Source organism: Ascaphus truei, chromosome 9, assembly GCF_040206685.1.
Source record: "Ascaphus truei isolate aAscTru1 chromosome 9, aAscTru1.hap1, whole genome shotgun sequence".
Taxonomy (NCBI): domain Eukaryota; kingdom Metazoa; phylum Chordata; class Amphibia; order Anura; family Ascaphidae; genus Ascaphus; species Ascaphus truei.
In genome coordinates, this window is record NC_134491.1 from 29075991 (window position 1) to 29136938 (window position 60948).

Consider the following 60948-nt stretch of genomic DNA (forward strand, 5'->3'; position numbering starts at 1 on the left):
GGGAGCCGGAGCGGGAGGTGGGCGGGAGTGGGAGGATTGACAGGGAGGGGGGGGCGTGGCTTGAGCGGAGGGACCCGCTACTCTCCCCCCCCTCCCTCCACGGACTCGGGCTGGAGCTGCTGATGGTAAGTATTAAACACACACACACGCAGGCACTCATACACACACACACACACACACACACACAGACAGAGGCAGGCACTCACGCACTCAGGCACACACACAGAGGCACTCACGCTTTCACTCCACACTCCTCCCCGCTCCCCGAAGCCTCTCCTCCTCCCGAAGCCTCCCCTCCCCATTGGCTCACAGCCACACCACGTGACGCGTCAACGCTAGACATCACCATTTTCTTGTGTCCCCTAGCGGCTGACGCGCCACAGCGTGTAGTGCTCTGTGCCGCCAGGGGAGACCGGGACCGGCTCAGCAGGATTCCCCTGCTGGTGGGGAACTCGCGACATGGCCGCCCACGCCACCGAGCGCAGCGGGACCGAGGCCTAATCCAGGCTGGTTGTGCACGGTGTTGAGATTTAGTCTACAGTTATTAGGGTTAATGGGACCATCGCGCTACAGGATAAAATGGTGACAGAATCTCTGGGCATACCATGTGTGTGAAGCATCCTGTTGTATTCAAGGCGGGTGCTATTAATCCAGCGGTGCACAAAGTGGGGGGCGCGACCCCCAGGGGGGGCAGGAGATTGTGCTGGGGGGACAAGGGCAGTTGCAGAGGCCCCGCGCTCTTCCCCCAGGCATTTAAATAAAATGCCGGGGGATCGCTTGAGGCCCCTGCAACTGTTTACTTACCGGGATTCAGCAGTCTGTGTTGCATCGCCATGGCAACGCGGCGTCTATTGACGCCGCGGCACCATGTGACCTGACGTCACACGCCCACGCAGCGTCATCTGACGCGGATAAAGGCAGGCAGGGGGCGTGAGAGCCGGGGCCAGAGAGACAGGGTGCGCAGCACAAAAAGTTTGCGCTCCCCTGCATTCATCTATTATGTGTTATGTCTTGGTTATAAAATAATTTGAAATACAAGATGTGGACTGAACCCTTCCAGGTACTGGGGATTATTGGAGCTAGTTTGACAGTTCAGTGGAGACACTGGTTGACTGCAGCCATAACAAGACTGAACCCCAGTGATCCCAGGCTGAAACTGCGCTGAGTGGATCACAAAACTGATCTGTTTCAACCCACATTTTCTCTCATAAAAATAATAAAGAATATTTTGACTTGTATAGTGCTGACAATGCCCTTATTTTACTATCTAATCTGATGCCCCATTTACATGCAGAGCGTGATATTAGCACAATCTGATCCATCTCTACACGCACTGCCTAACGCCTCTCTATGCAGAGTACACAATACACATATACAATAGGATGCTCCTTTACACACATTGCAATACAATCTGTACACAGAAAGGCCCAGATCCACAAAAGGGTGGTACACTTTCATATGCCTGGGAATAAAGGTGTGTTTAAGATTAGCACCCTGTTGTAGATCTGACACAAAGTGGGACTCCCTTTGCTCTCTTGCACACAGTGGGGCACAATCAAATTCCTCTGCGCACACACACACACACACACACACACACACACACACCTGACATGACACAAGCTCATTCCCCGGCCTAAACAGCGTGACATCAGTGTCTCATTCCCCTACACACAGTGTGACGTCAGTGTCTCATTCCCCTGCACACAGTGTGACGTCAGTGTCTCATTCCCCTGCACACAGTGTGACGTCAGTGTCTCATTCCCCTGCACAGTGTGACGTCAGTGTCTCATTCCCCTGCACACAGTGTGACGTCAGTGTCTCATTCCCCTGCACACAGTGTGACGTCAGTGTCTCATTCCCCTGCACACAGTGTGACGTCAGTGTCTCATTCCCCTGCACACAGTGTGACGTCAGTGTCTCATTCCCCTGCACACAGTGTGACGTCAGTGTCTCGTTCCCCTGCACAGTGTGACGTCAGTGTCTCACTCCCCTGCACAGTGTGACATCACAGTCTCATTCCCCTGCACAGTGTGACATCACAGTCTCATTCCCCTGCACAGTGACATCACACAGCCTCATTCCCCTGCACACAGCCTCATTCCCCTGCACACATTGTGACATCACAGCCTCATTCCCCTGCACACTGCGTGACATCACACAGCGTCATTCCCCTGTAGTGTGACATCACACAGCCTCATTCCCCTGCACACAGCCTCATTCCCCTGCACACAGTCTCATTCCCCTGCACACAGTGTGACATCACACAGCCTCATTCCCCTGCACAGTGTGACATCACACAGCCTCATTCCCCTGCACAGTGTGACATCACAGTCTCATTCCTCTGCACACAGTGTGACATCCACAGCCGGTGTCGCTGCCTCACTCACCCGGTCCGGGTACTCCTCCCGCACACACCCCCCGCACATATCGCTGCGTCACGGGGTGAAGGAATACAGTGCAGAACAACGCGGGTCCGTCACAAAGTGATTATACCGCCGGGGGCGTGGCCAAAGCGGGGCGGGTGGGCGCGGCCATGACGGGGGGGGGGGGGGGCGCGGCCATGACGGGGGGGGGGGGGGGCGCGGCCATGACGGGGGGGGGGCGCGGCCATGACGGGGGGGGGCGCGGCCATGACGGGGGGGCGCGGCCAAGACGGGGGGGGCGCGGCCATGACGGGGGGGGGGGCGCGGCCATGACGGGGGGGGGGGCGGCGGCCATGCTCCTCCCACAAATTCCAAGATTGTTGCACCCACTCCTCATCCTCTCTCTCTCTCCCCCCTTATCCTCTCTCACCCCCTCCCTTCATCCTCTGTTACCCCCATCCCTTCATCCTCTCACCCCCCCCCCTCCCTCCCTGTCATTACCAGGACAGTAGCTTTCAAATTTAGACTTCAAAATCCAGCTTTAAATTGCATATTAAATCATGCCATTGAATAAGTAACCTGCTCTGCCTTCTTGGGGATGATCTGTAAGTAAAGGTGCTACAGAGATTGCAATGCTGCTGTGATGAGAGCTGAGTTATGGAGCCTTTCTGAGAATTTACAATGGTGGTTATTTTTAATAGATCTTAAAAATGGGAAGACTGTTAGTATAGTAAAAGAAAAGTAAGGGTGAGTGGGCAATTAAACAAAGTTGCCAGTACTGTATGTACTGTCTGTCAACACACACACACACACACACACACACACACATCACGCAGGACGCATAGACATTACGTCATCACTGTGCGCCGGGTTGAACCGATCCTAGCGCCGACATCATAGAGGCTTGATAGCAAGGAGCTACCCTTTACTATCTTTGGAACGTGTTGCAGCACTATCCACCTGCCCTGGACATCTGTTAGAACTGTGGCTTATCCCGTTCGTGATCGGGGGTTCCCCAAGGACTAAATGCAGCTACTGGATGGTGGTGATTATTATCACGAAATGCTTTTTTATTCTGTACCTTTGTGAGTGCATTTTTTACCCCCCCTCCTCCCCTTCCCCTCAATAAATTTACAGTTTTACACTATGGGGCGTGCGCTCTCTCCTCTCTCTTCTCTCTTCTCTCTCTGTATATGTATATATATATATATATATATATATATATATATATATATATATATATATATATAAAGAACAAGATACAACAGCGCAAACACCAAACACTTAGTTAGATGTAGAGTATATAAACTATACACCTTGCCAATCAATCAACTGAGAGGTGATAAACCCTTCAAACCACTAACCCTACAGATTGCTGCCAATCAGGTCCACGGCTCCACACCTGCCGCAATAGAGTATACAGAGAAGAAGTGACCTAGGCGCAAATTGCAGGCGCCTAGGTCACTTCATATATATATATATATATATACAGTGTTCGACAAACCTATACATTTGCTCGCCCCGGGCGAGTGGATTTAACCCCCGGGCGAGTAAATATTGGCCCAAGCAGCTGAGTTAAGTTATGGTGAGTAAAAAAAGTGACAGAAACCCTCCACAGGAGAGCAAATATGCAAATACAACTGTATGCTCATCTGCATGTCTTAGGCAGGTCTGCAACCCCGCCTTTCCCCATTATCACCCAGCATACAGCACTTCCACTGCAGCAAGGGATTCTGGGAAATGACATGCAAATGAGCACACAGTGTCACTTTTTGCCTCAAAAACCATTTTTAACATGGTTCCCTATAGGCTTAAGCTTGCTGCATGGTCACAGCTTTGAGCACAGCCAGGGTTAAGGTGCATACCCAGAAAACCACCCACAGACACAGGAGGGTTTTTGTCACTTTTTTTACTCACCATAACTTAACTCAGTATTATGGTATAGCCTATCCCATAGCCTCTTATGCATATCCAGTTAAAATCAACCCCACACTGATGAGACCCATCAAGGTTGAAACAGCTGTCTGTGGGTGGTTTTCTGGGTATGCACCTTAACCCTGGCTGTGCTCAAAGCTGTGACCATGCAGCAAGCTTAAGCCTATAGGGAACCATGTTAAAAATGGTTTTTGAGGCAAAAAGTGACACTGTGTGCTCATTTGCATGTCATTTCCCAGAATCCCTTGCTGCAGTGGAAGTGCTGTATGCTGGGTGATAATGGGAGAGACAGAAAGACAGACACTGAGACACACAGATATACAGACAAGACACAGATAGACAGACACACAGGTACACACACACACACACACAGAGATACACACACTGAGACACCCACATACACTCACACACAGATAGACAGACACACACATACACAGACAGGTGCCTGAGTCTATATTGATAACTTAATGGGCCACACATGGCCTATGGTAAGACGGCAGAGAAAAATAGACGTATACGGGTGAAATAACAGGTTTACTGTACCCATAATAACTCAGGCAAACTATGACCCTCAGCAGAGGATCACTACATACAGTATATAAGTATAACACAATGACCAATAATGCTGCACAGGTGTAAATAGTGTCAGTTTTGTATTAGACACCCAATCCTGGGTATATTGGCTTTGTGATGGGGCCGGCACACTGTGGGAGCTCATTGTGTACTAACTGTTGCAGGCCTGTACTGCGAAATGGGTGCTTTGGTGCCGCTGTGCTTTGTAGCCATTGAGGGTCCCCTCCGACGGTGCTCGAACTCTCGAGCACCTCCTGGCTGTAACCCGCTACTCCTGCTGCCCCGTGCACACTCTGCAATCCTCGACCAAACTTGAAAACACTCAGGCTCGCGCAGATCTCATCTCATCATGGCCGCCCCCCTTTTTAAAGGCTCCTCTCCCTCTTAGTCCCACCTCTTCCACAATCATTGGCTGCAATCATGTCCATCAACAGTCACATGTTCATAGCACATTGGCGAGGATTCTGCCAGGGGACAGTGAGAGTATGTGGATCTCATCACACAGGGGGTTAAATGTCTGCTTCCCACCGCATTTTCATTCAAAGAATTGTATTAGTGAAAACGCTGTACTTTAAGAGACTGGTGAAAGATTTTGCGGAACCTGTATGAGATGCGTGGATACACTCAAGGTTTTTTTTTTATCTATCCACAGACTTGCCTTTTTTAATCATATAAGGATTCCCCTTACATCCTTGATGACATGTTTCTACTCACACAAGCCTCCTTTTTATTCTTATCTTTGCCGTATATCACAGAAGACGAATAATAACATGAGCTTTTTTTATTTGACTTAAAACATGGAAAGTACAGCAGTGTCCAGACAACACCCTGATACAGCACTCTTGCATCCTTCCAATATGGTTTAAAAGAATGCGGTCATCTAGTACAGGTCTATCATCTGAACACCTTGCTCTGTACATGATACAGATGTTCCTCCACAAATAGATATACAGTAGCTCTTCATCTACACGCAACTATGTGTACCACATAGTAGAAGTGCAAGTTACACTGGGGGTGAATGAGTTAAAATGTAAACCATTTGTTAGATCTCAATTGATTTTTATGACACCATTGATTTTTTATTGAATTCCCTTGACTCATACTCATTTCAAATCAATGTCTGTAGTAAATAGAATAAGACAATCAGTGATTCTGAACCTAATACTCAGAGAACCTTGTATTGCGTACATGATTCATGGTATATTACTTGCCCAGGACATACTTGATGACGAGAGGTAACTCTCAATGTATTACTTCCCGGTAAAACAGTTTATAAATAAATATAAAAACTAAAACGTGTTTTTATTCATTGGGCAGTACTAAAAACTTGAGAATTTGGAGTTTCCTGAAGATAAGTTTGATTACCACTGAAAATCTCTAGTGCTGAAATTCCCTAAATAGTGTTTGAGCCTCAGAGTTATTCATTAAAGTGTGACAATGCCGACCGGCAGCCGCTGCGACATGGGAATGCCCAGTGACTTGAATAGAAGTTTTCGTGCGGTATCACACTTTCATGAATAAGCCCCTTAGGGCCGTATCCCATATTGTCTAAGGTGTTTGTTTGGGCCGAGGTTTCTATAATCTAAACCTTTATTACTAAATCAATGTATCTTTTATTAATCAGACAATTTATGTGACATTATTTGGCAAGTTTGAGGAGTCTCTGGATGTCGGGTTCGATGTTGATAGTGTGGAAATTTCTGCTGTAGCGCTTGAATGGTTCTCCTTCGGGGCCGATAAGAAACTTCTCAAAGTTCCAGGAAAGGTCAGAACGTTGTACAGGACTCCACACCAGGTACCTGGGGTCGGTGATAAGGGCTGCCGGCTCGTCATCAGGGGTAGGTAGCTTGTCCTTCAAGTACGCAAAGACTGGGTGAGTGCATTTTCCATTAACTTCGCATTTCTGGAACAGGTTGAAACTGGGTTCGAAGTTGCGACCTGGTCGAACATACTTTAGGGAATTCAGAATCTCTTCGTTCTTACAATTTTCCTGTGAATCAAAAAGAAAAGTATAAAAGGGCTTATTAAGGATTCCAGTCTTTGTTGTTTGTGTTGGGAAGGTTGAAGTAAGAACCCAACACAACAATACATCAGCAGGAGTTGCCACCTTCAGTGATTACAGAAACAAGTTAGTATCGTCCATGTTTCCATATCAGGTTTATACTTTTCAGTCTTAACTGGTTGAAGTTGTTTGGAGCCATATTAAAAGGAAAGCCACTGTCACTTCGGATTTTAATATTCCAAACTAATGAAGCTGTGAATGTAATTGAATACTTTTTAAATGTATTATTTGGTTTTGCTAATCGTGCGCCTGCTCAACCCCTGGAAAAAGAGCATTTCCCCATAAGTTACCTAGCCTATGATGTACCAGGTGTATCATTAGGGCCCTGAAAGGGTTAATCTCCAGCTTCTCCTATGGTAACCTTTATGCACTGAGCTTTGGGGAGAACTCCCTTTTAACCTCACAGACACGTAATAGTTCAAACTCATATCTCCAGATCAAAGCATCAGTTTTTCAAAATAAAAACTCAGTTGGGAAAAGCAAGAATGGAATTTCGTAAAGTAAGTAAAACAATGTAAATCTTTGTGTGGAGTGCTGCTTTAAGCCTAAGGCTAAGGCCCCGCTCCCAGAGTCAGCGCACCTGCGCTGCTGACAGGCGGTGCGCTGAGATACACAGACCGCGATCTGCGGTCTGTAGGGAGCGGGAGCCGGAGCTGGAGGTGGGCGGGAGGTGGGAGGTTTGATCGGGAGGTGGGCGGGAGGTGGGAGGTTTGATCGGGAGGTGGGCGGGAGGTGGGAGGTTTGACAGGGAGGGGGGGCGTGGCTTGAGCGGAGGGACCCGCTACTCTCCCCCCCCCCTCCCTCCCTCCACGGACTCGGGCTGGAGCTGGAAGGTAAGTTTAAACACACACACGCAGGCACTCATTCATACACGCACACACGCGCACACACACACACAGGCAGGCAGGCACTCACGCACTCATACACACACACACGCGCGCACACACAGGCAGGCACTCACGCACTTACACACACACAGACAGAGGCAGGCACTCGGGCACACACACACACAGACAGGCACTCACGCACTCAGACACATACACACACAGACAGGCACGCACTCAGACACACACACAGAGAAAGGCACTCACCTGCTTTCACTCCACACTCCTCCCCGCTCCCCGAAGCCTCTCCTCCTCCCGCAGCCTCCCCTCCCCATTGGCTCACAGCCACACACGTCACGCGTCAAAGCTAGAAAACACCATTCTCTGGTGTCTCCAGCGGCTGACGCGCTACAGCGTGTAGTGCTCTGTGCAGCCAGGGGGGACCGGGACCGGCTCGCGAGGATTCCCCTGCTGGTGGGGAACTCGCGACCCGCCGCCCGCGCCAACGAGCGCAGCGGGACCGAGGCCTTAGGCTGAGTCCATGCTCCCTGCTTGCTCGCTGAGGCGCGCTGAGGCTCAGGGAAAGCGGGTGCTTTCCCTGGCCTTGCAGTTGCTTACCGCACGCGCCGTCAGCGGGCCTTCAGGGGGCGGGCGCGTCATTGGGCGAACCGCTCATGTGACCGGCCTGTCTCGCCGGCAAGCGGGGGAATTTTAAATTCCCCTAAGACCTGCGCTTCCTCAAGCGCGCGGAAGCACAGGTGAGCCCCTACTAAAGCCGCTCTAATTGCGGCTGTAGGGGCTCAGTGCTGAACGGGAGCGCGCCTCAGCGCGCTTCCGCCAGCAAGCAAGTAACATGGCCGAGGCCTAACAAACCAGCTGCTATAGGAAAAAGTAAACAATATGAAGTAATTACAAGAAACTGCTGTTAGCCCCATCCTGCAGCTGGGATAACCACAGACACTTGTGGGCCATTTACAGTACTAACAGTACTACAGAACAGTTGTACAGTAGATGTCTGCTTTTGTTCCTTTTCATTGTTTTCTAAGTTAGTCTAACTACCCTAGACTTACAGTGGAGCAACTAGAGAGGTTTGCTTTGCATTTTCAAACCAGCTCCAACCAGGCTATTTACCAAACAATACATCTTGTCCCTTATTTTCTATAAATTGCTACAGTAATTGATACAGTATTATTCAGCTGGGGCAGGATCAGCAGACTGCAAAAAACATCTATTTTGATCCATGAAGAATCTACAATGTAATGCAGCATACACATAGATGTAAGAGGGGTAACATGTTGTGTTAGTTCTATTGGTGGTACTGCAGTCTAGGTCTTACAAAGTGGTACACACGAGACACGTTCTGAGGCTGATAACTATTGGCGAGTCAAACAGAAAATGAACACAATATTCACTGCAGGTATTTTTAGATGGAAAAAACACTGCGTGGTGCTCTAAAAAACTGGGCAGGTCTGTTGATAATAACTTCATAAGTACACAAACATCTTCAATGGAATACCCCTCCGGTAGCTTAATAGAAATGCATATGAAAGTCCCAATAAAGATGTAATAACTGGAAAATCCCACTGATCACTGCAGATCCGGATTCAACACTTTCTAGTGTCCAGACTAGGTACACATCTAAGATAAATGGGTCATAATAGCAGATAAAGCAGATAGGGCAATTGCCATGAACTCGTGTGAATATGCGTTGTCCTGGTGGTGACGCCTGCTTGTCCTGGGGTGTGCCTCCGCCTGACGTTGGCAACAGGAAAAAACGAAGAGAAAAGCAGAGCACTACATCCAGAGTGTTAACAAATTACAGATATAGCGTTTTTTTAGTTTGTATGTCGATGCTAGCGCGCTGACGTCACACACCCCGCGTCATTCGACACACCAGGAAGTGGAGGGGATTGGTGACTACAGCGCGCAGACTCAGTATTTAACAACACTCTGGTAAGTATATGTTATTCACCTTGATAAAGGGCGTGTAGCTCGAAACGCGTAGATGTGGGCTCTGTGCCCATGTCTGTCTTTTTTATGATCCATTAAAAACCAGCATTTTCTCTACCATGGGAACGCTATCTCTGTAATTTATTTACACTCTGGATGTAGTGCTCCTTTTTTCTCTTCGTTTTTCCCTATAGGTATTTTTATAATGGAATTGTCGTAATTAACTAAAACTAGCAGAACAGAGTGAATATAGACAGAAATGTGATTATAGATATTCTGACACAACATGAATTGATGGTATGGGAAGTTGTGTTCTTTTAATTCAGTGCTACAAAACACAATAAGGTTAGTAACTGCTGATATACCAGGCTTACATTTTTCTTAATAAAGTGTTTCACAAAATAAGATATCACACTGTAGAATAATGAAGTCTGAAACGCAGCCAGTGCCTCAGGATTGTACTGTTCAGTGTAAATGTAAATAATATATTCTCTCAGCTCCCTGGCCTCCAAAACACTTCTCGGATATTTTTTTTAAAATCAAGATTAAGTCTTGTCAAATCATGTTAGCTGCATTTCAATATTAAGAAGTCACACATGAAATTATAACTGTTAGAAATTCCACTCAACACAAACTGGGTGTTTGTTGTGAAATGTTACATTGTATAGAGTTACTTAGATACTTTTCTTTTGAAGAACATTTCCTACTATTATAAAGCTGGAATTTGTCTATCTGAACAAGCTCCTCACCCCTACCACATGCAGCACTTATCATATGAGATCTGACTCCAAAAGACTGTTCATGGTTCCAAGGTTCAGCAAAGTATCCGCCCGCTCCTCCTTCTCTTACCGCGCACCCCAAAACTGGAACAACCTACCAGAGACTCTCACAGCCGCCACCAGTCTAAATTCTTTCAAAACTAAAGCTGTCTCACATTTTAATCTGGTCTGTAACTGTTACATACGCCTATAATATATATTATCTCTAACTGTGCATGCAATGTCTTGTATATAATGTATACCCTGTTCACTTATGTAACCATGTATTATTTGTTATCTTAACTCTATGCCCAGGACATACTTGAAAACGAGAGATAACTGTTAATGTATTACTTCCTGGTAAAATGTTTTATAAATAAATAATTGTAAACGAGTGACAGTTTAAAACAGGAAGAAAGAAAGATTAAAGTCTAGACCAGTGTTTTAAACTTTTTTTTGTTTTTGAATCCTATGTGAAAATGTGTTGTGTTGTGAAATTCTGAGGAACCCCAACCCTCTCTAATAGCGCGTCTGAGATCAGATACATTGTAAGGAACCCCGACCCTCTCTAATAGCGCGTCTGAGATCAGATACATTGTAAGGAACCCCGACCCTCTCTAATAGCGCGTCTGAGATCAGATACATTGTAAGGAACCCCGACCCTCTCTAATAGCGCGTCTGAGATCAGATACATTGTAAGGAACCCCGACCCTCTCTAATAGCGCGTCTGAGATCACATGCATTCTGTATTTGGTACATCTTTCAAATGTCCTAAAAATTGCAAGGAACCTTTAGGAATTGCGGGGGAACCCAATGGTTCCTAGGAACCCCTGTTGAAAAACACTTGTTTAGAGGAATACAACAAAACATTGGTTTAGAGCAGTGGTGTTCAACCTTTATGTGGTTAAGGAACCCTATAATTATATTGTGAAATTCTGGGGAACCCCAACTCTCTCTAATAGCGCGTCTGAGATCAGATGCATTGCAAGGAACCCCAACTCTCTCTAATAGCGCGTCTGAGATCAGATGCATTGCAAGGAACCCCAACTCTCTCTAATAGCGCTTCTAAGATAAGATACATTGTAAGGCACCCCAACCCTCTCTAATAGCGCGTCTGAGATCAGATGCATTTTAAGGAACCCCAACCCTCTCTAATAACACGTCTGAGATCAGATGCATTGTAAATTCTTCTGTATTTGGTACAATTGAAAATGTTAGGGAACCCTTTAAGGATGCCGAGGAACCCGGGGGTTCCTAAAAACCTCTGTTGAAAAACACTGGTTTAGAGGAATAGAACAGCAGTCTATGTGAAAACTTGGTTGGTTAGACCAGCGGTGCGCAAACTCGGGGGCGTGCCCCCCAGGGGAGGCGCGAGATTGTCTGCGGGGCCGCAGGGTTTACAGAGGCCACGCAAGCTTCCCGAAGGCACTTAAATTAAGTGCCGGGGTCCATCACACTCTCTGTGTGTTTACTCAGTGCCCTTCCCCCCACCCCCTCCCTTTTCCTCACCTGTCAACAAAATGAAAAAACAAAAAAATTCTGTATTAGGATAACGTCATTTTGAAATGTTTGTTATGTGATGTATAAGTGCCTAATAAAAATGTTTGGAAAAAAAATACAAATGAAGTGCTGGGGAAGCGTTGAAGGCATCTGTAAACTGCACTCACCTTGGCTCAGGTGGCTTCTGGAGACGCATCGCCATGGCATCATGACGCCCAGACACCGGAGCCAAGGTAAGCAGGGGGGGGGGGGGAGGGGCGCAGAGAGGGGAACAGTCAGCAGGGGGAAGTAGGGATATTAAAAAAAAAAAAGTACATAAAAAATATATGAGTTGTGGGGAAATGGAATATTCAAAAAGAGCTATTTTTACTGCCGAGTTAGTCATAGGTTCAATGTATCAATGATAAATATCTAAACCAATCCGATCACTCTATAGCTAAAATGTCTGTGCATGGACCACTTGTTGCACAGTATTATAGGGGCTGTGCACTTTGCTGAAGCATTCTAATGGCACCGTGTTACAGAATTAATTATAAAGACCACTTACTTGGTAGCCGAACTGATTGCAGGGAAACCCCAGCACCACCAGCCTCCGAGGATACTTGCCCTGCAGCTCGTTAAGCTGGGTGAAATCCCTGACAGTAGTATCTCAAAGGGAAGCAACATTCTCTATCAAGACCACCCTTCCCCGAAATACATTGAAATCTACCTTTTCTCCCTCTAAGTTTGTGGCGTGCAGGTCATAGAATGATTTAGCTATGTGAGCCATTACAGCTCTCTGCTCGGATCAGAACAATATCTTTCCAAGACGGTCCTTTAAGACCTTTCATTTGGTGATCATGTGACCAACCGTCACTGATGTTGATCTTCAAAGTCTAGTTTTACAGAAAACAGATACCTGGATGTTATTGATACTGCCTTTGCACATTTAAAAAATACAGGCATTGTATCAATTACATCCATGGCTGCTCTTCATAAAAGATGCAAATACTTGGACAGTGACATTTTCTAGTCTTTGTATGTCTATGCATCATAACAAAAAAAAACAAAGTTTTTACTATTCCGTTATACTGAGAGGCATTTTCATCTTGTGTCTATATTAAAGTACTTTTTTTCCAAGTGTAATGCATTATGATTTCTGGAGAGCTACTAAATAAGAGTAGATAAGCCAGAAATGTACAGAGACTACCACTGCAAGTACGAATTCAGACGATATTAAAGAATTTCAGTTGGAAGTGGACACCGCAATGAAGTCAGTTGCATTTTTTGGCCTATGTAGAATATAAGTATTTATTTTCAATTGGAAGCTCTGAAGTAAGTTATAAGACTTCTGGAAGGGGGGGGGGATTGGATAGACACATCCCGATGATGAGAGAGTGGAGACGAAAAAAAAATTCATAAAATTCCAGGGTCAGAAGTTTAGAAATGCTACATTTTGACAATTTCCATGAAAACTACTCAAAAAGAGCTTTCTATGGATGTACAGCATGTCTGAATACAGTTAACACTGCTTATTTTTTTTCCACCACACTGTACAATATTGTTGTCTGTTTCAACCTCTGTATAGTAAACCCCAAAACAAAATTAAATGACTCCCAAGACTTTCCATACTTTGTGATATTATTGGACTTATAAGCCTTATCAGAAAAGTTTAGGATAATTTTGAAATCTGCATCGAAAACAGATTGTGCTGTCTCATGGGGTAAAACACATTAGAATAATCAACATAGGTTGCCATGTTAACACTTTGCCACAGGATTTAAAATACAACATAATTCAAAATTGGCTTCATTATTCTCCTGAAGAGGCAATCATCTTTTTTTCCGTGACTTTGTTTCGTAATTGTATATGTAGAAATAGTTGCATTGTAACCTATTTATTAAGTGTAATTTTGTGTAATCTACTATGTGATTAGATCAATTATTCACAACACACTCTTGCAAAAGATCTGCTGTTATTGTTCATCTGATATTTTAACAATTCACTAAAACAAGCAATTGTCTAAAATGAATACAATTTGAGATATTTTTATGCTGAAAGTGTAATTTTAATTAAATAATTCTGACAATCTTTTTCTGTATTTATCATACTTAATTATTATTTTAATTAATACATGTGATGATAGTTGATAGTTGTTGTACACCAATACAAAACTGCTACATTTTTATCAACTCCGTATAAGGTACCAACAGTGCAGCACAATTGGGCATAAACAACAGCGATAAAAAAAAGAACAAATAAAATGTATTTTACAGGGAAGTTTTATTTCTAAAGCAAGCAGTTAAATCTGATACAAGGAAACTGATACTGAATTTACAATGCAGGCTCTCAGTGGGTGGATGGGATGTCAGAATGTAATCTCTATGCAAATTTCTGTTACATCATTTCGGTGGTGTGCATTCACATGAATTCAGCACATTACATAAAGACAGCTTTCCAATTATCACCTAGTTTTTCTTAATACACACACACACACACAGAAGAAGCAGAGTCTGCAGAGTTAATGGTTGTACACAGGCAAACAAAACAATTCCTTATGGCGAAAACAAGGTGATGATGTCTTCATTCTACTTAGATTGTCCAAAAATCTGTTGGTTTTTTGCACAAATTCCCTTTACATTGTTTCCCTTATCCTATAAACCTGCCACCCCCACCCCCTGGGAGATATGGCTACTACTATGTATGTGGTGCGTTACCTGCGGCTCACAGGAGGCCTGAGCCTCCGCTGCTAGGAGCCTGGGATGTGCCTGAGTTGTCAATCGGTAGCGCCTCCACCTGTACAGGATCCTACTATGTGGCATAACCCCATTACAGGAACCCATGCAATAAAACACACGTGGCTAAGAGTAACAGTTTTACTACATACCCCTTTCCCGTGAAGTCCACTCACACGGGTGAGATAGTCCCTCAACGTCCTGAGGCCCTTGGGCATCCAACCACCCTGGTGTCCCCAAGTAGCAATTCCCACCCAAGTGTGTGAAACAGCGCTCCCCCACTAGCGTGTGTACAGTTGGTGCACTTGTTGAGGTGAGGTACCTGCCGGGTGCTCCAATACCTGGTTGCGCTGATACTGTAAGGTAGGATCAACGGATCCAGCGATGTCATCCGTAAAGCCCCTGCCTCTACGTTGGGTTTGTCTCGTGTGGACGGTTCCACCATGAAGAATGTCTCTGTATGTATGATGATCCGGCCCCGGATCGCCATGTGCCAGGTCGCAGCCGCGTCCCGGCTATTCCCTCACTCTTGAGCTACAGGGCAGGGTCTCTATCTATGGGAGTCCCTGCAGCAGCCACAAGCTATCACAGTGAGTCGGGGCCTAGCTGGGGCCTAGGGAGTCTCTGGCCTAGTGCAGGGGTCACAGATGCTCTGCACCTACACAACCTACCCTAACTTTGTCCCAGCTCTGAGTGGCGTGGTCTCCAGCACGCAAAATGGATCCTTTCTCAAGCAGGGGGATCCTCGCAGCCCTATTGGCCTATCTGTGGCACCCGACTATTTGCCACTATGTATTATGGGACCTGTAGTCCCCGCGTAGCCCTGTTCCTCTAATGGCCGCCTCTCGCGCATGCACGATCTCACTGCGCATGCGTGCACAACCTCAACATGGCGGCGCCCTGCACACGGTACCGCCGGGAACCTCCAGCGACACTGTCGCCTCTCCACAACTCCCTGCAATTTCCCCCACTATAGCGAAGGTAAGCGAGGGACTGGGGGAACCGGGGAGGGATCCTGCTATAAACCATAATAAAATGCAGCAGTGCTGTTTATTTTGGTGAAAACATGCAACAATTATTATTTTTGTGTTAATCAAAAATGGCCACTGTTGTGACTCTAGAAAAACTGCCTTATAAATTAGCCCTGATCGCAACTATCCCTTAACAAAATCAGTATTCGTAGTGTATTTTTTTTAAATTATTATTGCACTTTTCAAAGGAACTGTTGGAATAAAACAAATTTTCATATTTGTTGGGTGTTTTTATTGGGCGGACTACATTATAAAGTAATTTTAAAATAGAGCCTTTTCCAGACACAAAATCGTTTATATGAAACATACTTTATATGATCCTCTTACAACGGCTTATTGATTCAGAGGAAGGCAAACAAAAAACCCCATTAAGGGGAAAAATAAATTCCTTCCTGACTCCAAGAATTGGCAATCGGATTAATCCCTGGATCAACATCCTTCCCATGTTTACTTATTTGGTATATCCCTGTATACCTTTCCTTTCTAAAAAGATGTACAACCTTTGGATGTGGGTTAATGATATATCTAGTTGTACAAGTGTGTGATCTTATTGCATTGGGTCCTTTGAAGGGGTTATCAGGCGGTGTCAGGATCCCTCACAGGTGGAGGCGCTGTCACCATACGGATCAGGTACACCACAGGCTCCCAGCAGCGGAGGTTCAGGCCTCCTGCGAGCCACAGGTAACGCACCACACACACAGTAGCCGCCACATTTCCCATAGCTACATTATTATTGATTTATATTTGAAGTAAAACAAAACATTTTGCCTGCTAAATACCAGGTGGCAAGTGTGCGTTGTATGATATGTGAGCCATATACATGTGGTATGTACTCTGCTTTAAAATAAGTTTCGGTGAAACAGACACAGGAGATGTAGTTAGTTCCCGAGTGAGGCCGGTTCAATACTGCGTGCGCGCGCTACACCGTGCACGCACGCGGCAGTTTTAGTTGGCTGAGGTTAGTCAGCCTTTCTATAATGGTGTCGCGCGCACACGGCATTGAACGTGGAACCGGCCAACAGGGGAGAGGGTGAAGAAAAGAAAGAATTTGCGCTGATACCGCCGCTGAAAGTTATGTATATGTGTTTGTATGTATGTGCAATGTTATTCAAAAAATTAGTAAAGTATTTAGTTCGAAACTTATTTAAACACACACACACATATACATATACATACACATGTACATACACATACATACTGTACAGTACCTCACTCGCGCACAGCATACACACAAAAAGCGTGCGTTACGTGCACGCGCGTTCATACAGGCACGCGCGCGCGCACACGGCCGCACACAATATAGAACTGGCTCTGTAACCGCCATTTTGTGATCAGAGGACAGAATATCACGAGGAAGAGGCGGTGTCTTCATAGTCACGTGATGTAGGCACGCCCTCACAGAGAGGCCCCGCCCAAGCAGTCTCCATTTTGTGCGGCTGCTGAGTTGCGAGTGCGTCATTCGGTGTGCGAAGCTGAGAGGGGAAGGTAGGTTGGTATTACTGGACCGTGGACCATGCGTTTCGACGACGAGGAAAGAACTTCAGAGTAAATACATTCATAAGACCTACTGTAATACCAATGTTATTATGAGATAAGATGAATAGTAGTGCGAATGATGTAAGATAAGCTGAATAATAGCGCGATATGTGTTTGCTGCGAGGTTTACATGGCCGTGTCTGGAAAGAAATTATTTGTGTTTAATGTAAGCGTTAATGCGTAGCCAGAAACGGTGAGATGTTTACGAGGGAGCGCAAGCCTTCGTGTGAGGGAGCAAGCCTCCGTGTGAGGAGGCGGCGGCGCCATTTTGTGGGGATCCGCACTGTGTGCAGGCCAAAAGCCTTCGTGTGAGGCGGCGGCGCCATTTTGTGGGGATCCGCATCGAGTGTCGGTCTCAGCGCTTACATCGCTGCTATATAGTGTAGCCTCCGGGGTGTTTCAGTACATATCGGGGTACTCCTGGGTGTGCTGTTCGAGTAACCGCCGTGCTATAGCACATTCATATTAAGCAGCTCCTGTTTAGATTAACCCCTCTTATATTGTGCGTCACCCATTACGCTGTATTAGAAAGTACTATACATTTGGGGTTATCAATTTTACGGATAATATCACTTAGATTGTGCACAAAACGAACTGCACCGCAGCGGTGATTTATAAAGTAACCCAATCCGAGGGAATACACGTTAGTCTATATTGTATTTATTTGAGGTTTTCGTGGCCGCCATTTTAATTCCAGCCCAATCTCCCCCAGTCTCATCGCGTCTGTAAAAGGGTGAAATATACAGGGTACAATGTGCATTTCTCTTACAACATGCATCGTTTGAAGTAATGGCCGTATAATGAGACGAGCATCCATTGTTTGTGCGCTGCTAAGAAGTGAATGTGCTTTCAGTGTATTAGTCAGACGGTTTAACAAGCGATGTTTGCTCGAATATTTTGATTTAGGAAGCATTTTTTTTAATGCGTACATATGTGTGCTGTATGTGTATTTATGTATTTTCATTTGGGGTTAAACGGACGCATTCTTTTAGTGCTTTGGGCAGTTTGTAATGCGGATGATTACTGTAAATGTGGGAGACTCCCACTGGGAGTAGGTGGGGGTGTATAATGCTGGGGATTTATATAATGCTGTGTACACGAGGCTGTAACACCGTTCCTTGCCACACGGGGCAGCGCATTGGTTAATGATTGTTGGTTATTATGCAACATAAAATAAAGAGCCCCATGTGGCCAAATGTATATTTGATGCAGTTTTATGGGCGGAGAAAGGGCGTCTTGTTCCTTCTCTCCCTGCATATTGACTGACATAGCTTCTGCATATGCAGCTGCAGTGCAAAACCAGGTTTCACTTATGCATATTACCTTTTCATTTAAACACATTTTATAAGATGTATGCTTCTGGTTCCTCAATGTAGACGTTCATCAGACGCAATGAGTGGCTGTCGTGTGTTCATTGGGCGGCTGAACCCAGCTGCCAGGGAGAAAGACGTTGAACGATTTTTCAAAGGCTATGGTCGAATCCGAGATATTGACTTGAAGAGAGGGTTTGGATTTGTGGTGAGTGGATTTTTGCGTTGTGATTTACTATTGCTTTAAAAAAAAAAAAAACCTTTAACTGGAAATTTTACCGAAGAAAACAATCCTGTATTGTAGGGTTGGTGTATATGTTAAATCAGAACTGTGGTTCTGGGAATTGTATAATATATATTTTATCAAGCCCCATTACTTTTTCATCCATACAGGAATTTGAAGATCCAAGAGATGCAGATGATGCCGTCTATGAGCTGGATGGCAAAGAGCTTTGTAGTGAAAGGTGACAATTCTACTCTTATAGGTTGTACTTGCATACTATGTTTTGGATACATATGGCAAATAACATTTTGTTCTGTTTGAATTCAGAGTTACGATTGAACATGCCCGAGCTCGCTCCAGAGGTGGTGGTGGTGGTGGCGGCGGAGGAGGAAGGGGAATGGGCAGGGGGGGTGGAGGAGGAGGAAGATATTCTGATCGTTTCAGCAGTCGCCGACCACGTAATGATAGAAGGTAATCATCATATATTTCTCTTTGGGAAAATATTGATCTTAACAGGTAGTTATGTCATAAATAACTTATTTTACATACAATACTGACGGAAACAAAAGGCATTGTATAGTTAGATTTAAAGCAGCAATTCAGCCGCAAATTTTTTTTCCCTTCTCATTCAATATGTGCATCAATATAATCTACGCACTGACAAGGGATTAGCCACGTTTTTAAGTGTTCTCCTGCAATCGATCGCTGAAGATTCGTCTCGGGGTTCGCTAAATGCATCTTGGGTGATCTGCACTGACAGCCAAAGTTCTGTGAGGAAGATAATGTGGCCAGGCAGACATTGTATTTAATTGGTTAACTGCTATAGAGGGCAGGGATCAAAAAAAGATTTTTTTTCAGAAGGGGATGTGGATGTCGCTTTGGAAATGGTTGCTATAGGAACAAAAATGCTTGTTATTTTATAATACATGTCTTTTTATGCTACAAGTATTTTCTCCTAGTACAAAACTGATTTATTTAATAAAAAACCATGTAGGATATTGCTTGACGGTAGCTTAACATTTTTCCATTATAATACAATATTTAAAACTGCATGGAATACAGTCTTTATTCTGTAGTTGCATTAACAGTGCAGTGCTTTATTCCAGGGGGTTGTGGTTGTTACAGGGGCCCCTGCAACTTCCCTTAGCTTGTCTTCGGCAGCGGGGGGAAGTTTGCGCTCCCCTAGTTTACTAGACAAAGGGTAGCTCATTTACACCTTTTTACATCAAAGCTGAAATATTACACTTGTCTTTTTAGTTATAAATGTTTCAGCAGCAGGGAAAGCAGATTTGACAGTCTGGTTTTTTTTGTTTTTGTTTCCTCCTCAGTGTCCCACCCATAAGGACTGAGAATCGTCTTATAGTGGAAAATCTATCCTCCAGAGTCAGCTGGCAGGTTTGTTGAATTGCTACTTATATGGGGTGTTGTTTTTTTATGGCTTATGTGCTTTTCACATACATATTGATATGGTTAATAATCTTATGGTTAAATGGGATATACATAGACATAACTGTGTGGGTTATGGGTTTTTCTTTTGTTTCTCATAATTTTAACCAAATATTAAACCCTTTATTTGCCAGCCTATCTGTGTGTCGTTGGCCTTGTGATGAGGAGCGCGTGTTGGTTATCGCTCTGTCTTGGTCACTTTTGGTTGGGCCAGGTTGAATTTGCCAGTCAGCTCCTACAGTGCCAGTTGGCCACCTAGATCCGTTGCTGGTCTAGACATATCGGAGCACTTCCTTAAAGTGCCAGGTTGCAGCGAATCCCCCTGAGAGTTAACGAAATCTGGTCCTTAAATTGAGAGCGGTTCCTCCTGTAAAGCGTCCGAATGAGGTCGTGGTCGCAGAGTTGAAAGATACGCAATTAGGTGGTCGTTGGAATCCTGGTCGCAGTAAAGTGGTCCTTGGTAACTGCACAAGAATAGAAAATGTCGGCCATCATCCATGGTCTTCTAATAGGGAGGGTCGTGCGATTAAGGCATCCATCAATTGGGTAGCCCTCAAGTGGGTGGCGAAGAGCCAGTCGGGCTTGTCGTGACGGTATCTCCAATCGCTTAATGCAGTTTGCTGCTTGACTAGCCTAGGGAGTTGTAATTAAAGGTAAAGTAAACTATATTTTTAATGACAATATGGGGCACCAAATAAATGGCTTATTTAAAAAAACTTTTAATAAAGTATTTTGATACTAATTTTAGTATAACAATTTTAGAGTAGCCTATATGTGTTTTTTTTTTTTATATATATATATTGTAAAAATAAACCTAAACCTAGCATTTTGCTTGACAGTATACCTTTTCACTTATTTCGTGCCCATCTGTAGTTTTTGCTATTCTGAAGTTTAATGAATAGTAAAGTAACAATGTCCGCACCTTACCTAACACCCTGTGTTTTTTTTCTCACATTCATGTTCTTTTGCTTTGGCTAACTAAATCTGATCTTATGCTAGGATTTGAAAGATTTCATGAGACAAGCTGGAGAAGTTACCTTTGCTGATGCACATAGACCAAAGCTTAATGAAGGGTAAGTGAAACAGCAGTTAAGTATTCTACAGGAACAAGATTTAAAAAAAATTTTTTTATTAATGTTTTGCTACAAGACAGCATAAGGATTTTTTTGTCTAGACTGGTCATGTGAAGAGATCACCTGCCCAGTTGGGTTCTGTAATAAAATTTTACTTTTGTGTAGGCGTACAGCAATGTACTTATTTCATTAGTAGCCCAGCATAAACATGCTTACATTATTTTTTATTAATGTACTAGCTGCAACTGGGGATATAAAATGTATAATTGGTTTATACAGGATCTGTAATAAGGACAGGCAAAATAAGACTTAAATGTCATACATTGTCATCCTAGAACTCCAACGGCCAGTAGCCATTGTGTTTTTTTTAAGAACTGTGGGTAACTCAATGTAGTGCTTCCTGGAAAAATATTTTATAAATAAAAATTAGTTTGACATTTTGGTCTGAAACTGTTAATATCTCGTGCGCATATGGATTGTTTATCAGCTTATTGACCTCATGTTCTTTCTAGGGTTGTTGAATTTGCATCGTACAGTGATTTAAAAAATGCTATTGAGAAACTGTCTGGGAAAGAGATCAATGGAAGGAAAATCAAACTGGTTGAAGGCAGCAAAAGACATAGGTATGTGGAACGGCACTCTTCTTTTTAATGGACTTAAATGCATCATTGGCAATTCAAAAAAGTACGACTGTATCAAGACATTACCGTAAAAAGGGCAGAGGTAAACAACTTAAACTGACCGGGCATAAGCATTTATAACCTATCCTATTGCATCACATTGCTGTTAAGCTGCCCTTATTTACAATTACATCTGCAGGGCCAGACTGTCTAAAAGCCACTCCAACAAGGTTCCTTGTGTGCCAAATTTTGGCCCGTAGGCTGCAAGTTGAAGAGCCTGTAAGGCATGGTGTAATCAGGTGTACCTTGTTTCACACTAGTTTCCCCAATTTTAGTAGGTCACGGAGCAGGTCCCGCTCTCGCAGCAGGAGCTCCTCCAGGTCTCGGAGCAGGTCCCGCTCCCGAAGCCGGAAGTCGTACAGCCGCTCTCGTAGCCGCAGTCGTAGCCCTCGCAGTAACCGTAGCAAATCCAGGTCTGCTAGTAGGTCTCCTGTGCCGGAAAAGACCCAGAAACGTGGTTCCTCAAGTCCATCCAAATCGCCTGCATCTGTTGAACGCCCTAGGACTCGGTCGAGATCTAGGTCTGCTGAGAGCAGAGACTGAACTGTATTTTTGTTTCCTGATATTTTTTTAAAACCATACTTGCTAACTCTCTGGGGTAAGTATGCTGTGAGGGTAGGTAGAGGCAGGAGGGCTGTGAAGGTAAATGAGACTTTTTTCTGTGGACCACCAAGGACAGGAGATTATTAAACTAATTGTATTTATTTTGATAAATACTTTTAGCTTGTCAGTCCTAAATGTATAGTTGTGTAATTAAGCTGTCCAAATTGTTTTTTTTTTTTTTTTTTTTTCCCCTCTTGGAAGTAAATTCATTTAGTTGCCAATGTTTGTCTATATGAGCAGTAGATCATGAGATCAATCCCTTTACTTGCTAAACCTTGTGTGTTGACAAGCTCTTTGCTGGCTGTATATAAAGCATTTGTTTTCAGCATTTTGCTTCCAAAATGTTTCATTTGTCAAGTTCAGCAAACTTCATGCTGCCCAGCAATCAATAAACATTATTTAAAAAAAGTCTTGTTTTTGTTTTTAATCCTTGACAATGACTGAAAATTTATCAAGGTCGATCTAGTGTCTAAACAGTACTTAAACTGCAGACATCGGTGTTCAAAGCAATAGCTCTTGAGTAGAAATTTTACTAATGCTTGGTTTTGCGTTAAACATTTTGCACGTAGACTGGTCATGCACTGCATTAGGCCAGGTCCCCGCTGGCTACTGCAGTGCCCGCTGTGGCGGACACTGCAGGGACAAGAGCCCTCCACCTTAATGGGGCCGGGGCTGCTGTGCTGAGTTTCTCCTGCTCTCAATAGACTTGCGACAAAGTGATGGTGAAAAAACAGGCGCTATTAAAATACTAGTGCTCACTAATAATTGAGAGAATATTACACACATAATAGTGTTGTGACTTAAATTAAAGTGACTAAAATTGTGCAACCATGAACTAAAAAATAAAGGTTGTAACCCCCTGCTCAAACCCTCTGGAAGGGACTGTCTTGACTGGTCCCAGATGATCGATACAAATTCTCACAACCCAGGGGGAGCATGTGGGTAAAAAAACAGAAAAAACACAAACTAAGTGCAGACAGTCAGATTCAATGTTGAAGCGTGTATTTGAACTTGGCTCTTATGTGCAGCCTACTCACCAGATGGTAGTAGGGTAAAGGCAATAACAGGATAAGTGGAATCTGGGGTCCTCTGGACGCAGACAGGATACAACGCAGGCTCAGAAGTCAGGTTTAAAGGTGCATGGAAAAATAAAGAGATCTCCATGGTGCAGGTCGATGGTACAAAAGGTAACTTTATGGAAATGCAAAAAATGCGCACTTTAATGTTTATTTTACATTTTTAAAGTGCGCATTTTTAGCATTTCCATAAAGTTACCTTTTGTACCATTGACCTGCACCATGGAGGTTTCTCTTTAATTTTTCATGCACCTTTACACCTGACTTCTGAGCCTGAGTTGTATCCTGTCTGCGTCCAGAGGACCCCATAGATTCCACAAATCCTGTTATTGCCTTTACCCTACTACCATCTTGTGAGAAGGCTGCACATGAGAGCCAAGCTCAATAGACTTGCAACAGAGTGCCAGGCCACGCCACTGGCTGTTCAGCCAATGAGAGTGAACCTGCCAGGTGATGTCATTGTCGCACCCCGGTCACTCCCCACCACGCCGCCTCTTTCACACTGCAGACTGGGGAATCGTCTGCAGGCGTGCGTGCGTGCAGTGGAGGCACTGGTGCTGCAGCTGATAATCTAATATATGCCGAGTGTCACAAAGTAGCACACAAGTTATATGGAGCAGATAAACATTTGGATTCACTGTCAAATCCTAAAAGGTTGAATTTGGTTGGGTTTTTTTTCCGCCTGTCTGAATATCTTACAAGGGTTAATACTAGACCGTCTATTTTTTTTGCCACAGGTGAGTTCCGTACATATAAATACATTTTATTTATCCTGACCCAATGGTTATTTGACCATTTTCACACGTTGATGCCCAATCTATACCAATTTAAGTTATGTATTTCAAGGGTTAAATTACTTTGGACACCTATTTCACTGGCTATACACAAGTGACCCATGTGTAAACACTCCCCTTTTACCAAAACAGTATTGGCAACAAAACTGGGCACTGGTGCTTATTTTTAACAATTTGCAAGTAGCTGTAGTGTTTCACGGTTGACATTCATTTGAGCCACCTATTTCAGTGGTTATCCATACAAGAGGGTTCATTGCATGAATAAAGCACACTTGGTATGTGCATAAACAACTGATTTGTATTTAAAAAAAAAAATGTTCGTCTTGCTGCTTTGTGTTAAACAGGTGGCAAACTGGATATGGGTGCTTATAGTTACCAATTTGAATAGACTGCATACCTTGCATGTAAGCCACCTGTTTTTTGTTGCCCATACCGTTTTGTTTTTGGCTTTTACATAGGGATCACATTCTGGCTGACCACTGAAATAGGTGGCCTGAAGTCCTTTATCCATTGATATACTGCTACTTTTTCAAATAGGTACACCTGCCCAGTTTGGCACCTTTTTTCATGCCCATTCCCATCATGGGCCAAGCTAAATACGAGTGGGTTTTATGTGAAGAACCCTGCTCTGGATAACCACTGCAAGTTGGTCCAAAGTAATTCTCTCAAATTATTGCTGCTACTTATTTGAATTGGTAAATATTAGTACCTGTTTTGATGCTTAAAGCATCAATAGGCAATAATTACAAAAAATGACAGTTTTGTAGAAGTATGTTGAAATATATTGTCTATGGAATTAGAATATTATCATTTTTGTAAAGTGCCAAGCTATTTCTTGGGGCTTACAACCAGGAGGTGACAATGCTGATGTGTCCTACCACTTTTATACTGCCAAAAGTGGAGCTTTGGTCTGCAGAGAGAACTATTAATTTGTGATAAACTGTTTCTTAGAAATCTGTTGATATTAAAATGTATGAATGTATGAATGAGAATAAGTTGTAAGGTTTAGCATTCAAAAGCAGCCAAGAGATGAATGGCAGTTTATGCATTAAACCTAACCGATGTTGGCTTTGAGATTGCCTTTCAGGCCTAATTTAACATGAGTAAAGTTCTTTTAGGAACCACAGGGAGAAAGGGGACGGAGTTAATTATCAATAAATACGGTTGTATCTTGATCTGCTCTCAATGCTGTGGCCAGGGTGAGTGACTGCGATGAAAATGCTTAAGACTGATCGCAGCCATAGACCGTGCGTGCCAAGAATCAAATACATTTGATTCTGCGGTGCGATGGCTGGGTGTGAGCAATGAGGGTGAACAGCTCCGTGATGACGCCTCCCAGTCGCGACTACCCAGGCCTCAAATCTGCAGCTAAAGGTGCGTGCCGTTACGTGCACAGTCGTGAGTACGCTCCCCCTGGCCGCGGCCTTCAATCTCTGCAAGGAACTTAAAAGTTGCAATTTGAGAAAAGGTTTCTCTGAACTATCATTACCATCTCAGAGCACATTTTCATCATTGATCTTCCATTTGTAAGTAATGTTATAAGAATAAACTAACTTGCTCAGCAGACAAAATCTTCTGAAGTATTGGAAACTATGGACAAGGAATAAGGTGAAATTATTTGAACACTGGTGCTTAAATATTTTACCATATAGCTAGTAATAAGTCGTTACCCATTGTCTAGGCAGATATGAAAAAAGCCCAAATGTGACCTGGTGGTAAAGATGAGAAAACAAAAGGATCATGATGTATGTACCTGAACCAAATTTATTTTTGAAGTGAAACTTCTTTAGTGGCACCTATTCTGATAGAGTAAAACGGGACAGATGGGGGACAAATGTGAAACGGAAGTGACGTCACGGCTCCCCCATCCCTCCCCCCCACATGCCATCGCCGCCGGCGCCGCTTCTAACGGCCACCGTTCCCCTCACGCACCCGCTGCCATGGGTGTACAAATATGGCTGGCGCAGAGCTTCCGGTGCTGCGGGTGTGGGTGTAGTTAGATGGCGGAAGCCCCGCAAGTCCTCCGGCTGTTCAGCCTCTCTCCTCCCTAACTACGCTTCCCCTTCCATGTGTCCCGCTGACTGAGCGCCGCCGGGGCCGGAGGAGGAGAGCCGCCATTCCCCCCACACGTCCACACAGACATGGGAGGTTGAGGCGCATGCGCAGATTTGACCGCCGGGTCCCGCAGGCCAGGAAGCTATCTGCATCCGTTGATGCGAGGCAGCGCATGCGCAGAGTCGCCCACCCCTCGTAGCAGCGTCGGAGGCTGAAGCGGAAGCGGCGCCGAGAGTGGAGATGCAGCTGTCCCCATCCCTCCCCGATCCACGCGATTGAACGAGGACAGCACAGCACGGGGGGGGGGGCTGCTCCGGTAACGCGGGAAGCAGGGGTTTGAGTGCAACGCAGCACTGCCGAGGGGGGCTCTCAATCAGGGTATCTGCCCCTCACATACGCCGGGCACCCTGCGCGCCCCGTCTCGCTGGGGGTGGGGGTGAGGGGGAGGAGAGACTCAGACAGAGCCGCCGCGGGTCCGCAGCTCTGCCTGCGTTTTTTGGGGGGGGGGAGGAGAGTCTCAGACAGAGCCGCCGCGGGTCCGCAGCTCTGCCTGCATTTTTTTGGGGGGGGGAGGAGAGTCTCAGACAGAGCCGCCGCGGGTCCGCAGCTCTGCCTGGGGTGGGGGGAGTCAGGAGGGAGGGGGCAGGACACAGAAAGAGAGACACAGATACACTAACACACATACACACACTGACTGACACACACACACACACACACATATACACACTGACTGACTGACTGACACACACACACACACACTGACTGACACACACACACTGACTGACACAAACACACACACTGACTGACACACACACACAAACTGACTGACACACACACACACACACTGACTGACACACACACACACACACTGACTGACACACACACACTGACTGACACACACACACTGACTGATACACACACACTGACTGATACACACACACACACACACATTGACATACACACACACACACACACTGACTGACACACGTACACACGCACACTGACTGACACACATACACACGCACACTGACTGACACATACACACGCACACTGACTGACACATACACACGCACACTGACTGACACATACACTCACTGACCGACACAGAGAGAGAGAGACATACACTGACACACACAAACACACATTGACTGACACACACACACATTGACTGACACACACACATACACACACACATTGACTGACACACACACACACACACACACACACACACACACACACACACACACACACACACACACACACACACACACACACACACATTGACTGACACACTCACTCACACACACTCACACACTGACTGACACACTGACTGACACACATGCACACACTGACTGACACACATGCACACACTGACTGACACACATGCACACACTGCCTGACACACATGCACACACTGACTGACACACATGCACACACTGACTGACACACATGCACACACTGACCGACACACACACACAAACAAACACACATACATACTCTCTGACCGACACACATACATACTCACTGACTGACACATACACTGACTGACACGTGTGCCGAGCACGCGCGTTATAAGTCAATTTCTGTGACAAAAGTCAAAGAAGTTTCACTTACTATGCGCGTGCACAGCACACACAGCTTTTTTTATTCTCCACCCTGTACCCCTAATCTCTGCGGTTCTGTTTTCATGTAACTATTGCTTGCTCAGCTGTTTTATTCTATGATTTTTTCAAGAGAAAGTGTGTTATCTACTAACTAACGCTAAAACATTTAGTATATTAGAAGAAAATGAATACACATTTTTTTAAAGAGACAAACCTAGAATGCCACTCTTTTATTTTCTCCCCAAGATCCATAAGGAGCCACAGGGAAGGCCGATAATATCTGGCATAGATTCACTGACAACTAATCTTTCGGAGTTCACTGACAGCTTTCTCCAGAAGTATGTGAAAGATTTAAAATCTAATTTCGAAGATATGACTGATGTTTTGATTCTTTTAGAATAGAATGGTAAGAAAGTTACATACGTGTAACTTCAGATGCCACTTCTCTTTACACTTCCATCAGTCACAAAGGTGGATGTGAAGCAATTAAAATGACTGGATAGTGACATAGAAATGCCAAATGTACAACCACCATTTAAACTGGAATGTATTGAGTTTGTTCTTAGACATAATTATGTGTGGTTTGAGGGTATTTTTTATCTACAGGAATGTGGTACAGTCATAGAGCGCAGGTTCGCCCCGAGCTACTCATGCGGGGCTTGGCGCGAACCTTACTGATTGTCTACAACACATTAATAGTAACAATATAAATCTAACATTTTCCTCTAAAATGAGTGATGTAGAAATCACATTTCTGGACCTCATCATATTTGTAGAAAACAATCAATTAAAAACTAAAACCTTTTTCAAACAAGTAAACGGCAATAATTTCGTACAGCAATCTGGCTGTCACCATCCCAAGTGCATTGAACACATCCCACTCGGACAATATTGAAGACTTAAAAGAAACTGCATGGATGAGAATGTTTTCCTACAACAATCCGAAACCTTAACCAAAAGATTTTATTGAATGTGATTACAAAAAAATCTAAGATTAGAGCCGCATTTGCCACGCCCCTTTTTTTTAATATGTAAAGCATGTGACAATGTTTAATTCTACATTCTTACCTAAACTGGCAATCATTTGGTGCTCCTGTTATAAATCTGTAAAAATCCTGATTGTGTGCCTAACCAAATGACCACCTTCTAACTTTTTGCTGGAGTCTGTGAAATGCTCCAGCTGATATGTAATATATTACTAATGTAACACATTATTGTTTCAGCTTTCAGAGTAATAGACAGTCTGCTGTTTGGAACACAGCAACAGATCTGGTTGTGATACTTTGTTGCCAAAGTGAAGAGCTCAAAAAGTTTTGTGTCAGAGTTTGTTTCAAAAGAGGATGTGTGTTATACTTTTAGGTTAATCAGTACATAACAAAAATGGCATTAGGAGTTAAAAAAAATGCAGACAGAATATGATACCATATGATTCTAATACTACAGAACTGATTTATTTAAAACAAACATATTGGATTTTTCATGTTTTGCTGCTTTAATAAAATAATAGCTCTGGAAAGAAGAGATTTCTAAGGGCCGGAAAGACTAAACACCACCCAAAAAACAACAGAATGTGTAAAAGTACCTTTTATTACACAATACAATAGAGAAACCAGTAGTATTAGGATGCGATTACAGTGCACGTGCGCGTGACGGAGCGCATGGGGTCTCGCACGCTTGAGCGATCTGTTGACTTTGTTTTTTTTGATAATGCATGCAACGGGGAGGCGTGGCCGTGATGTCAAATCCAGATCCGCAATAAACAAACACGGCGCTCTCCAAGAACCTAACATTTGTTATTGATGATGGACAGTGCATTTTTAAAAACGACATTATTTGAAGGTCGAGAAACAATCGTCCATTAAATAAATCATCAACAAGAATCACTTGGGGAATTTGCAACTTTGTATCATGAACTTCGTAAGCATGACAGGAAATAGTTTGAGTACATGGGAATAACAAGCAAAGTTTGATTATATTTTGGGACGGATAAAGGACAAGATATCTCCTGCTCAGACTAATTTTTATCGCACAATTCATCCAGAAGAAAGGCTCATGCTTACTTTGTGGTTTGTTTGATGTACTACTATTATTGTGACATTAAAATCTTAATAAACTTAAGCTATTTAATATCCCTGTCATTGAATGCAGGGTTTTCAGTGTTTGTATATTCTTATGTGGGAGTAAAGCAGCTGATTGTTTTGTACTAGGCAAAAACCCTAAAATAAAACTAATGAATGCTGTAGATATCGATTAAACAATTCCTTAATATAATTCTTTTTTTTCGCTACAGATTTATTTCGACTGGAACACAATTTCGCGGCTTGGCATTTTCATTTATGATGGTGAACACACTAGTGGCAAAAATTGCTTATGAGACATGAGATGCTATTTACAACGCATTCCAGGCTGGTCATATGCCATTTTCAAGTGTAGAAAGTGTGTGTAATGAGGCAAGTGAATTTTACAGCAAATGGAATTTTCCAAATTGCGTTGGCTGCATAGATGGCAAACATATTAGAATAAAGCACCCCCCAAAAATGGGCACCTTTTATTTCAATTCTAAACATTACCATCCTATTGTCTTGCAAGCTGTTGCAGGCGCAAAATGTAAATTTATTGCAATTGACGTAGGAGCATGCAGAAAGCAAAGCGATGGTGGGGTGTTTAGAGCCTGATCGCTTTATCAGTTTATAGAAAAAAATGAATTGCAGTTGCCTTTGGAGTAAAGCTTGCCATTTAGTAGAACAAGCCAAAAGTGACCTCATGTACTGTTAGCGGATGAGGTTTATCCATTGCTCACATACCTAATGAAGCCGTACAGTGGACTAGGATTATCGAAAGAAGAAGAAATATTTAATTACAGAGTTTCCAGAGGAAGGCGCTGTGTGGAGTGCGCCTTCGGGATTATGACTGCTAAATGGCGATTACTATTAAAAGCTATAGAAATGTCTGTGCAACATGCAAAGAGAATTGTAAAATGTGTGGCATTACTACATAATATTTTTATAGATTTGGAAGGCACTACTGATGTGTCAACGTCGGATCATGCGACTATAGTTTATACCATTTAAAACCAGAGACGAACATGAAACACAGACAGAGCTCAATGCACATCCAGCGAAACTTTATACATGGTACAATGCCTAAATATACATGTATTGATATCTATTAAATAAAATGGTCTTTTAGTTTAACATTTTGGCCAAATTGTTGTAAGCCCCTGAGCCACTGCACGGCAGACCAAATCTCAAGGGTCCCTACACTAATATAAATTCTTAATAACCTGTGCATTGCCAGGAAGAATGAGTTATAATAAATCTGTCAAAATTAGTTGCAAAGTTCTAAGTCTGATTGAAGCTTTTATTAACCTGTACATTACCAGGAAAAGCACTCTGTATTAGATTTGTCACAATCACACTGCAAGCAGGCAAGTTCCCATGAGATGCTATCGAGTGAGCTTTTAACCATTTAAAAGTGGGAGGGGGTGAGCTTAAATTAGGTAGGAGGTTGCCACCCTCCAATCAGCTAAGACCAGCTGAACAAGAATTGTAAGACATATAGAACACCCACAAGCTCATATTGAACCCCCAAAATAACCACAACATATATATATATAAGCATATAAGTGTCACAGAGGAGTGCTACTGAGCATGGCAATATACATTTAAAACCAGAGACGAACATGAAACACAGACAGAGCTCAATTCATTGAGCTCTGTCTGTGTTTCATGTTCGTCTCTGGTTTTAAATGTATATTGCCATGCTCAGTAGCACTCCTCTGTGACACTTATATGCTTATATATATGTTGTGGTTATTTTGGGGGTTCAATATGAGCTTGTGGGTGTTCTATATGTCCTATAGTTGATACCAACCTGCAAACATATCAAAATGCATTCGAAATTCATTCAAAGATTATTTTAATGCTGAAGGAGCTGTCCCATGGCAAAACAGTGTTTAATAATTGTTTATAGCCAAGAAACATAATAAATCTGAACTTGTGGTTCTGTTTTTTATTAATAATATAAGTATGTGATATTATATTGATCCATTGATTTGGCAATAAATGTTGTCATATAAAATTTTTCAATGAGACTAAAAACATAGACATGATGTGAAACAGTAAAAAATGTATTAACGGCTGGAATGGGAAAAGATTGAAAACTCAATATAAAATACATTTTTTTAACAGGTAGAAGTGTTAAACATTACAAACTCAATATACAACAACAATTTGTCCTTAACTATTTTTTTCATTTTCTTGTAACGCCTTCAAAACAACAGCTTGAATCTCTTGCCGTACCATTCATTTTTTGACAGGGTCCAATTTTTTAATGTATGGAATTAGGCTTTTAAAGACATCTACCTCTTCGTCTGCATTGTCTTTAAATGCATTACTCATCATTTCTAATTTTTTCTCTTCTAGTGAAATCAATTATTTTTTTTAATTCACTTGACGTCTTCATTGTTTGGGTTGTGGCTCTGGGGATGTTGCAGTCTCACACAATGAATCTTCATCTAGTGTAACATCTCCAGATTGCTCTTCTGTACTTTCATTAAATTCGAGATTTGACACCGTTTTTGCAGACGTCATTTGCTCTTTGTGAAGCTCCATCATCTTGAAGGCAACGAAGATATATTTTAGTGCCTGCTTGTACCTGCATCCCCTGAGCGTGGAGGTTTAATTTTCTTACGTTCTCTGCGGAAAGAATCTCTTAAATTCTTCCACTTGCCTTTTGCTAAGTCATCTAAAGATAAAACACAACACAAAGGTTTACATCCAATGTTAAAGCAATTTGCATGTAAACATTTGCTTAAGACTATAGCACAAGCATTCTGCCATTAAACATGTAACACAATTTAAGGCTATACACAAGCATTCTGCCATTAAACATGTAACACTATTTAAGGCTATACACAAGCATTCTGCCATTAAACATGTAACACTATTTAAGGCTATACACAAGCATTCTGCCATTAAACATGTAACACTATTTAAGGCTATACACAAGCATTCTGCCATTAAACATGTAACACTATTTAAGGCTATACACAAGCATTCTGCCATTAAACATGTAACACTATTTAAGGCTATACACAAGCATTCTGCCATTAAACATGTAACACTATTTAAGGCTATACACAAGCATTCTGCCATTAAACATGTAACACTATTTAAGGCTATACACAAGCATTCTGCCATTAAACATGTAACACTATTTAAGGCTATACACAAGCATTCTGCCATTAAACATGTAACACTATTTAAGGCTATACACAAGCATTCTGCCATTAAACATGTAACACTATTTAAGGCTATACACAAGCATTCTGCCATTAAACATGTAACACTATTTAAGGCTATACACAAGCATTCTGCCATTAAACATGTAACACTATTTAAGGCTATACACAAGCATTCTGCCATTAAACATGTAACACTATTTAAGGCTATACACAAGCATTCTGCCATTAAACATGTAACACTATTTAAGGCTATACACAAGCATTCTGCCATTAAACATGTAACACTATTTAAGGCTATACACAAGCATTCTGCCATTAAACATGTAACACTATTTAAGGCTATACACAAGCATTCTGCCATTAAACATGTAACACTATTTAAGGCTATACACAAGCATTCTGCCATTAAACATGTAACACTATTTAAGGCTATACACAAGCATTCTGCCATTAAACATGTAACACTATTTAAGGCTATACACAAGCATTCTGCCATTAAACATGTAACACTATTTAAGGCTATACACAAGCATTCTGCCATTAAACATGTAACACTATTTAAGGCTATACACAAGCATTCTGCCATTAAACATGTAACACTATTTAAGGCTATACACAAGCATTCTGCCATTAAACATGTAACACTATTTAAGGCTATACACAAGCATTCTGCCATTAAACATGTAACACTATTTAAGGCTATACACAAGCATTCTGCCATTAAACATGTAACACTATTTAAGGCTATACACAAGCATTCTGCCATTAAACATGTAACACTATTTAAGGCTATACACAAGCATTCTGCCATTAAACATGTAACACTATTTAAGGCTATACACAAGCATTCTGCCATTAAACATGTAACACTATTTAAGGCTATACACAAGCATTCTGCCATTAAACATGTAACACTATTTAAGGCTATACACAAGCATTCTGCCATTAAACATTTAACACCATTTAAGGCTATACACAAGCATTCTGCCATTAAACATTTAACACCATTTAAGGCTATACACAAGCATTCTGCCATTAAACATTTAACACCATTTAAGGCTATACACAAGCATTCTGCCATTAAACATTTAACACCATTTAAGGCTATACACAAGCATTCTGCCATTAAACATGGAACACCATTTAAGGCTATACACAAGCATTCTGCCATTAAACATGGAACACCATTTAAGGCTATACACAAGCATTCTGCCATTAAACATGGAACACCATTTAAGGCTATACACAAGCATTCTGCCATTAAACATGGAACACCATTTAAGGCTATACACAAGCATTCTGCCATTAAACATGGAACACCATTTAAGGCTATACACAAGCATTCTGCCATTAAACATGGAACACCATTTAATGCTATACACAAGCATTCTGCCATTAAACATGGAACACCATTTAAGGCTATACACAAGCATTCTGCCATTAAACATGGAACACCATTTAAGGCTATACACAAGCATTCTGCCATTAAACATTTAACACCATTTAAGGCTATACACAAGCATTCTGCTTTAAACATTTAACACCATTTAAGGCTATACACAAGCATTCTGCCATTAAACATGGAACACCATTTAAGGCTATACACAAGCATTCTGCCATTAAACATGGAACACCATTTAATGCTATACACAAGCATTCTGCCATTAAACATGGAACACCATTTAAGGCTATACACAAGCATTCTGCCATTAAACATGGAACACCATTTAAGGCTATACACAAGCATTCTGCCATTAAACATTTAACACCATTTAAGGCTATACACAAGCATTCTGCTTTAAACATTTAACACTATTTAAAAAAATGATTAAATCAATGTACTTACTTGTGATGGACAATATTTCCCCAATTTCTCTCCACAATTTATCATGCAGGTACCGGTCATGGTATGCCTTGCTCCGCTGATTTCACAAAGGCTCTCTTTTAAACACATCAGAAATTAATTTTTCTATGGTAGAATTATCCATAGTGTATACACAGTACAACTCCACCGTACAAACTACCAACAGGAAACACTTGGGCAGTAACCAGGCAGAAAAGCTGAGATTCGCTCTGATTGGTTGAAAACTTGTCACGTGATGCGGCCGTCGCACGGAAAAAAACAAACAAATTTCTTTGTCTGCTCAAAATACTGGTACGCTTCCTCGCACGCACGGTCACTCGCACTTTGGCTGTCCGGATAGGGGTGCTGTTTTTTGTTTGCGCCGCGTGCGCCATCGCACGCACTATAATCGCAGCCTTAGAGGTATTTTAAATAAACATTGGCATATCCTGAAAAATGACCCTGTTTTGAAAACTCCATTTCAGAAAGACCCAATGGGATTTTCAAAACCCTCCCGAACCTGAAAAACCAACTAGCAACAAGTGACTTAAAAGAACGAGAAACTGGGGAGTTTGGCATAGGGGGGAGAATGTTGGGCGCCATTCTAGCTCTCTATCGAGAACCGAAGGCGAGGGTCAGACACCAGGGCTTCCCTTCGGAAGAATTCCCGATACGGAGTGGCACCAGACAGGGGTGTCCCCTGTCCCCACTTATCTTCGCGCTATGCATAGAGCCCTTGGCGGCGCACATCCGTAACAGCCCAGATATAGCAGGAATTCAAATCCAAGACCAGTCACACAAAGTGGCCCTGTACGCAGATGACATCATATTAATGCTGTCAAAGCCCCTTACCTCTCTGCCAAATGTCTTTAGTCTGCTAAACGAATTTAATAAGATTTCGGGCTTCAAAATTAACCAAGCTAAATCGGAAGCGTTAAATCTAAACCTGCCAAAGGTCACTGAAAAATTGATCGAACTAAATTTTAACTTTAAATGGCAAGCCTCCTCCATTAAATATCTCGGGGTAAATATTACCAAAAATTATAGCGCCCTATATAAAGCCAATTACCCCAGACTGATTAGGACTCTGACGGAGGATCTCAGGCTCTGGTCGGGCTATGCAATTTTGTGGATCGGCAGGATCCAGAGCCTCAAGATGAACCTCCTCCCCAGAATCCTGTACCTTTTTCAGACCCTTCCGGTGCAGGTGGCCAGGGATGACATCCTCCGGTTACAGTCCTCCATGGTGAAATTTGTCTGGGGTAATAAAAAACCACGCATCAAATCTAGTACGCTAATTAGGCCAACCTTAAGAGGAGGGCTAGGGGTACCTTGCTTGCTGGCATACTTCAGAGCGGCCCAATTAACCCAAATTGTTCAATGGCATATGCCAATTGACTTACGTAGATGGGTCGAGTTAGAGAAGGCATGCAGCGCCCCTGTAGAAATACAGGACCTAATATGGCTACCAAAACAGGTCCACAAGACCATAGGAGAGCCGCTGGCGGCAATGAGGAGCTCATTGGCGACTTGGGGGGATACCAGATATAGATGTGCTCTTACCACCCAGCACACGTTCATGACCCCGTTTGTAGGGAACCCTGACTTCGCTCCGGGCCTGCCGAGCAGAAACTTAATAGCCTGGAAAACAAAAGGCCTTACGAAATTACTGCATCTGGAGGGGAGCCCACGATTAAAATCCTTTGTCCAAATTAAATCCGAAAGCGGGTTACCAAATTCTGAATTTTGTAGATACCTCCAGATAAGAGCATTTTACAACAAGATCCCTAACCACCCTCGGCGTACAAATTTTGAGCAGCTGTGTTTGAGAGGAACGAACACCACGGGACTCACTTCTCGGATATACAGAGAGGTGGTCTGTCCTGGCACTGACAACAAAACTAAACTGAGCTACAGACAGGCATGGGAATCAGACTTAGGGGAGACACTAGAGGACGAAGACTGGGAATCCGTAGTGACGGCAGCAGCCAAAAGCTCGTTATGCACGACTTTGAAGGAGAATGCATATAAGGTCCTAATAAGGTGGTATCTTACCCCACTGCGATTAGCAAAGTTTGTAAAAGACTACCCCCCATTGTGCCCCAAACAATGTGGGGAGCATGCAGACTTGCTGCACATGCTGTGGGGTTGCACCAAAGTGGCTCCTTTGTGGGAGGAAATCCAGGATTGGCTACAGAGAATTCTCGACCAGCCGGTCCCCTTGGATCCCTGGCTGTTCCTGCTGGGCAGGCGCACCCGGGGGTTGAGCAGACTGGCACAGAAACTGATTGCACATTTTGCAACAGCCATGAGGTGCGAAATCGCAGCATTGTGGAAGCAACCAGATTTACCCACACTTACGAAAATTAGGAACAGGATTTGGTACGTTTGCCGGATGGAGCAATTGACGAGTCTGGTCAATGACACCGGCACAAACTTTCTAAAAGTCTGGGCCCCGTGGCTAGACCACTCAGATATCCCAGGGGTAAATGCCACCAATATTCTGCTGTGATAGTTTGAGATGCATTCTCCTCTGAAGCAGCGACACTGACAATAGGGAAAGGGGAACTGGTAAGGTGGACATAGGATGAAAAAAAAAGAGCTCCCACAGGAGGTCGCGCACAACAGAGGAAAGATAGCGGAAGCAGACGAAACCGAAGAGAAGATGCCCCTCACTCGGCCCAACCCATTTTAAAGGTTCTATTTTTCTCTTGTTTTTTTCTCTTGGTTTTTTATTCTATTTCTATTTTTTTCCCCTTTCCCTTATTATCATCGTTCTTTTTCCTCCCTCCCTCTCCCCCACTTTTTATCCCCCCATCCCTCTTTCCTTTTTTATGTAATATATGTACCATAATATCTGTTTTTATATGTTTTTAATGTGTTTTGTTTGTCTTCAATGTGTTTGCACAATGTTATAAATGCTGTTCATATTATTATATATGCATTTTTTATTCATTACACTTGATTATAGGGGCTACCTGTTTATGTGACTTTATATGTCTTTTTTATTCTGTGGCATTTTTGTTTTTAAGAATGATTATCCTCTCAATTTTACAAGTGCCACTGAATCATTCTATTATATCTATCATAGCCCATAATAACATTATGGATTCAAATATGAGAGGGGAGTATTCTAAATTCAATCCACCCCTCTCAGTTATCAGCCTAATTGGCTGTATAGTCATTGGGATTAACCAATGACGATTTTTGACAGACATATAAAGGACCCCAGACAGGTGCCCCAGTTATCGCCTGGGGCAGTATAATTTCGTATACGAAACACGTCGCGACTTGTGTTGCTGGCCCATACTCTCTTGATAGCCAGTAAACACACAAGTGTATCTTTTCCGACCACGACTACGATTACCGAAACGGACAGGCATGCCAAGGACAGCTACAGAGAGCTTCTTTTCCTGCGCATGCGCGCTACGCTTTCAGCCACGCTCACACTCGTGGAGGTCGGACAGCGCTACGGAGACAGCCCCAGCGCGCGGGACTGATTTCTGAGGACTGAAATTGCCCCTGTACACCTAATGTGATGCCCTACCAAAGAAGTTACCGTCGAGATCGGGGATTATTAAAGTTTTACTCTATGTAAGTGGTTACTATCTTTTATTATAGGTAATACACTTTATTTCTTTTATCTTGGTGTGCTCTTGTGTTTCCCTTTTTTTCTCAGTGAAGCAACATTGCAGAAAATGTCTGCGATGTATCCAACAGAGGACGTTATCCACACGAGCTGCCCCAATGGGTCACTTGAAGAGCTTCGGTTCTATGGATTTAGTCTGTATGGACTTCCTTTGTATAGCGCCTGACTCCAGAGGAATCCGAAATGTCCTGGTCATTACTGACCACTACACCAGTTACGCACAGACCTTTCCCACCAAAGATTAGAGAGCAACAACAGTTGCTAAAGTACTGTGGGAAAAGTACTTAATTCACTATGGCCTGCCCAACAGATGGCATTCTGATCAGCGTCGAGATTTAGAGAGCAGGCTCATAAGGGAACTGTTAAAGCTACTCAGGATTGAGAAATCTCGTACTGCCCCATACCACCCGAAGGGGATGCCATGCCTGAAAGATTTAATAGAACTCTGCTTGACATACTGAGTACTTGAAAGGATTCTGAAAAAGGGAGTTGGAGTAAGCATGTAGAACACCTTGTCCATGCCTACAACTGTCCTCGACATGAGTCCACTAGGTTTTCTCCTTACTTCATGATGTTATGTAGAGAAGCTAGGTTGCTAGTTGATATCCGGTTTGAAGTGTCCACTGATTGAGTGCATAACACCACTCATTATCACTACGTTCAACGGTTGAAAGAGAGTCTTCAGAAAGCCTCAGTTGGCAGAAGACATCACTGCAAAGCTGAATCAGAATAACAAGCGACGGTATGACTGCAAGGTGCGCTTTTGAGAACTCAGACCAGGAGACAAGGTTCTACTTCGAAATTGGGGAATACCAGGAAAGCATAAACTGACTGACAGGTGAAGAGACATCCCCTTCGAAGTGGATTCCAAGCTGCCTGGGATTCCCGTATATCGTATCAGAGACCCTTAAGGTAGGTTGAAGGTCTGGCATCGAAACCAGTTATTACCCATTTCCTAAGTGAATGCTTTGTCTGGAAAAGAGAGCAAGAATGAAAGTCTTACCTCTTCTGGAGTTACTTCTTTGGATGAAACTGGTCAACCAGATCAGTCTACACTAGATGATGGGGATGAAGGCCCCCAGTGTGAGGAAACCTTTTTCTCCAGAGAGGAGCCAAATCTCTGATGTACCAGGTCTCTGAACCCTGAAAGTCCAGCGTTTGTGCCTCAAAATGGGATTATTCTGTTGATTACTGCAGTCCTATGAGAGGACCAGGGCCTCAAGCCACTGTGACCTCTCCAACAAAGAAGATTACGAGGGGACCCCTGAGCCTTCAGGGCTTCCTCCAAGAGAGATGAGACAGTTGCAGTGGATAAGGCGCCCTCCACTTATGGTTACTTATGACTCCATGGGAAAACCCCACTATGAGCTTCAGCAGTCTATCCTACAGCAATTTTCTTCTATACTCTCAGTGTTAGCAGAGGCCTTTAACCCAGTTTAGGAGTAGAATTGGGGATATGTTAATTATATGTTAATTATATGCCTTATATATATGTATATTTTACCTCACACGGGGACAGCGAGGATTTCCACCAGGGGGAGAATGTAGCAGAGATTCCCCTTTTTACCTCTGGAATCTCTGAGTCTTGAAGTAAGGGCAGTAGCTGCTGCAGCCATCTTGGATATGGGCATAGCCCATGTGCCTGGTTCTTGATGTGTTGCACATTAAGAGTCAGTTTCTGTCCAGGAGGGGAAGGGATAGGATGCCCTGCAGGCCATCTTAGGCTCTCACATGCATAAGATTGTGTATATGAGGGTTGAGATATGGAAATCTTTATAGTGTTAGTCCTGTCTATTGCTTTTACATAGAATGTGACTGCATTCTGGGAGATTCAAAGCAGGATTCAGGAACACTACGCTGCAGTGCCATTTGTGAGGAGTGAGGTGATTGCTACGGGGGACAAATAGTCTGTCTTCCCAGGGAGTCAGGCTACCGCTCACAAGCTTCAAAAAGGTACAATAGCAGCATCACATTGGTTCAAGGGATAACGCAACACCCGACTCTTCAAGGGCCCCACAGGCGCACCAATAGTGGGAGGACATACAGGGTACCCCCTTGGCTGGGAGAGACTGTAACTGAGAACTCTAGGGTTGGAGACAGTGGGTACACATTACTATGTGCACAAGCAAAGGTATGTTTATGTAATTAAGGTTACAAAGTGTGTATATATTATGCTTATGTTACTTATGTTTGGTAAAGTTGTATATATTATTCACTTCATTGCCATGTGCGTGTTTATTGTGTAGTATATAGTTTTCCTGGAAGGGATTACTCCTATCTCTCATTCAGAGGAGGCTCAGGATCCGTCCTAATTACCAATCGGTGAGCGCCAGGCAAATCCTTTCCCGCCACCATGGGAATATTCGGGAAAGGGGAGCTACATAAGGTTGAAAAGAGGATCGACACAAATTACAAGGCAAGGTCAGTTTATATAAACACAAATATATTAAGATGATTGATTTCAGAGAAAACAACAACAATTCTGTCATTCACAGCATGGCCAGAAAATGGGTTGTTATCAGTAATTTTTATTTCCCAAATTGGCAGAACAAGTGAAGGGAAATTTTAATACCCACAAAACCTAATTCTTGGCCCCTATGCAACATGTTGGGATGTTTTCCTTTTTTTTATGACAAGATTTAAGTCCTTTTACCCTGGATGAGCTGGACTCTTCTCCAACACAGTTAAAGATGCCTTTGCGGTATATTGAATACAGGCCTTGGAAAAAACTCCAGCTTAAAATAGCCAAACTCTGCAGTGCAATGCTGTACCGAAATTGTTTCTTTTGTGCATTGCATGCCTACTGCCTGTTACCTACGGTCTTGTTTCCTAATAGAATATATTTTAGCCAGTTGGATATATACAGTCATATGCTATATTGTTTCACAGGCCTGCTGAGAGGCTTTCCAGGGCCCAGGTTTCCAACCGTGACCTGGCCCAATTGTTAAGCAGGGGGTAGGCAAATCATTGTGAGGTGTTTATGTGGTGCCTGCTGCAACCCCAGAAGTTTGGGTACAAACCTGGCCCAATGGACACGGTTGGCCAGGCCGCCATGTCCTCCACCAGACTGTCTCCCTGTTGGCAGCACTGATTGTGGTACCTGTGTTCCAGTTGAATGCAATGGTGCATGAAGATTGTAGCTAGATATTCTTGTGAATGAATAAAAGGATAACAACGTGATTTACAAATGATATAATGTTAGCATTTGAATCATTCTAAAAAAATCTTTTGCTTATTTGTATCAGTTCACAAGACAGCATATTTTAGAGTTTTTTCCCCCCATTTCAAGAAAATAATATTCAGTTAAATATGACTAATTCACAGTTCTGAATTTTTTTTATATAACCAATGAGCCTTTAGTGACAATTTTTTTAAACATTTATCAAACATTCAGTGTATTATCTCTGTGGAAGGATACGTGCCCCCCTTTTTTCCTCTCTTGTTTAAAGCGCTGGAATTTTTCACACACGAGTCCTCTTTGTATCTTTTGAAGTCAATTGTGCTAGGGCCGCAGGAGTGCAGGTCCCTTCATGTGATGTATTATCCTCGTCCTTTATTCCATCCACCCCTGTGCACATTTTCTTTGTCACATCTAGATAAAGGAAATCATTTTTTAGATTTAAAAAAAAAAAAAAAAAAATGCTTCTAGAAAGTATCTTAAATGTACAGGGGGTTATGTATTAAAATGTGATAGTACCAATTAGGGGACAATTACACAGAAACTCAAGTGCAAGAGAGTTCCCCGATCAGCACTATCACAGATAATCCCAACAGACCCCTAGTTACTAAGCAGTCTTCTTCTATAAGAACATCTTCCTCCGCTGGAAGACACCTTACGGCCCATTGAGTGCGGTCAGCCAGCCCCGGGAGGTATCTTACGGCAGGAGACTGCTTAGTAGATATGGCCCGTAGTCCGACTTACTTGGTCTAATTTGTATATATATTTAACAGACACATAATGTTACCTTTTGTCTTTATCCTGTGATAGAGGCGGAATGCCAAAACCAAAGAAAACCCTTCCAGCACTTGAAAAATTAGATAAATAATCGGAAATAGAAAAAGAGCGCCTATTACTTCCGGTGGAAATGCAACTTTGAGAATAGCAAGGCAAAGATGGATATTCTGGCACCCGGTTTCCATGCAAACAGTGCGTTTACATCTGTAAACATAAGAGCAAGAAAAGATGTGTTTTTGGTGATATGATTAAGAAAACAAAAATATGAAAAAAATAATGAACTCAAGCAACCACATGCATGGTAAAAGCCCCCCACAAATAGTATAATCTTGTATGTTACAGTATATACTCGCTAGTAGGTGGGTAATGGATACACTCACAAGGTGGATGTATATAACAGGCAGCTATTGCACTCAAATTGGGCCCTAATTATTTAACTGACACTATTTTCTCAGTGAAAATACTGTATTTGTGTAACCCCCACGGCAGTCAATGGACATTTAAGAAATCTCTCACATTTCCATTCAAAATTGCCTTGAAGGAAGTTTTCCCATGTCGTTCCCTATTCAATATGCGGTAAAGTTTAAAGGATCATCACCATTGCAATACATGGAAACATGGAAAATACAGGAAAAACATTCAAAGCATGTTGAATAAGCGCCAAAGCTATCAAAGTTCAATGCACCTGACTTTTATTATTGTTTGAAGTTTATGGCTTTCTGAAATTCCAAGCATGAATAAGAACTATCCTAGCTGCCAAGGTTAGCCGCGAGAAAGGCCTGCTGTGATGGATCAAAGGTTGGATGAATAAATACTAACCTCTTGACCACTATTTTGGAGTGCTACTCTTTTCGCTTCTTTATAATTCCCTGTAACATATTGTTTTTGTTGTTGTAAAATGCTGTGTGCATTGATGCACGATATAAATAAAATGACACACATTGAGAGTATAGCAATTCCAATAAGACATCTTATCTCGAAATCTTGCTGTTCAATTCTGCACATACCGTTCACTGAGTTTGCAGAGAGTAGACATAGCGTATCCGAGGATGTAACCTATCGCTGGCATCAGCATGGCCGTGGCCAGAAGCTTCGGTGAAACGATCACAAATATGTTGCTTTTGACGTAGATAAGATACAGCATTAGTACTACAACTGAAGCCACAGCTGTGATCACAATGCAAGTCTAAAAGAAGACAATTGACAACATCACTTTGATTTTACTTAACCCTGATGGATGTAATATTTGTAAGGAGCCACTTAATATTGTAATCTGTTCTGCAAATCCATTCCCACTGATATCTGTTCCTTCTGAGTCTACATGAAGCAACGTTCCCAGTTTCACTGGCCTTACCTTCAGTGGACCTTTACTTTAAAGCAGGTAACATTTCTTAGCTTTAGCTCGTGACCATGTGATCATTTTACATGTGACAAGGTGATAGTGTAAAGAAGGCGCTGAAACAATACTAGTGTTCACCAATCTATAAGTGAATAATTAATAAAGTGTATAAAAATACTTATAATAACTTAAGTGCATAAAATATAAGTGACTAATAATAGTGAAAACCCGTATATAAATGGTTGTAACCCCTGCTCAAACCCTCTGGAAGGGACTGTCTTCACTGGTCCCAGATGATCGATATATGTTCTCACAACCCAGGGGGTTGTGAGAACATCATTTTACACATTTTACATGTGACAATCACAAACCAGAGTCCAGGAGCCTCTTAATTTTCTTACCTTAATAATACGGCGGGAGTACTGGGGCCATTTACTATTCACAAAAATGCCAACAGCGCATGGAAAGACTGTCAGTGTTAAGGATATTGTTATCTGCCCGTAGGGAACCGCATTCTGTATTGGCCCAATGTCTATTCCAAGGCAGTAAATATAGAGAAGAAGAGGCATCATTCCCAGGGCAAGGGCAGTAGAGGAAACAGTCATCACAATGCTAGATTAGTGTACAAGAAAAACAAAATATCATTAATCTCCACTTAAAATAATGTTATTTTTTCAGTCACTGAAATATTCTTCTGTTTGCAATTAACATCCACTTGTGTTGATGTCCAAGCTGTGCTTTTTCATACGACTTGAGTGGAGTTATGATGGTACTAGGAGGACTACTTTTTTTTATTTCCGTTCTCGCGGTACCACTTTTTGTTCAGTTACAAACTTAATTACATTTTCTTGTTAAAATAAAAATATATATATTTGTAACGATTCTTCCTGTTTTTATAGTATAAATATGGTATGAAACCTCTCTAAAATGTGCTCCAAAGAGCTTGGCAACAAATGTTTAATAAGTTTACAATTTCCTGAAGACACCGACCATACACTTGGAGTCACTTTTCCTACAGATTAAACAACATACTACCCATTACCATGCAGCCAAATGGTGAATATTCACAGCAATTTGCCTGTGCTAATACACAAGGCTTTAGTGACTGTGTCACTACGTATATTCTCTATCTGATTAGCAAGGTCATTTAGTTTAGTGGTTCCCAATCTTGTTAATTAATTTTGCCTATGGGCCGTTTTGCCGTGCCCAAGTGTCCGGCAGGCGGTGTTTGGTCGCAGAAGATCTTTACACTGCCGTCGCTGTACCCTCACCCACCACCAGCTTCACCAATAAGGTAAATTAATTTAAGGGGTTTTAGTGGTTAGGGTGGGGGGTTAAGGATAGTGGTGTTAGGGTAAGGGGTTTTAGTGGTTAGGGTGGGAGGTTAAGGATAGTGGTGTTAGGGTAAGCCGTTAGGTTTTTAGCGTAGGGGATTATGATAAAGTGTTAAGGTTTTTATGATAGGGGATTAGGGTAAGGGGTTTTAGTGGTTAGGGTTAGGGGTTAAGGATAGGGGATTAGGGTAAGGGGTTTTAGTGGTTAGGGTGGGAGGTTAAGGATAGTGGTGTTAGGGTAAGGGGTTAGGTTTTTAGGGTAGGGGATTATGATAAAGTGTTAAGGTTTTTATGATAGGGGATTAGGGTAAGGGTTTTTAGTGGTTATGGTGGGGGGTTAAGGATAGGGGATTAGGGTAAGGGGTTTTAGGGTAAGGCTTTAGAGTAAGGGTACGCGGTTAAGGTTTGTAATGTATGGGGTAGCATTAGTATTAGGGGTTAAGATTAGGGGTTTTTAGGGGAACGGGTAAGGTTGGGGGCTTTCTGTATTCAGCACACAAAAGAAAGATGTCCACGATTTGGGGTTTGGGACATGTTTGTGAGTTCCAGAGAAACGGAAACACAGAGATTAGCAACGAGTTTCAATGCACCGAGGTTTATTTGATTCTTCCAGTGCAGCAACTAGAGATGCACAAACTTTTCGCATGAGATCACAAACCATGGTTCACCGACAATTCCCTAAACATTAAGTCAACGTGCACTGCAATTTCATTTAATATGCTAATTGGCAACATTCTCTAAAATCGCTAGATTTGCTTAATGCTGAGAATATATAGGTCACAGAAACCTCGTCTTGTTTCCTATCTCGGTTTTGCTAAAAGCTTACTAAATTGGCACATGTTGTGAATGCATCTTGGACAGTTTCCCACACCTCTAGGTGCCAACTGTTTCCACTTTGGCTCCCCCCTGGGGATAAAATAATCTCAATTATTTTCTTATGAGTGTTATTTCGTATAACTGCTATATTGTACACACATTGTTTTGGCAACACGAGGCTACATTTGAATATGGATGTAGCCTGTTGGGAAAAGTGTATTCCCACATAGTGAAATTCAAATATGTAGCTTGTTTGCTGTTGCTTCTACAGTAGCGTCACTTTGTTTTTCTTTAAGTTCTTTTCTGACGTGGTACCCGTCATTCTTTATATCATTTTTATTTTTTAATTAATTTCTTATTGATTTTGCTTATAGGGGCAACCCCTCTTAGTACCAAAGTAGTGTACAAATATCAGTTACATCTTTAAGGGTTTTCATCTGGGTGAATGACCCTTTTATCTGACCCTACAAGTTGTTTTTTTTAGATAATATTTTAAAGTTAGTTTATAAACTTGGTGATCTGAGATTTAGGGGTGGGGGTTGAGGGGTGCTGGGGGATAAATTGCTCTGGGTAATCTCATTGTTGGTTCAACAATAGTTTGCAAAAGTCCTCCTGTCTCCTCCTACTCTTAACTGTATAGGTTTTCTGACAAGGACAAGGTGGGGTCATTTATTCATTTATAAAATGTTTTGCCAGGAAGTGATACATTGAGCGTTACCTCTCGTTTCCATGTGTGTCCTGGGCACAGAGTTATGATGAAAGCTACATAGTTACAAATACATGGTTAACTAATACACTACATATCAATAATGTGATCTGCTGGATTAAAAATAATATTATCATCATTTGTTTATAAATTATCAATAGATTGTGCAGTGCAGCTGTGATGGGAGACAATATAATATAGTTTGGTGAAAGCAACATTAATGACGGTATCTTTTATATATAAGCGTATTACCTGCCACAATTGATTATCAATGTTGACTGAATATAAACCATATATTATAACATACATGAACAAAATTAAGTTCTTTGCAGTTGATCGAGGACTAGAAGGTAAATTGGGAGAAGCTGTACTTTTCTCTTACCTGAGATTCATGTCACCTTTCAGTGCCAGACTAAAAATGTTAGAAAGATTTCCTCCTGGGCAGCAGCCGCAGATAAGAACGGCAACTGACTCAACAGGGCCCAGATAGAAGATATGGCTCAGGCAAAAGGCAGCTAATGGCATGATTCCATATTGCGCTAATAGAGCGATCCCAATTCCTTTAGGTCTTAGGAGACAATGTTTGATCTTCGAAATGTCCATAGTGCAGCCAAGCGACATCATGACAATAATCAGCAGAATAATCATGCCCACATTCAGTACATGATCAATAACGTGTTGGCCAGATTGAAAGGGTCCCGTAACATTAAATATGGCATGTCCTGGTTCTTCCAGACCCCAGAATACCCCAGGTTCTCTGGAACCATTCATTGCTGCTGAGCTGAAAAGGACAATCTCTGAATAACTTCTGAAATGAATTTCCACTCCACTAGTTTTATTGGAAGTCCTTGGCGACACATCCTCCTGATAACTGCATTGTTAGTTTTCACTCCAAATAAGAAATGGGACCACGTAGACACTTGTAGTAGTAAGAACAGGTTGTGCAAACTTGTTTGTCCCCACAGCTTTTGGTTAAACGAGGAACTTTGCAATGAGAACCAAGTTTTCTTCCCCCCTCCTCCCACCACACTGCCCGCATGTTATTGGCCAGTTTGAGAAGAAATAACTTACTCGTGCACAGAATGTTTGATTCTGGCTAATATTGAAGCTGAGAACAGCGTGCTCAGTGTATTTAGGAGTTTCCAAAGTATAGTCACTTTATCTGTGTGCCAAACAATGCAAAGACTAAATAAAGAACCTGCAATCACACGTAAAACAGAACATCATCTTACCTATTTGTAATGATGTTCAGTTTATTTGTGTCATTCATTTATATAACTGTTTGTATATTAAGACTCATAAGTCCCTGTTTTTAGTTTCTGAAATGTACTTTCCGACTAAGGCTACATCAAATGTAAGATTCTTCTAAATCAAGTATCTTACATTTGTTGCAGATCAATATTGAGAAAGCTTTACACACCCTCAGACTTGGAGTGGGAGAAAAATAGTACACCAATGATGAGAATTTGATACATACTTTAAGATAACCAAGACAGAAGGGTGATACACGTTCAACCTTAGGCTGAGTCCCCGCTGGCGCTGAGCGCGCTGGCGCTCAAAGCATGCGAGCCGGGTGTCCTGCGTCTGCTCGTGCGTCCGCAGGGGGGGGGGGGGGTGCGGGAGAGGGGGAGGGGCGGCATTGCCGAATAGTTGAGCGAGCGGGAAAGTTAAATATTTTTATTTACCTAAGCGCTGAGCGTGTGTGCCCGCGCTCAGCGCTAGCGGGGACGCAGCCTATGTATGAAGTGGGTAGGTGCACTAGCGGTGGGGAGTTACAATACAACAAACACAATCCCAACCAAGAATTCTCCAGAACAAGGGTGCGCAAAGTGTGGGGAAAATTTCAACGGGGTGCGGTGGCTACAGAGGTCCCGCGCTCTCCCCCAAGGCATTTAAATGAAATGCCGGGGTGACCGGGCAAGGCCTCTGCAGCTTCTCCTACCTTATCTTCGGCGACGTGATGTCACATGACCCCGCGGCGTCATTTAACGCCGGAGCCGAGGAGGAGGGGGGGGGGGGGAGGGGAGGGGCGCTAGCCGGGAGGTTAGCAGGCAGGGGGGGGCGCAAGTTAAAAACTTTGCGCACCCCTGCTCCTGAAGATGAAGAATTGGGTAGGAAGACCCCTGTAAAATGCACTGTTACCCTATTAGATAGTGTGAATATATTCTCATAATGAGATCAATATCTCAATTGATCTCATTACGAGAATATCTTCAACCTATCTATTAGGGTAACTGAGTGCATGCCTTGATATAAGGCTCACTCTACCAACCCAAATGCCCGCCTAAAAAATCCTAAATGATGCACTGGCCGGCCACATTCCCTGCCAGGACAGATCTGACTGCGCAGCCTCATATAGAGATAGCAGCGCAGATACGGGAGTAAGCTCCGCGTGGAGCAGGAAGGAAGGACGACACGGCGGGAGTTGCAGGCACGGAGAAGTAGGGGCTGTTACCCCTTGCCCCCCCATCACCCACTGTAACCTGTGTCAGTGTATAGTGCGGTCTGGTTATATTCTATGCCGGTGTCCTAGTTCCTTTTGGCGGCGTGCCATAAGTGCCTCACCACCAACCCCAGATGCCCTACCTCAGCCGCAGTCCTGGCTGCACCCCGGTACTCTCCCCAAATCTCAAGCTATTAACTTGATACATTGATGCTAACAGACACAAGATAAAAATGGCTCTCTGTCTGGTTCCAAATGATCCTTTATAGTTAGAAGTTTGCTTTATGTTTCACAACAGCTTCTATGTGACTGTATAAACGCCTGTCTCAAAAAGCTGCCTTTCTCTACACCATCATTTTAATTCTTGCAGTGCGTGATCTTACAGTGGTTCTATGTACCAAGCAGGCCTATCCCATAAGACCACTTCTGGCATCAGAATGGGCTGTAATGTTACTTCTGGAGCATAAAGGTTTCTTATGAAATAGCATAGTTTAGTAAATAGGGCCCACGGGTGCTGGACTGGCCGTGGCACATCGTGATCACCTGACCACTTCTTGGAGTGATCACATGATCGCGACATTACTGAGGCGAACAGGGTCCTTCTCTCCCATTTCTCTACAGGCCAGATCTCGTTCTGCGCTCCGCTGGATCGCAAAATGTGACCTCCCCTGAAAAACGAGAAGAAAGCCCATGACATAGCCACTACATTATGGGGCCCCTGGAGTCCCAAACCCCATTACATGGTGGCTAAGTCATGGGGAACCCAACACGTTCATCATGGCTCCTTTAAAAAAAAATAAGTAGATCGTCTCCAGTGTACACACTAAAGTAAATAATAATAACAGCATGTTCTTGTATAGCGCTGCTAGTTTTACGTAGCGCTTTACAGAGACATTTTGCAGGCACAGGTCCCTGCCCCATGGAGCTAACAATCTATGTTTTTGGTGCCTGAGGCACAAGGAGATAAAGTGACTTCCCCAAGGACACAAGGAGCTGACACCGGGATTTGAACCAGGTTCCCCTGCTTCACACTCAGTGCCAGTCAGTAATGATCATTAGTAAATTGTGCTAACGAATGGCTACACAGCTTCTATTTTTATGTAATGTTTGCTTCTAGTGTCCTCGATCTCCTCAACCTTGTGGTTAAACCGATGTGGTGAGAGAAGAGAGAAGCTCCAGCCAAATTCACCGAAACTACTTCCATGGTTAGTAATTTGTCCTCTAGCTCCCCCTAGTGAACGACATACTAGATTGGATATTTCTTATGGACCAGAGTTGTGTAATTCTATGATTATAACTGTAATTTAAACATTCAAACCATAGAGATTATAATATTTGATGATTTTACATAAAACTGGGTTTGACTTGGTTTCTAAGGTAATGGCCCGAGATCATAACAATAGAATTTGCGACATAATGTTATTTTATGAAAATATTTTTGGTAAACAATAATTTCTACGTCTAGTAGGTCCTCTTATAAACTCCCCTCATTGTTTGATAAGTTGCCAAAGAAAAAGTGATATGAATAAATAGACACATATTTAAAGCAGCTATTCCCCCTATTTTTTATATAGATTTTTTCCCCCAGGATTCAAACCAGTGAGGGCCTCAGGAACTGAACGGCACTATTTTTGCTCCTGGACCCATCAGTTCCCAAGATACTTACTGGTTTAGTTGCCGGGGTGCCACGATGTGCCACCAAATCACTAGGTGTAGTTACCAGAACCGATAGGGGAGTCTTACTTACAAAATAAAAGCAAGAAGTAACCAGTAAAGTGTAAAGAAATTAAGTTTATTGCACACTATAAGCAAGAAGCACCAAACATAAAACACATTCTAAACAAATACTGGAATATTGTAAAAGAAGATTTTGTTTTTATGAAAGAAGTTCCAGAAATCCAGCGATTTTCTACAGGAGAAGTACAAACCAAAGAAACATCAGAGCACCGAGTGGTCTAACAAACAGGATAGAAGCGCCCACCAATAAATCAGGTTAACTCTATCTTGCCAGCACATCCAAATGTCTCTGAAATGAGATGGAAGGGTAACAACAGAGAGGCACAGGAATGAGTCGATGAATTTACACGCAGGCTCACACTACCCCCCCCCCCCCCCCCCACGCCAGAAACAAGAGGTCTCTCCTTGGGGGTAGGAAGGGTTTTTATGGATCTTGGGTAAAAGGTCAAATGTGGGGACAACCGGGCATCGAGGCAAAAGGCCATCATAATTCTGTTGAGAAATAACACCATCCCTCAGTGCAGACTGTAAAATGCAGTCTAATTCAGATTTAAATGTGACTGGGGGATCGCATGACAAGGTGCTATAACAGAGAGGGTCGCGGAGCTGTTTAAATGCTTCCCTCTCGTACATCTCCTTTGGCCACAATACAACATTACCTCCCTTGTCAGATGGTTTGATTTCAACGTGAGGGAGGTCACGTAAGTCTTTAATAGCTAGCCATTCCTCTTTTTCAAATTTCTAGCCACAGGAGTCAATGATAGTGCTTGGATATCCTTTGTTACGAGGTTGGCAAAAATTTCCACTTCTGAACAAGATTGTAAGGCTGGACAAAAGGACAATCTGAGATGTCAGAATGATTCACCATAGTAATGGGTTGTTGCTCTTCCAATATGCTCATCCAAATTTTGTGGATTATTTTTGTTCTATTCTGGTACCTTTTATTACCTTCCTGCTAGCACCGTATGCAAGGAACTAGTTAGACACTTTTCCTGTGCTATTAGCCCTTAGTTACACCGCTTGGGTGCGTTCTGTGTAAGCTGTGCCTTATCCGTGTGACGTCATATCGTTGCGCGATCACCAAGGCGGGCTATCATTGCTGAGTGCCGGTCAGATTGACTGTGGTGGGAACACTTTCCTGTGCACCTGCGCTACCGAGTGATATCTACAAGAACTTTCCTTGGAGTACACATTTAGTGTGCATTACGGGACAGACGATCAAGTGGTTATACCACCTTTTATTCTTCGGACAATCTGGATGCTGGTTGCAGGTTCCGGTCACCGTGAAAGACCCAGATGACATCTGGAAACTGCGGAAAACGACCTACCAGAGATACATCCCACGGACCCTCTTATCTTTAGTTCGTGGGAGTGCTGAGCCACTTCTTAATTATAGCAGCATACGCCAACACCAACGGTTTTGTATGGTTTATTTACATTTTTCACTTCCACAGTAGGGTTGTGCCTTGTATAGTTTTTAGTTAAATGTAACAACGACTTATAAGAATTAGGAGTATATGTGTTTCACTATCAGACATTGGGGCCTATGCAGAAAGGTCTGAAAAATTGCATTCGCCAGGGTTTCAATTTGCCAGGTTTTTGGCGTGTTAACCTCGCTGTATGCAGGAAGGGCCGAATCCCTGGCGAATGAATGCGCCACCACCATTTGATAAAATGGCTAGTAACCGGTGGCGAGACGGCTGCCTGGCGAGAAACTGCTGAGAAGCCGTCCCCTGGCAAGATGTGTCTGCAGTAGAGAGAGATCCGCTGCTCTCTCTGCGCAAACATCGGCACATTAAAAATTATTTAAAATACATTTTTATTCATAGTGTACATGTGCAGGGGGTCTCCGGAGCTGAACCGCATTGGTTTCAGGTCTGGGGACCCCCTGCTTCCCGAGATACAGCCCCTTTATGAGGTGCCGGTATCCCTCTGCATTTAAAGGTCCCGATCACGTGACCGCGGAATGTAAACAAAGCAGAGGGATACCGGCACCCCATAAAGGGGCATGTATCTCGGGAAGCAGGGGGTCCCCGGACCTAAAACCAAAGTGGTTCAGCTCCGGAGACCCTCTGCACATCTACACTATGAGTAAAACACCCATATCAATAAACACTCGTTCCTTACCTTTGCCCACAAAAAACATAGCCAATACAAAGCCAACCGATAGGGAAGTCTTACTTACAAAATAAAAGCAAGAAGTAACCAGTAAAGTGTAAAGAAATGAAGTTTATTGCACACTATAAGCAAGAAGCACCAAATATAAAACACATTCTAAACAAACACTGGAATATTCTAAAAGAAGATTTTGTTTTAATGAAAGAAGTTCCAGAAATCCAGCGATTTTCTACAGGAGAAGTACAAACCAAAGAAACATCAGAGCACCGAGTGGTCTAACAAACAGGATAGAAGCGCCCACCAATAAATCAGGTTAACTCTATCTTGCCAGCACATCCAAATGTCTCTCAAATGAGATGGAAGGGTAACAACAGAGAGGCACAGGAATGAGTCGATGAATTTACACGCAGGCTCACACTACCCCCCCCCCCCACGCCAGAAACAAGAGGTCTCTCCTTGGGGGTGGGAAGGGTTTTTATGGATCTTGGGTAAAAGGTCAAATGTGGGGACAACCGGGCATCGAGGCAAAAGGCCATCATAATTCTGTTGAGAAATAACACCATCCCTCAGTGCATACTGTAAAATGCAGTCTAATTCAGATTTAAATGTGACTGGGGGATCGCATGACAAGGTTCTATAACAGAGAGGGTCGCGGAGCTGTTTAAATGCTTCCCTCTCGTACATCTCCTTTGGCCACAATACAACATTACCTCCCTTGTCAGATGGTTTGATTTCAACGTGAGGGAGGTCACGTAAGTCTTTAATAGCTAGCCATTCCTCTTTTTCAAATTTCTAGCCACAGGAGTCAATGATAGTGCTTGGATATCCTTTGTTACGAGGTTGGCAAAAATTTCCACTTCTGAACAAGATTGTAAGGCTGGACAAAAGGACAATTTGAGATGTCAGAATGATTCACCATAGTAATGGGTTGTTGCTCTTCCAATATGCTCATCCAAATTTTGTGGATTATTTTTGTTCTATTCTGGTACCTTTTATTACCTTCCTGCTAGCACCGTATGCAAGGAACTAGTTAGACACTTTTCCTGTGCTATTAGCCCTTAGTTACACCGCTTGGGTGCGTTCTGTGTAAGCTGTGCCTTATCCGTGTGACGTCATATCGTTGCGCGATCACCAAGGCGGGCTATCATTGCTGAGTGCCGGTCAGATTGACTGTGGTGGGAACACTTTCCTGTGCACCTGCGCTACCGAGTGATATCTACAAGAACTTTCCTTGGAGTACACATTTAGTGTGCATTACGGGACAGACGATCAAGTGGTTATACCACCTTTTATTCTTCGGACAATCTGGATGCTGGTTGCAGGTTCCGGTCACCGTGAAAGACCCAGATGACATCTGGAAACTGCGGAAAACGACCTACCAGAGATACATCCCACGGACCCTCTTATCTTTAGTTCGTGGGAGTGCTGAGCCACTTCTTAATTATAGCAGCATACGCCAACACCAACGGTTTTGTGTGGTTTATTTACATTTTTCACTTCCACAGTAGGGTTGTGCCTTGTATAGTTTTTAGTTAAATGTAACAACGACTTATAAGAATTAGGAGTATATGTGTTTCACTATCAGACATTGGGGCCTATGCAGAAAGGTCTGAAAAATTGCATTCGCCAGGGTTTCAATTTGCCAGGTTTTTGGCGTGTTAACCTCGCTGTATGCAGGAAGGGCCGAATCCCTGGCGAATGAATGCGCCACCACCATTTGATAAAATGGCTAGTAACCGGTGGCGAGACGGCTGCCTGGCGAGAAACTGCTGAGAAGCCGTCCCCTGGCAAGATGTGTCTGCAGTAGAGAGAGATCCGCTGCTCTCTCTGCGCAAACATCGGCACATTAAAAATTATTTAAAATACATTTTTATTCATAGTGTACATGTGCAGGGGGTCTCCGGAGCTGAACCGCATTGGTTTCAGGTCTGGGGACCCCCTGCTTCCCGAGATACAGCCCCTTTATGAGGTGCCGGTATCCCTCTGCATTTAAAGGTCCCGATCACGTGACCGCGGAATGTAAACAAAGCAGAGGGATACCGGCACCCCATAAAGGGGCATGTATCTCGGGAAGCAGGGGGTCCCCGGACCTAAAACCAAAGTGGTTCAGCTCCGGAGACCCTCTGCACATCTACACTATGAGTAAAACACCCATATCAATAAACACTCGTTCCTTACCTTTGCCCACAAAAAACATAGCCAATACAAAGCCAACCGATAGGGAAGTCTTACTTACAAAATAAAAGCAAGAAGTAACCAGTAAAGTGTAAAGAAATGAAGTTTATTGCACACTATAAGCAAGAAGCACCAAATATAAAACACATTCTAAACAAACACTGGAATATTCTAAAAGAAGATTTTGTTTTAATGAAAGAAGTTCCAGAAATCCAGCGATTTTCTACAGGAGAAGTACAAACCAAAGAAACATCAGAGCACCGAGTGGTCTAACAAACAGGATAGAAGCGCCCACCAATAAATCAGGTTAACTCTATCTTGCCAGCACATCCAAATGTCTCTCAAATGAGATGGAAGGGTAACAACAGAGAGGCACAGGAATGAGTCGATGAATTTACACGCAGGCTCACACTACCCCCCCCCCCCCACGCCAGAAACAAGAGGTCTCTCCTTGGGGGTGGGAAGGGTTTTTATGGATCTTGGGTAAAAGGTCAAATGTGGGGACAACCGGGCATCGAGGCAAAAGGCCATCATAATTCTGTTGAGAAATAACACCATCCCTCAGTGCATACTGTAAAATGCAGTCTAATTCAGATTTAAATGTGACTGGGGGATCGCATGACAAGGTTCTATAACAGAGAGGGTCGCGGAGCTGTTTAAATGCTTCCCTCTCGTACATCTCCTTTGGCCACAATACAACATTACCTCCCTTGTCAGATGGTTTGATTTCAACGTGAGGGAGGTCACGTAAGTCTTTAATAGCTAGCCATTCCTCTTTTTCAAATTTCTAGCCACAGGAGTCAATGATAGTGCTTGGATATCCTTTGTTACGAGGTTGGCAAAAATTTCCACTTCTGAACAAGATTGTAAGGCTGGACAAAAGGACAATTTGAGATGTCAGAATGATTCACCATAGTAATGGGTTGTTGCTCTTCCAATATGCTCATCCAAATTTTGTGGATTATTTTTGTTCTATTCTGGTACCTTTTATTACCTTCCTGCTAGCACCGTATGCAAGGAACTAGTTAGACACTTTTCCTGTGCTATTAGCCCTTAGTTACACCGCTTGGGTGCGTTCTGTGTAAGCTGTGCCTTATCCGTGTGACGTCATATCGTTGCGCGATCACCAAGGCGGGCTATCATTGCTGAGTGCCGGTCAGATTGACTGTGGTGGGAACACTTTCCTGTGCACCTGCGCTACCGAGTGATATCTACAAGAACTTTCCTTGGAGTACACATTTAGTGTGCATTACGGGACAGACGATCAAGTGGTTATACCACCTTTTATTCTTCGGACAATCTGGATGCTGGTTGCAGGTTCCGGTCACCGTGAAAGACCCAGATGACATCTGGAAACTGCGGAAAACGACCTACCAGAGATACATCCCACGGACCCTCTTATCTTTAGTTCGTGGGAGTGCTGAGCCACTTCTTAATTATAGCAGCATACGCCAACACCAACGGTTTTGTGTGGTTTATTTACATTTTTCACTTCCACAGTAGGGTTGTGCCTTGTATAGTTTTTAGTTAAATGTAACAACGACTTATAAGAATTAGGAGTATATGTGTTTCACTATCAGACATTGGGGCCTATGCAGAAAGGTCTGAAAAATTGCATTCGCCAGGGTTTCAATTTGCCAGGTTTTTGGCGTGTTAACCTCGCTGTATGCAGGAAGGGCCGAATCCCTGGCGAATGAATGCGCCACCACCATTTGATAAAATGGCTAGTAACCGGTGGCGAGACGGCTGCCTGGCGAGAAACTGCTGAGAAGCCGTCCCCTGGCAAGATGTGTCTGCAGTAGAGAGAGATCCGCTGCTCTCTCTGCGCAAACATCGGCACATTAAAAATTATTTAAAATACATTTTTATTCATAGTGTACATGTGCAGGGGGTCTCCGGAGCTGAACCGCATTGGTTTCAGGTCTGGGGACCCCCTGCTTCCCGAGATACAGCCCCTTTATGAGGTGCCGGTATCCCTCTGCATTTAAAGGTCCCGATCACGTGACCGCGGAATGTAAACAAAGCAGAGGGATACCGGCACCCCATAAAGGGGCATGTATCTCGGGAAGCAGGGGGTCCCCGGACCTAAAACCAAAGTGGTTCAGCTCCGGAGACCCTCTGCACATCTACACTATGAGTAAAACACCCATATCAATAAACACTCGTTCCTTACCTTTGCCCACAAAAAACATAGCCAATACAAAGCCAATACATTGCAATTACATTCAGATATCAATGAACCCCTTAAACACCTTATCGGATAATAACCGCAAAGGTAATTAAGTGGTTAAGCCACACTGGCCCGATACCCACCCTTCACCCATGAATTTGTACATTGGCTTCATCATGCAAATATATATATATATATATATATATATATATATATATATATATATATATATATATATATATACAGATATATATATATATATATATACACACACACATGATGTACCAATAATCAAATAAATGTAGAAGGGTTATCAAAAACATGCTGTACTCAAAATAACACTTCTCCATAAAGACACACTGCAATAAAATGAATTTCCTTTCATAATCCTAACTGATCTTACAATCAAAAACATCAAATGCCAATCAAAAACCTCAACTGACAATCAACACATTGCATTTACGTTGTATATATGATGCATACAATCTATGCACTATATACATTCTGCAAATGAATGTTAACAATAACATTGCAAGCAAAATACAGATACCTCCAAACAAGTATACTATTTTAACCAATCCAGTAAACATAAATCAATTAGCATTAGCATATATATATATAATCAAAAAATAAATAGATGATACCTTTCTGTGGCTAACGAAATGCTTTTATTTGTGCGAGCTTTCAGATACACTGATCTCTTCTTCCGGCGATGTTACAATGAATGAAGCAAGGATAACTTAAAAACAGTGTCTCTTGGAATGTTATCTGTGCTTATCCTTCCCCGGTGTGGATGTGTTTTACGGCTAGAGGTGTCAAAGGGTAACTGAAAGCAAATGAAGAAAGAGTGTGTATGTGTATCAGTGTGAATAAAAGTGAATGGAGAGCCCACAGTATAAACAGTGCTCTACACAAGGTGTGTGTGGAGTGAGAGGGATATAAATGGTGTGGGTGGGTGTGGAAATGTGAGAGTTTGTAGCACAACTAAAAGTGTGTGTGGATACTATGTGGTCCCTATTGGTGTATATGGATGGAAAAATAAGGAGTATTAGTATGTGTGAGAGACAGCTGTGTGTGCATACATATAGCACAGTATGTACAGACATGGCCTTTAGCGCTCATGGGAAGAGAGTTCGCTAGTGTCAGTAATGACTCATAAAATTTCGATCTCTGTTTAGGCCACTGCTAAGTCATTACTGACACTAGCGAACTCTCTTCCCATGAGCGCTAAAGGCCATGTCTGTATCTCACTGGTATCAGGCTTGTTGTTCCACGGGTGACACATGCGGAGATGAAGCGGTGGCCTCACATCTGTGGGGGCACCGCGGACCCGTAGTCTGCGGGGATGAAGCGGTGGTCCCACATCCGTGGGGGCACCGCTGACCCATAGGTGCGGGGATTGACGCGATCAGCGCCGAGATGGTGATCGGGGCTACTTGAATACGGCGGGTTTTACAACTGGCGAGATATTGCTTCTCGCCACCCGCGCGGCGAGTTTTTTTTCAAAGAAACAAAAACTGGCGGATTTTCCTCATCTCGCCAGTTTTTCGCCATTTACTAGATTCCTGTAGGCATATTTGGCAAAAACCTGGCGAGATTGGGCTTCTCGCAGCTTTCTGCATAGGCCCCATTGTCTTTTACACGATTAAGTTGTCTTTTGGGTTGCGCACTTATTTTTGTATACTGGCATCTCCATACCTGGGTGCTGCGGTTTGACAAAATGTTTTAAAAGCAGGAGTTTTTGACAAAATCAATGGAGATTCTTAATTGTCTCAAATGTATCCATTTGATAAGACGGCGAAAAAGACAGACCTCTTTGAAGGACTTGAGTTTGAATATCAGTCAGTCTGACATCTGAGAGGTTAACTATTGTCAGGTCATCTACCACCGAGATTGGGGCTTCTTGTGAGGTTTGTAACCAAAGGTTTCTCTGTCTCGTAAGTGCCTTTGTTCCCCACCTTGTCTTCCTCCTCTTTTTATGGATTTGGGCCGGATTAGGATTTTCCTCCTAAAAAAAGAAGTAGATGCTGCAGAGCTAGTGTCCGTTCTGGAATTTTAATAAAGTCCTCAAAATAAGTGGTGACCTGTTAGTCGCCTCTCTGTGATGCACAAGTGATAACCTGTGCTGAAGCAGGGATATCCTGAAACTCTGACCTGTTGGTGGCCCTTGAGGACTGGAGTTTGCCACCCCTAGTTTAATGGTTTAAAGGGAGACGATAGACAACTTTTTGAAATAGATATATAAATATTCTTAAATCATTTGTTAGCCTATTCCTTGGTAAAAGAGTTGGATACGTTTTTACTATCTTTATCTGATGCCTTTTGGTGATGACTGTTTATCAACTAGAAAAATAGAGGTAAATCGTTGTCTTTATTTTGTCCACTGTTTCCATAATAATTATGTCCCCATCATTAGTCAACAAAACACAAAACCCCAGCAAGCTCTTTTTGGGAACCCCTGAGCCCCCACAATATATATATATATATATATATATATATATATATATATATATATGTGTGTCAAAAAGGAGTGCTATTGAGCGTGGCATATGTATACAACAGATGACAGAGAAGCCCAATGCTACATCCAACATGACAGAATATATAAGTATTTTACTGTTTATTTCTGTCATGTTGGATGTAGCATTGGGCTTCTCTGTCGTCTGTCGTCATTAGTCAAACAGACAAAAGCAGCTGATATAATATGATTTCAGAAAGTCCGGAAAAAAAGCAAAGAAGGATGTTCATGTTTAGCAGGAGAGAAGCAGTAGAACTGTTACCGTGCGAGGGATTGGGTCTTCTAAGGAATCCTACGATACTGATACATTGTTTAAAATATGGTCTGGACTTGTATAGAATTTTTTAGGCATGTTTTGCGATTTGATGAAATTTGACCATTGCTGCACTTTCTGCACTGGTTCAACTGGACTTAATGTGACCCGTAATAAATATAATCAATATGCTGTAAAGATATATTCCCCATGGCGGGAAGAGTTCAGCTCTATTCAAATAAATGGAACTAAAATCTACTCCAGCGCAGGGAAGAAGACATCACAGAAATCACATTGAGTTTGTGGGTTTCATGCTGTTTCTTTGTAGTAAGATGCAAATACTCCATAATAACCTGTATGAATCGGGTGTCATGGGGTGTCTATAAAGTATTTGTCCACAGCGTGGCGCTGTTGTTCAAAGTTTAAGCAAAAAGACTGGGAGGATGATTCCAAAATCATAAATGGACAACAACATCCAATAAAAGAATAATTGCTTTTGTGTAACAAACACAGTGATTTGTCAACTGCTTTTTCTGC

At 42.9% G+C, this 60948-nt stretch overlaps 4 protein-coding genes across 6 annotated transcripts in view; 1 reads left to right on the forward strand and 3 right to left on the reverse strand.

Moving 5' to 3' along the window:
* The window catches only part of CHURC1 (churchill domain containing 1), a 6623-nt gene extending 4088 nt beyond the window's left edge, over nt 1–2535 (reverse strand). Inside the window, exon 1 of the mRNA XM_075614182.1 lies at nt 2388–2535. Within this exon, the coding sequence (XP_075470297.1) occupies nt 2388–2426 (39 nt within the window). The 5' untranslated portion in view covers nt 2427–2535. The remainder of the gene's footprint in view (nt 1–2387) is intronic.
* Nucleotides 2536–5646: 3111 nt separating this feature from the next.
* On the reverse strand, nt 5647–12781 carry GPX2 (glutathione peroxidase 2). The gene is made up of 2 exons (XM_075614183.1): nt 12513–12781; nt 5647–6861 (listed from the first exon to the last, which is right to left on the reverse strand). The coding sequence occupies exons 1-2, from the start codon at nt 12732–12734 to the stop codon at nt 6511–6513; spliced, it is 573 nt and encodes a 190-aa protein (XP_075470298.1). The 5' UTR covers nt 12735–12781; the 3' UTR covers nt 5647–6510.
* A 4274-nt stretch (nt 12782–17055) lies between these two features.
* On the forward strand, nt 17056–22909 carry SRSF5 (serine and arginine rich splicing factor 5). Of its 2 annotated transcripts, none has more exons than XM_075614185.1 (8): nt 17056–17195; nt 18623–18764; nt 18950–19020; nt 19107–19250; nt 20108–20174; nt 21225–21298; nt 21811–21921; nt 22254–22909. In XM_075614185.1, the coding sequence occupies exons 2-8, from the start codon at nt 18639–18641 to the stop codon at nt 22519–22521; spliced, it is 861 nt and encodes a 286-aa protein (XP_075470300.1). In that variant the 5' UTR covers nt 17056–17195; nt 18623–18638; the 3' UTR covers nt 22522–22909. The 2 variants fall into 2 exon arrangements, with proteins under 2 accessions (XP_075470300.1, XP_075470299.1); XM_075614184.1 differs by having other exon boundaries at nt 17098–17255.
* Nucleotides 22910–41256: 18347 nt separating this feature from the next.
* Nucleotides 41257–47969, reverse strand: SLC10A1 (solute carrier family 10 member 1). Of its 2 annotated transcripts, none has more exons than XM_075614187.1 (5): nt 47380–47969; nt 44543–44753; nt 43810–43895; nt 42813–43006; nt 41257–42439 (listed from the first exon to the last, which is right to left on the reverse strand). In XM_075614187.1, exons 1-5 carry the CDS (start codon nt 47766–47768, stop codon nt 42309–42311), a joined length of 1011 nt encoding a protein of 336 aa, XP_075470302.1. In that variant the 5' UTR covers nt 47769–47969; the 3' UTR covers nt 41257–42308. The 2 variants fall into 2 exon arrangements, with proteins under 2 accessions (XP_075470302.1, XP_075470301.1); XM_075614186.1 differs by having other exon boundaries at nt 43810–43988.
* Between the last annotated feature and the right edge of the window lie 12979 nt (nt 47970–60948).

Bases quoted from the DNA above. Each gene is read 5' to 3' on its own strand.
- SLC10A1 (XM_075614186.1), bottom strand. From the start codon at position 47,768: ATGAATGGTTCCAGAGAACCTGGGGTATTCTGGGGTCTGGAAGAACCA. The intron at 43,007-43,809 runs GTATGTGCAGAA...TTATGTTTACAG, and splicing joins CTCTGCAAACTCAGTGAACG to ATGTAAACGCACTGTTTGCA. The intron at 42,440-42,812 runs GTAACATTATGT...TCCTTTATCTAG, and splicing joins TCACAGGATAAAGACAAAAG to ATGTGACAAAGAAAATGTGC.
- SRSF5 (XM_075614184.1), top strand. From the start codon at position 17,224: ATGCGTTTCGACGACGAGGAAAGAACTTCAGA. The intron at 18,765-18,949 runs GTGAGTGGATTT...TCATCCATACAG, and splicing joins AGAGAGGGTTTGGATTTGTG to GAATTTGAAGATCCAAGAGA. The intron at 19,251-20,107 runs GTAATCATCATA...TTTCCTCCTCAG, and splicing joins CGACCACGTAATGATAGAAG to TGTCCCACCCATAAGGACTG.